This window comes from Mytilus galloprovincialis, chromosome 1 (assembly GCF_965363235.1).
Source record: "Mytilus galloprovincialis chromosome 1, xbMytGall1.hap1.1, whole genome shotgun sequence".
Classification (NCBI taxonomy): Eukaryota; Metazoa; Mollusca; class Bivalvia; order Mytilida; family Mytilidae; genus Mytilus; species Mytilus galloprovincialis.
In genome coordinates this window covers 101,328,878-101,388,122 of record NC_134838.1, presented here as the reverse complement: position 1 = coordinate 101,388,122, position 59,245 = coordinate 101,328,878, and the positions used below count along the sequence as shown (strand labels likewise).

At 31.9% G+C, this 59,245-nt stretch overlaps 1 protein-coding gene across 1 annotated transcript; it reads right to left on the bottom strand.

Moving 5' to 3' along the window:
- Positions 1 to 40,704: 40,704 nt before the first annotated feature.
- LOC143047522 (uncharacterized) lies at positions 40,705 to 57,607 on the bottom strand. The gene is made up of 12 exons (XM_076220580.1): positions 57,223 to 57,607; positions 53,976 to 54,073; positions 52,302 to 52,380; positions 50,200 to 50,390; positions 49,305 to 49,520; positions 48,602 to 48,674; positions 45,225 to 45,313; positions 43,366 to 43,464; positions 43,020 to 43,178; positions 42,655 to 42,749; positions 42,079 to 42,175; positions 40,705 to 41,211 (listed from the first exon to the last, which is right to left on the bottom strand). Exons 2-12 carry the CDS (start codon positions 54,045 to 54,047, stop codon positions 41,089 to 41,091), a joined length of 1,293 nt encoding a protein of 430 aa, XP_076076695.1. The 5' UTR covers positions 54,048 to 54,073; positions 57,223 to 57,607; the 3' UTR covers positions 40,705 to 41,088.
- Between the last annotated feature and the right edge of the window lie 1,638 nt (positions 57,608 to 59,245).

Here is a 59,245-nt window from a genome sequence, read left to right as displayed (position 1 = left end):
AAATGAATTTTTGTATCGTCTTAAGTGATATGAGTTTGATAGTATATTTGTTGTGACTTGAAGAGTTGTCTCGTTAGTGCTCTTAACACATACTCTTATAACTATATAGTACATTTACATGACAAAAAATTTGTCCATTTTTTGTGCGTATAATAAGTTCGAATAAAATTGTAATGATTGACTGTACGCTTCTAAAATGACATTGTTCCTGTTTCAAACAGGAACACTGTCATTTTAGAAGCGTACACTGTTTCAAACAGGGACACTGTCATTTTAGAAGCGTACACTGTTTCAAACAGGGACACTGTCATTTTAGAAGCGTACACTTTCTTTGTTGCTTATATAAAAGAATGATGTTTCTTTTGGACACAGATGCCCTTTCTTGTAAATATGAAAAGTTCATGTACTAATTCAAACCTATTGATGTTTTGTTTTCTCTCAATCTTAATGACATTTGTTTCTGTATGTGTTGTAGTTAGAAATTGCACGTGATATAATACACACAAAAAACAGCAATGGGGTTGAAAAAGTTAAGGTAGAGTGCCACTGAAAGATGGCAAACTCGGCAATATATGATAGCATAAGATCTTTGTGGTTGTCTTTTGGTGTAGGACCTTTATAACACTCTTTCTCCAACCATACTCCTATAGGTATAAAAATGAGGAGATGGGGTATGATTGACAATAAGACAAATATCAACCAAAAAGTGGATGTTAGCAATTATGTGTCACTGAACGCATTTGTCTTAACTCAAAAGGTTGGTATGACGCCTAACAAATAAAGTAATTACAATAAACACAAAACTCCTATATAAGAGTTCCTACAGTTACTTAGAGCTAGTTAAAAGACATTTACAACGAATGAATAAATCCTGTGCCCTCAAAATAAAATAGCAATCACTACATCCAATGGATTTAGTGTAAAGATGTCATAAACAGTTTGGAAAACGCATGCCTTTGTGTAATGCCAAATTATAAGTAAACAGTATCGACAGGATGTGCTTCCCCAAGGGTGACTGGGGAATAGAAATATGGTCACTTGGTCTTCTTCCGACAGGCAGTAAAACGCTTGCCGAAGTGGGGCTGTTTGGCTGTGCGGGATGTATCAAGTTCGCAGTCACGTCCGGTCAGATTGGGGACGTTAAATCCGATTACTCGTGTAAGGAGAGTGCCACGCTCTTTGCACGTTAAGAACCCTTGCAACAACTCTTTGAGGGGTCCGTAGATGGTCTGTTGCAAGGCAAAATGTCTGTCCCTATCCAATATACCCTCATTTTCCAGTGGCAGTCCAAATTTCCCCGACCATCACCCCAGATGTCCTCCATTATTTCAAGACCTACCTATGTATTTATTGTGAACTTGTTCTCGTCCTGAATAATGCATGAAATATTTGCCACTGGACGTTAAGCAACCAACAATCAATCAATCGACAGGATGTAGGATCATAAGTTATCCTAACTATATTAGCTACATATATACATATAATGTATTTATCTAATTATGTTTTAATTTGTAAAACAAAATAAATGTGTGTACCTACTAGAGTGTTTAATTACCCTTTTAAGAACAAGTTAATTCAAAGAATCACTGAGTTTATATGGATCGCATCTAAACGTACGGGCTCAATAAACATCATCTCCGTAAAATGCTTATGCCCTTTTTTTTTTAGTTAGAGGTACAAGTACAGTTAAACTTCTTAAAAAAATATTTGTATCTATGAAAGAATTTGGCAAAGGTTTTGATCATTTGTGGTAACGAAATCCCCGACTTAAAAAATACTAGTTTCGTAGATGTATTAAAGGAACATCACTGTCGAAAAGAGGAGTATTAACAGTCAACAACGGAACATCATATTTATTGGTTAATTCAATTTTTGGTTGCTTAACGTCATATATTTCATGCATATGCAGGACGAGAACAAATTAATAATAAATATAATAGTTAGGTTGTGTAATAGCCACGGGAAATGAGGGTATATTGAATAAGGATAGAAATTTTTTGAAATTTTGCCTTGTGACAGGTCACCTACGGACCCCGAAAGGAGTTGTTAGAAGGGTTATTAACGTGCAAAGAGCGCGGTACTCTCTTTAAACGAGACATCGGATTTAACGTCCACAATCTGACCGGACGTGACTGCTTTGTACATCTTGTACAGCCAAACAGAATCCCCACTTTGGGGAGGGTTTTACTGCCGGTCGGAGGAAAACCAATGGTGACCATACTTCTATTCCCCAGGGTGTAAATCATATCTAAATTCTTAAACTCATATGTTAAGGGTAATTTTTCAAAACTGTAAATATGAATTACACGTTCACAGTTCAGTCTAACCTCTGTGCAGAACGATCTTGACGAAATCTTAGAGGAATCCCTATATCAGACATATTAGTACATCTTTAATGTGCTGACCCGACCCTCTTTAGTTTAAAAGGTTACGTGTATATAATGTTTTACCCTCATTGTCCTTTATTCCAGAGCAATGAACTTTCTGGATGCAAATATGATCGGGATGGGAACGGAACCACTGTTCAATTTTAAGAACACAAAAGAAATTAATACAAACACCCGTCCTAACAAATATTCCCAATTCATTTACTGTGTTCATATTTGCATTTGCCATCATTCTTTCGGCTGTAATTATCCCTAGATGGCTTGTTGTGTTAGGTTGAAGGGTAAAATATAATAGAATATAGTTTTCTATAGGCCTAGTCTATCATATTCTGTCATTTATGTTGAATAGAAAGTTTTAAAATACAAGAAAACTCAATAGCTAGGTGTTAAATTCAAAGTCGCTAGTGCATAAAATCATCAATAATCCGAATACCGCCCTTTATAGTTGTGAATAGAAAACGAAATCCGTTGACTAAATATTCTGCCAAATGTATTTTTAAAAGAGATGACAAAAATTTCTAAGTTAATTTTAAATCCATCATTCAAACAGCCAAAGGACAGACTTCGGTATACCACGGAGGGTAGACTTAACATACTTAGAGGTTAGTAGATTTATTTTTTATCATTTATAAAAAAAGTCATATTATTGTAAGGTTATATGCATGGCGTGATAAGAAAGTATAATAAGCGGTGGAAATATGAATATCATTAATAAGCCTGTAAATAGCAATACACATTGACTTTTCTTCCATCTCAGTTTAGTCACGGCCTATTTTTGGTGTTCACTAAATGAAGACTTTCTTCCGAGGAATAAAAATGTTTTTTTGAATCATGACAATCATTAAGTTGCTTATTTTGCTGACCTGAACAAGACGCAAGGGTGACGTCGGGGATTGAATGTTTCATTGGAATCATTACACTATTAGTAATAGGTGGCAATTTTAAAAGAAAGATTTTTTTATTGGAAGTACAGTTAGAACTTTTATGAGATATTACCCACCTACCATTTATATCAAAACAGGGAAGTAAATACGTGCAAAATAAATTGATTTTGAAATTGATTATAAAAGCAAATTGCGAGTTTATATTCTATATTTTGTATATTTCCGAATATAATGTTACTTGTACATGTATTATCAGGTGTACAATTTTATGTTTTTCATCATGTTCTGATTTATTCAAATAGATATTGTTTCAAATAAAAAGAAATGGTCATTTGAAGGAACTCAAATTAATAGAAAAGAAATATTTTGACATTTCCGTTATAATATTTATTATTATAACGTTTGCCTTTAATTTATGGTTCGCGTGGTGAAACACCTCATTTGGTACCATGTCATCCGACCCTGTGTCATTTTTCATCGTGACATTTGAGTTTTCAGCGTGAGTAATTCAGACCGTATCAAACAATGGGTTTCGTGTTCTCTTTACTTCAATAAATCACCAAAAGTAATTGTATATGGTTATATAAAAAAAAACCGCGATTGTTAATTGGTGAAACTAGGACCGAGACTTCGACTGATGCTATGAAATTATTAAACTCAAACACATCTGCCTGGTTCTTATTTAATAAGTTCGTTTCGATGAGACAATCCCCGAACACCAAAAAAAAAAAAGGATATTCAAAGTTCATTGTTGGACCAGGTTTGATGTCAAATCACATCTAAACTCTTGTTTTTGACAATTCGAAAACAATGAATTAACAATTACGATATAAGTTGGTATTTTTAAAGAGATGGATTTTCAGAATTAAATCAGATAGCTGTGGTTTGGAAACACATTTTTCTTCTTGGAATTATATCATATATTTTTTTTCATATTTCAAACATTTTATTACTGAAAACAGGTTTAATTTGAAACAGGATATAATTAATCAAAAAAAAATATTACGCAATTTTATGTTACTTTTTCGAAATATTAAAAGATCTATGTTTAGATGATATTGATGTCGAGATTACCCAATCGCAGAGTGGTTGACATTCTTGTTTGGTATGTTGCGACGCACGATCACATTCAAACCTTCGCCATGTAAAATTGTGGAATTTTCAGTTTTGTTTGTAATTTCATGTATTCCTTGAAGCAGTCGAACCGCAACATCTCTTAATTGATGCATGTGAGTACAAGCAATAAGGTGGTTGTCCGCGTAAATAAAACCAAGTCGAGCGCATCCAACTGTACACGAATTAATTCATAATGTTCTTTTTCATTACACATCAGATAAAATTGCAGTTTGATTGAAATGCTTTGAATTTAATGATTTTAATATTCAAAATATTAAATGCAATTGTCAAATTAAAAATATTTTTCACGGTTTGACATCTTTACAATTTTGTAATAACAGGGAATTAGTATACCACAATGACAAATGCACCTAGAATTAATAGTACCGTGAAAATAAATATTTTTTCTCTACGTCTGCATATATTAATTAATAAGGTGAACTCTTTTCCATTTAGTTTCGAATTTTGATTTTTATATTATATCAATTGTAATATTCCAGGGTGTTGTATTTTTCTATTCGAAACAATAAACAAAAATTCAAAAATATCACTTAAATTGGCCCAATATCATGAACATTGAACACTTTCCTTTAGTTGACACAACAGATTTTTCTTTTTAATTGGCTAACGCATGTTAGATCGTGATAATATTTTACTATGTTTTCGGAACAGATTATAGTAATTTGCTTTGAGAATTGGACATTAAGCAATATGTGTGTGTATATATAGTATTAAAAAACCGCTATATAAATCACCTTTTTTCTACTATACACTTGGAAAATTTTAACTATTATTCCATCAATTTTAGGTTTGACAAAATAATTGGAAAACATTCAATGGTCATTAGGACCTTATAATTGAGTGATTTATTTATGGATTTATTTCAAGATTTTTGTCCCATCAAATAACGTTAAAAAATGTCACAGAAAAAAAACTAAAATAAACATTTAGAACAAGACACTAGTTGTGCTTTTCTTCCACATTAACATTATGATTAATTTTAATTAATGAAAGATATTGTATATGAACGTAAGCATGGCAACTTTACGAAAAGAAAAAAAACTTGAATTAGTGAATACGACAAGGATCCTGAAAGATCTTCAAAGGTCAATAACTGAGCGAGCTTTGTCATTGGGAGAAACTTGTCCTTATTATTCACAGATCTCGTGGGTGTCTCGGGAGATCACTGTCTCTATATATATCTTGAATACATTCTTTTCACGTCATTTGATCCAAAAACTAATTTTATCGTAAATCAAGGCTTATATGATAGATGACCTCAGATAATAATCAAACACATAAAGGCAATTTTCTTTTTCCGCCAATTTATGCAAGTAAAAATTAAATTGCTTATTGTGCCTACCCTATCCTGCATAGATAACCAGCTTTTTCTAAATTACGTAATTATTCCGGTTGCATGGAAAGTCAAATGAACAAAAAAATATTCAAACTCAATTGCAAGATTAGTTTTATTTTTATTCTGACTGTGTAATAAGTTTCATAGCCAAATCTAATGTAAGTAAATAAGTATATTTTTATTAATCTTTTGTTGTTTCTATATAAAAAAGGGATTAAAAATAGTTACAGTCTAGTGAAAAACGGAATTAACTATAGCGAATAAAATTACATTTGCTGAAGAAAAAATGGTTTACGAATAATTGCATTTGACACATAAGAAGCACCAGAATTATGAGCACTTTGTTTTGTGTGGATTTAAAAAAATATATGTTTCATTAAATACAAACTTCATATAAACACTGGAATAGATATTATAGATCTTGTCTGAAGATTTGTCGCAAACATGGACAACAATTCTTGATTTCATTAGATAATATCAAATTTTCAGTATTTTTTTTATGTCAAATAATCTCCTTATTAAAAGGGAAAAGTTTTGTGCCGATTGGACAATTTAATTTTCTTTAGAATTAAAGAAGATAATATCTCACTTTTTTATACTGAAGGTCGCCTGTAGTTTGGGAACAAAAACAGCAATTTTATTTCAAAATCATTTCAATCATTTAAATTTGAGTCTATGTAAACTTCTGTCACGAATTGAGGAAATCTTTTCAAATTAAAAATCGTTTTTATTCAAAAGAAAACCGTGTAGACATATTTGCATTGAAGGTTGGTAGAGGGTTGAGTGCTTTTGAGGTTTCTGACATGACTGGAAGAAATAATTATAAACTTTGTAAATTATCTAAGGTGTAGGAAGAAGTTGAAATATTTTCAAGATTTGTGAAACAAAGGTTAGTTCTCTGCCTCATGGTCTCGTTATGTACTATTACGAAATACTAAATTTCACTAAAAGGTGCTAGATTCTTGACAATAAGGACTAAACAAACTTGATCGAGAAATACTAAGTAAAATCGTTAGCTAAACAAAACATGACAAAGCTGGTCTAATGGACGCGGTGTAAGAACCCGTTTTTGTTAGAACAAACTTTTCTAAAAACGAATTCAAATATTGACATTTGTCATTCATCGTTTGGTTTACAAAGTAGAAAGGGCCTATTATCCGTCAAGGTTTGCTCAGCTTTAATCTGGACCCTCGAGCCATATTACAGAATTCAGGTAGATGGTTTTCCCAGACAGATATATGGAGTTCAGGTGTTAAAAGACATAGAAGTTACACGATGTAAGTATTGAAAATTAATTTATTTTATTCCAGAATTATTATTTATATTATTGTTAAATTTATTATTCAGTTAGACTATTGTACATACTTTTTTCGACCAAAAAACCCAAATTGGTACTTTTATGAGAATGCATATAAGAAATGATTAACAAACTGCTTTATGCCGTCATTTTTTTATTTGCCGCTTTGTAACGAAGATTTCTTTTTTTTAACAGTTGGTAACACTTTCACCATGTCTGTGATGTTAAAAAAATGTCCAGCTTAAAATATTGTTCGGTTAATTTGTTCTTAAGTTCATGTTTTTTATCTAACATGCTATAAACTAATAAGTTGTTGACATATTACCGATGTGCTTATCACATCCATTTCAGTTATAACAAAACTTCCACAAAAAGTAAAATCTAGACTCTCAATCTAATACAAAAAAGATATTGTCGGAGTTTTGTTTTGCCTTTCCGTTTTTGAAAATCAAAATGGTGAAATAAAGAATTCCTATGGTTCAAGTTTCATAAGGAAATATCAAATATAAAGTTCCAATATCTATAGTAATTTAGGTTTATGAGTACTTATTATTTTCGGTAAGACTATGGCTATAAAACCAGGTTTCATCCACCATCTACACAAGATAATGCCTGTACCAAATTAGGAATATGACAGTTTTTATCCATTCCCTTGATATGTTTGCGCTTTTGATTTGGAAATTTGATTAGGGACAGTCCTTTTTGAATTTTCTTCGGAGTTTAGTATTTGTGTGATTTTACTTGTATCATATTAAGAGAATCATATCAACGTTTCTCCTTTTTTTTTTCTCTCCTTAAAATTTATTGCCACAAAAAATTCTGGTCGATGGACCAAACCAATATATTGCCACATGTAAATTAATGTCTTTAGAACAGGGAACCGGGTCTATATAAACCAAATGACTGAAGTTGGTTGATTTTTTTTATCATGGTACCGGAACTATATAAACTGGTTGACGGAAAATGATTAAATCGTCCCAATTTTGATGTCATGATAAATAGAAATGCAAAATTACTTTATCATGTTTAAATTATAATAATTTAGTATATTATGCCTTTCAAATGTTCATTACTGCTTGCAAAAAAATAGTGTCGCCCTATGTTTGTGTATTTAAACATGAAATATTATGGTATTTACGTCATGAAATAAGAGCTGCATGTCATATAGGTCTAGCGGTAAGAAAATTAAACTAAGTGATTTACATATTTTCCTACTAATGTATATACCACATGCAGAAGCAAACTGAAAATTTAAAAATAATTAAAATCTATTTCAAGCGCTGAAAACAATTTTACAAATAACGTTAGAAAAACTTTGGACAGTAAGGTATCTAGAAATTGGACTGGTCCATTACTGAGACCTTGTATCTGACTGACATGTATGTCGGTTATTCGATCCTGGCAATTTTTTCTGATTATCAATATTCATTATTTCCCATGTAAAATTACATATGTTTAGTAAATCGATTTGTATGTTTGAACAACCTAGTAGAACGTTTAAACACAAAAGATGCATTCAGACTGAAGTTTGCTTTTCAAAATAGTAATTATTGACCAATTAACATTTTTAAAACCTCAAATTGCTGACATTTTGCCATGTAATTTTACACGCTGTTTCAAACTGACTACAAAGGTAAGAGCTAGTTTGTTTAAAATAGAAAACAAAACATGTGCTGTTAAATGGTATAATTCAGATCTATTTTCCATGTCTGTTATGTTTCCTTTGACAAAAAAAAATAGTTCGTTCAATATTTAACATTGATTGCATACTAAATATGACAAAACTATATTCTGTTTTATAGATGAGAAGGTCAGCAGTAATCAATGGATTAGATATCTGGACTCAGATTAGGCAAGATGTTGGCATAGCTGAGTCTCATTATAAATGTTCAGCTGTGTCCCATATTGCCACCTTTGGGTCTAAAAAATTCAACAAACAGACAACAAAAACTAAAATCGTAAGTGTTTTGCAAAATAATTGATGAAAAATGGATGTTATTATAGTAAGGGTTGCATGAATCTGCATTCATAGACAGGTTTGCGCAATAAGCGTGTCATTGTGTTAAAGTGCTTGTTCATATAAGTAACGAGACAACTACAAAACGTATCTAGTTTTTGATATATCACATTAGATACCAACTAAGCACTTATAATCATACCCTAAACAAAACCAAAAAGTGATAAACATGACGTTTTCTTAGAGGAATGAAATGACAGACATCAAATTCAACATCCCTTATTCTCAGGAATTATACCTGGTAGTTGCTGTAGGGAAAACAAAATGTCAGCTACACACTAGTTTCGGAATAATATTAGAATACTGACCATGTACGCATTATCACGGCCAAACCAGACTGGAAATAATATCTAGTATCTGAGATCTGCAAATGAAAAAAATTGGTATATCTAAAGACAGTTTTGATGAGGTTCCTTGCTTGGCGGACATATGAATAAGTGTCGGAGTTTAAATATCTGTTTTAGCAGTCGAAGTTCCCATGTTTAATATCATGCATTTTAATGCTGAACAAATTGTTTTTAATTATTGCATTTCCAGTATAGTAGTCACATTTGAACTATCGGAATAATTGTGTAAAGTATGACAGTTACAAAAATAAATTTGAGTGGCATCTTTTCTTTTCATTTTTTTCTTTTTGGGACTATACTGATTCTCCAGTTAAAAAGGACAGGAACAAAATAAGTAAATCTGCCATGCAAATAATATGTTTAAATCATAAGCCGGGCAAGGTACTGAATTTTGATATGAATAGATTAACGGCAGAAGTTTGAAGTGGTTTTAATCTCAAATTTCGCTTATCAATCAAAATAAATAGACAGGAAAACATATGGCTATTACGTCCAAAAACAGCTTGAAAAATATCAGTTTCAAAAAGACGACGGAAAATTGAAACCCAAAACTTCCAAACGCCCACATATTTCAAAGAGTACATTAAAAATTGAAGAAAAAAAAATATTTCATTAAACATTGCGAACTTCATTAAACACTAGAAAAAGAGGACGAAAAATTAGTACAGAAAATTACAAACGCATTTAATATTGAAAAATGTATATTTGTCATATATTTCCACTTGAAATTTGTGGTCCTCTTTAATCCATAGATGGACACGAATAAACATGAACCGATTTAAAACTCAGAATAGAAATGGTTAAATATTTATTTAAATTGAGCAAGCGAAATTCAATCTGTTAATTTTCCATTTAATATAATAATGATTATACAATTAAAAGTAAACTTTGTTTCGTTTCCAATGGATACTGTTTGTTCAATGTTTTGAGGCCGTGCTTTTGTAAAACTTAACAAATTATCAGCTATTTAATTAAGGTTGAAAATAGCCTTCTAAATTCAAGCCCATTCATGCGACTTCCCTATTCAGTTTGGGTAAAAATAGTCAAAGTAAATATATCAACAAAATGAAATGCTGACTTAACCAAAATGTCAAATCTTGTACACATCTACCACTGGGCATTCCAACACTTTTTCAGCATTCACAGTTGCCAATTGGTGTCGGATGTTTATCCTGTCATTTTGAACATAATGTTACAATGCAGTTGAAATGCTATGATTGAAACTTACCTTAAGGGAACCCTTTGAGAGAAAGAAAAACAACAACATATTAAAACTAGTATAGTACTTTGGAGAAAAAAATTCAGTGTCAGTTTGTTTCTGAATGATGAAACTAAACTCCGTGACAATATTTGATACCATGCTTAGACTAAACACAGTGACAATAAACATTACCGTCAAAATGAAAACGCAGTGACAATATCTATTACCGTGACAAGGAAAACCCAGTGACATTATCTATACTATGATAATAAAAACTCAATGACAGTATATATTACCATGCTTAGACTTAACTCAATGATTTACTCATAGGGTCTTTGCATCGAAATAAACACATTTATTCTAAATAGTTATCAAAGGTACCAGGATTATAATTTAGTACGCCAGACGCGCGTTTCGTCTACATAAGTCTCATCAGTGACGCTCATATAAAAAAGTTATAAAAGCAAAACAAGTACAAAGTTGAAGAGCATTGAGGATCAAAAATTCCAAAAAGTGGTGCCAAACACGGCTAAGGTAATATAAGCCTGGGATAAGAAAATCATTAATAAATATTTATAAAGCCAAACAAGTACAAAGTTGAAGAGCATTGAGGATCCAAAACCAGTTGTTGGCGTGATACGTGTTTTGTTCTTCTCATATATTTTATGATTGTACAATACAAAACCCCTAACGGGAAGGATTGTGCCTGATATTCATATGATGAAATCATAATCTTTCAATCAGTTTAATTGAGTTCTGTAGCTGGCTTGTCAGTTAACTGCTAGTTGTCCTTTGTATCATTGTCAGTTTGCTTAGTTTCTTTGTTACCTATTCTGACATCGGACTTGCATTTCTATTACTATGTGTTTCTTTATTCTTCATTGGCTAGAGGGAGTGTTGAGATCTCACAAAACATGTTTAACCACGCCGCAATTTTGCGCCTGTCACTAAGAGCCTCTGGCCTTTGTTAGTCTTGTATTTCTTTTTTTATTTTGTTCGTTTATATGTTTTAGAGTTTAGTGTGACGTCATTTTCACTGAACTAATACACATTTTTATTTAGGGCTAGCTGAGGACAAACTCCGGTTGCGGGATTTTCTCGCTGCGTTGAAGACCCGTTGGTGGCCTTTCGCAGTTATCTGCTCCTTGGTCGTTTTTTTGTCTGTTTGACATATTCTTCATTTTCATTCTCAATTTTATCTGAATCAATATTTGTTCTATTTGTGATATGATTTTCAATAACAACATATTAGATTATATATTTTTTTCATGATATAATCGGTTGGAGACCGTGGGCCAAAATTGTTATCGCTTAGTAGGAAGACGATTATGAGAAAGCAATCTTGTTATCAATTTTAAGATTTGCTTTGTGCTCGTTAAAACAATTTACCCCGCCAAATGATCTTATGACTAACCTATGTGAACGATTTTGTCAATTAGTGAATGTGAACTTGATGGCAGATGTGTTTTAAAAAAAGAAGTGTATTTATCACAAACATTCGGAATTTTCGGTTATTAAATCTTTTCATCTTATATAGTCATTTCTTATAAATTTACTGTTTGAAAAAGTATGAATTATTCTAAATACTAAGGATTTTCTAATCCCAAACAGATAACCTAAGCCGTATTTGGCACAACTTTTTGGAACTCTTGGTCCCCAATGCTCGTCAACTTTGTACTTGTTTTAGCCACAGGCGCTTGGGTATATGATACAGATAAAAAAAATTGTTGTTGATTAAAATATTCAATTTTCTATATTTATAATACATATCTACCACTCCTGTGCATGTCTCACCTTGTTTCGAGTGATTTAAACGACTCAGAGAAAATACCAAATTTTACTATATGAACTATTTTTTATATGAACGTAACTGGTGGGTCTTATGTAGACGACACGCGTGTCTGGTGTATTAAATTATAAGCTTCACCAGAAAATACATAGGTGCTACTGATTTATTTGATTCTATTGTTTGGAAGACATAGAAAACATATGACTTTATATATCTTCATAAAAATCTTTTAAGATGATATGGATGTGTTGCATTTGTTTCCATTGCTGAACAAGAAATGAGCTCATTGTGATGTTACAGACATAATATTAAAAAAAATGATGCTTGAAAAATATCCCAAAAGAAACATAAAATCATCAATAACGAATAAAAAGAGAAATGCACCAATGAAGCAAAAGCCAAACAATGAAAACAAAATAGACATTAGAAAGTCATACGCACCAATCTAGACGAGGTTGTGCCTGAATTTATTCCATATCAAGTTAAAAATAAATTACTTTTGTTGTGAAATCAATATTAGTCTATATTGTAACAAATTGCATGCTTGGTGACATTAATGGTTAACTGTTTGAAATCATAAAACTTTTTACAAGTAATAATGGGGTTCTTTTTTATGTTTCTTTTTTAAATGTTTCTTTTAATTGTAGAAAGAGAGATTATAACAAAAAAAAATGACTGAACTAATCAGCATTAAGATGTTTATATACAAAATATATAAATGAGCAAAATACCACAACAAAACGGCTGTATTATGTCTCAAGATTAGTGGTTTATCAATTATGTTCGAATAGAAATAATAGACAATTAAAAAAAATGGACAAATGTCATTGCATCTATTTGAGTAAAAGGGTATTAGCTTTCAAATTGATGACCACTAAATTGACATAAATTCCCATATTAGATTTATAAAAGAGAGAAGAAAGATACCAGAGGAACAATCAAACTCATAAATCGGAAATAAACTGACAACGCCATGGCTAAAAATGAAAAAAAGACAAACAGACAAACAATAGTACACATGACACAACATAGAAAACTAAAGAATAAGCAACACGAACCCCACCAAAAACTAGGGGTGATCTTTATAACATACTCAATGTATATCCAGATAACAATAAGTTAAAAAAAAACCTAAATGGACTTGTTATAATATAACAGCATTGCGTATGTATATTAGACTCGACACCATATAATGTACCATCGAGATGACCTGCACGGTAACTTATCTCCAGATACGGTTCAATTAAAGGGTGCATACCGTCAGTTTCAAATGAAATTGAATTATATTGACTTGCAAGCTAGTAATACAGCGCGATTTTTTTAAAATTTTATTTAAACAACATTGCGCTAAACCAAACAAACTGCTTTTAAAAAGAGAAATGTTATTCTAAAGAGGCATTAGTTGTCAGATTCATTGTCCACCGAAGTGAAATAATGAAATGATAATTCGTAATTAGGTTCTCTGTCTGAATAAAGAACAGTTTAAGGATTCAGGAGCATTTAATGTAGGTAATAGTAGCAAATGAACAACTGATAGTTGCTTTTATATTTATAGTACGAATTCTTTTCAATGGAAAATTGCCGGAATCTACATTTATAAATGGTGAATACATTTTCAATCTACTTTCAGGGAAAAGCGATTTTAAATTCAAGTTAACAGTTAAAAACTATCTTTGAAAATATCCGAACATAATTTCAAATTATATATGAATGGGAACGAATAAACGTTTCTATTGTTGAGTAAAACGATTGAATATTCAATATTTCTTTCATTTTTGTTAATATATCAATGCACTTTACTTGGGCTTTTATCCGATTTCATCAATATATTCTGTTGTTTGAACAAAAGATTGTGAAATTGATTTTAGGTGTTTTATTTTTCTGTAGTGTGTTGGTTTCCAATTTCAAAATACGAATGAAATGTTATCATTATTACTCAGACCAGAAACTCATTGTTTGAGTCTTTAGATCGAAGTTTGGGTATTTGATGGGCGTTTATTGTCCAGAGGACAGGTTTAAACAGTACATATATATTTCATGTGTAAAGTTCGTTGCTATCGGGTGTACTTGTTTCAGTAGATGTCGACCATATTCGATCGCTTGAAGTATGATCTAAAAATCGTTAGTCCAAGTAAATATACTATAAAATATTTTTTATTGACTGATTTATACAATAGAGACAATACTGAACATATGTAAAAAAGAACAAATATATCAAGCGGGAAAGACAATTTGTAAGTATTAAAAGGAGAGACCAAAAAAAAAGTGGCTAACAATATAAACAAAAACAATTCTCAAAACTCATTATCAATCAAAAGAGACCATAGCGTACAACAAGATAAAAATGAGGTGCTCTAGAAGGGTAGACAATTCCTGCTCCCCATTGCAGATAATGCAATGACTGGATGCAAAGTTCAGATGTGTGCATATATTCGATAACGGAGATATAGTCTAAAAAATGGAAAACAACACGTTTTATAATTTATTGCGTCCGACGCGCTTTTCTGGATTTACCTTCATCAGGAACGCTCAAAGCCAAACATTTGAAATCCGAAGATGTACATGTATAAGTACCGAAAATCGTTGAAGAGCTTTATGTCAAAAATACCTAAAATAAACAACCAAATTCATCTAAAGCAAACTTTGCCTGAGGGAGTTGAAATCTTAGTTTCATAATAATTTATAAATTTATAAACAGACAATTTTAGTAAAGTTTGTTAAATCATGTCAGTACCGAAGCACTGACTACTGAGCTGATGATACCCTCGGGGACTGATAGTCCACCAGCAGAGGTATCGACCCAGTGATGCAAAAAATGGAAAACAACACGTTTTATAATTTATTGCGTCCGAAGCGCTTTAAAGCTGGTTCTGGAAGGAAATGTATTGAGGATATGTGCATCAATTTCAAACGTTAGTTTGCTTTCCATTAAAAAATTAACCAGTGATATGCATTGCAATTTTAGAATTGCTGCACGATGCGAGGAAAAGCCGCTTGTTTAAAAATCGGACATGTCACTAGCATTCTCATCACATAACACTTATAGAAATGCTTATGTTGGCACTGTTTTCAGTTTTTCATTCACAATGTTAATTTGATGTAAAGAATTAATGAGATTTGAATATCAGTAAACTTGTGTTGCCTTTACAGACTACCACCCACTCGGAAGTTCTATTGGTGTAAACTTGTGTTGCCTTTACAGACTACCACCGACTCGGAAGTTCGATTGGTGGACAGTCCTGTTCTCAATGATTTTATCAGCCGAGTAGTTTACAGTCATATCAAAACCAAGTAGACAACAAAAGATAAACTGGAAGACCCGTCACGCCGGGTAAAGTAGCATCAAGCTAATGTCACCAAAATATTGACAAAAACAAAAAATAGATTAAAAGACACGTCGCGCAGGATAAACATGTGTCAAGCTAATGTGTCAAGTAAGGACACACTAATTCCGAATGGGGTAGATGTTCCGATGAGTATCTTAAAATCTACATAAGACAATGTCTGAACTGTAGAATTCCCTGGTCAATCAACTGGAAGAAGAACTCAAGGTTATTGATGGATACAGGATTATGCCAGAAAAGGGGTTAAGAGCGAGTAAGATGATTTTTAACTTGACACTATTTCTAGATGGATCATAGCTGTTCGTTGGGATTATTCATTCAGAGGCACAGAAGAAACTACGATGGAACAGTAACAAAAGGGCTCCTATCATTAAAGACTTAGAGTCAAACGAATCGTCAATGATTATTGCAATATCTACAACATTGGAATAACTTGGAAAAGCTGCGAAGACGCCATTCAAAGGACTACAAGGCACAAATAAGTATTACATATGACATAGTTTATTAATGAAGCTGTGGATTATGCCAAAAATTGTATTAAGCACGAGCACGATAAACCAAAAACCTGGACACTTTAAATGAATAAATCAATTCATTTCGTTAATAGTTATCAAAGGTACCAGGGTTATAATTTAGTACTCCAGACGCGCGTTTCGTCTACATAAGACTCATCAGTGACGCTCAAATCAAAAATATTTATAAACCCAAACAAGTACAAAGTTGAAGAGCATTGAGGATCCAATATTCCAAAAAGTTGTGCCAAATACGGCTAAGGTAATCTATGCCTGGGATAAGAAAATCCTTAGTTTTTCAAAAAGTTCAAAGTTTTGTATACAGGAAATTTATAAAACTGACCACATTATTGATATTCATGTCAGCACCGAAGTGTTGACTACTGGGCTGGTGATACCCTCGGGGACGAAACGTCCACCAGCAGTGGCATCGACCCAGTGGTGTAAATAGTTATCAAAGGTACCAGGGTTATAATTTAGTACTCCAGACGCGCGTTTCGTCTACATAAGACTCATCAGTGACGCTCAAATCAAAAATATTTATAAACCCAAACAAGTACAAAGTTGAAGAGCATTGAGGATCCAAAATTCCAAAAAAGTTGTGCCAAATACGGCTAAGGTAATCTATGCCTGGGATAAGAAAATCCTTAGTTTTTCAAAAAGTTCAAAGTTTTGTATACAGGAAATTTATAAAACTGACCACATTATTGATATTCATGTCAGCACCGAAGTGTTGACTACTGGGCTGGTGATACTCTCGGGGACGAAACGTCCACCAGCAGTGGCATCGACCCGGTGGTGTAAATAGTTAAACAATAAGAAGCGCATAAAAATATTCGACGTATACTCTGCTTTCTGACAATTTCTAAATGCTAAAGGTTGTTGATATTTGTTCCTATCTTTCAAAGCCTAAAAAACTATTGTGGGTTTTTATATGCAAAAATTATTATTTGAAATAGCAACTAAAAAAATTGGCATTAACAGCAAATCTGGGAATCCAAAATTTATCACTAGACCCTATATCATTCATGAAAGACGAAATTAAAAAAAAACAACACACAAATTAGTTCTTCTGGTTTTAACATAACACATAACGATTGAAATTTCAGTATTTATACTAAATATAAATGTTTTACAAAGAACTGTTTACAGACGTCTAAACATCTTTCTCAAGTTGTTACTACTATTCTATCTACATAAAAGATGGCCTTCAGAAATCAGAAATCATGTGATGATGTTTATTCAATCAGTGATGTCAATCACAACTTGACTCTTTCAAATCATAAAGTTTTATTCTGGAATCTCTAATCACAATCTCTCATTTTTTAAAGCGTAATGAATATCATATACAAGTTCTTTTTACGGAAGCCTTTTAATCATTAATAATTTGTTATATAAAATTGTAAAAAGTAAATTAGCATGGCCCTAAAAGGGTTCCGTATCTTTTAAGTCATTAAAAGAAGGACGAATGATACCACAGGGACAGTCAAACTCATAAATCGAAAATAAACTGACAACGCCATGGCAAAAAATGAAAAAGACCAACACACAAACAATATTACACATGACCCAACATACAAAATTATAGAATAAGCAACACGAACCCTACCAAAAACTAGGGGTTATCTCAGGTGCTCCGGAAGGGTAAGCAGATCCTGTTCCTTTGAGAAGAACCACACTGTTTCAAACAACACTCTCCATAGATAACCAGAAAAAATACTGGACTTTTTTTAATAACAAATATTTGTTGTATTTGATGATTTATATTTCATTAGATTGTTGGTATTCCAATGAGTACTAATTGTGCACCCCTACTGAACGACTTGATTTTGTAATCATATGAAGCAGAACATATATAGATCATTATCAAAGACAAACAGAATGATCATCTTGCAAACATTTTGAATTTCACTTTCAGATGTATTGATGATGTCCTGTCACTTAATAATCCCAATTTCAGTGAGTACTAGTACTTGCATCTCATATCTCCCAGTGAGTTTAAGATTAAGGATATTATCGAAACTAGGTCTTGTTCTCGATATTGACCCAGACAGACGACTTCAAACATACATCTAAGACAAACGTGTCGATTTCTCATGTCTATGCAGTAACATAACAAATGTTCCATTTCATGGCGTTAACCTATCCCAATTTATACGTTAAGCTCGTGCATTTTCAAGTTTTATATACTTTATTAATTACATCATACAACTGACACAAAAACGCCTCCGACAAAGATATGAGGATAAACGACTGAAATATATAAAACATAGGTATTGTGTTCGCGATGTTACATATGTAGATATCAGAACAGTTGTCTGATCTGTAAAATTTAATGTTAGTGTGTTATTCCAGATTGGGAGATATACACTAAGTATTGTGAATGCATACGTTGCTTAAGAGGCTTGTTGTAATGTACTATTATTTACTTTATTTATGTTTTACTGTGTATTCTTATGTTTGTTTGTACTGTATTTTTGACAAGTAGTGTTGTCAATTTAGCGGTATTTTTTAAATATTGCCATATAAGCGATATGTTTGACTAACCATAAAACCAGTACAAACCCACCTTTTCTTAAAAATGCCCTGTACCATGTCAGAAATATGGCAGTTTTAATCAAATAGTCCGTTTCTGGGTAAGTTGGCGTTTGTTTTTGTTGTAGTTCAGTGTTCCTGTTGTTCCATTGTTTTCCTCTTATAATTGATCGGGTTGAGGTTGCAACCTGGATCTGTTTACTCTTAATCGATTTTCGACTTTTAACAGCGGTATACTACTGTTGCCTGTATTTGCCCTGTTGACGCACCCGATATTGCTCGTATTTCAGTTCATGCGATTTATCACAGTGTTTATGTTTTACCTTCATTTTTATAGTCCTAATACATTGATGTGATTTTAATATCAGTAAACTACTGTTGCCTTTAATTTTAGCAACGAAAGGTTAAGCGACGAAAGTCAATTAAAGTGTTCAGCTCTAACAGAAAATGTGCAATGTAAAGATATATTTTATGGACAAATTATATATAGATAAGATTGTGGCTTGTGTGTTTTTAGATCAATCTGCTTTTTGCAAAGTTATGATATGCTGTTTTCATTTCAGTTCAACCTTTGCTTATTTTCATAATTCGAGTCCTCTTGGTTATAGTTACAGTTTACTCGTCAATCTCCAAAGTTAGTTCAACACTAGTCTACGAGTAATTGTTCTACAGTCATGACCGATTTACTAAACATAATCCAGATTAATGTTTTATGAATTTAGTTCTGTTCAATTTTGTTACTAGTATTATTACACTGACAGTCGCTCTTTTCCAATTTCATTGGATTCGCTCAGTTGTAATTCTAGGTTTAGATATTCAAATGGATTTACGAGATTAAGACACTAGTGAACTAATGAATACTCTTATTTGGAACAGACTCAAACAATAGAAGTTTGTTTGTTTCTGTCGGTGAAAGTCTTGGTATTTAGAAACATTTTTAAACAATCATTCAACCAATCCGATAGTGCTTGTTGTATAGTTGTTGCACTTATTCATTTAATGTTTAGTCTGTTGTATTACTTTACTCTTCAATGGGGCATCATATTGATTTGTAGAGGTTTATTAACATAGATGAAAGCGTCATCACTGCGATGACTGTATTATTACTCAGGTATATTTTTGCCGTTTCCATTTATTATTTAGCGTTTCACTCTATTGTCTTTTATCCCTATTTATATTTTGCTGCATGTTCGTTCAACACATGATTATAGCTTTGTAATTACAATAGTCTATTTGCTGTCATTAGATGTCCTTGCATTCAATGCAAGTCCATATTCATGCGAAACAATAAAAGGTTCATCCATTCGATACTGATTATATAATAACAATATATGTTACTAGCGAAACATGCCTAATATAGATAAATCAGGATATATCAAACTCATTTTCAGTTCATTCCAAAATTTTCAATTGAAATGTTTCAATCGCGAACTTTCCAAGTTTCCAGCAGCAGCTGCTTACGAAGTGTATATCTATCAATTGTCTACACATATGTTCAATTTATAACTGTCATAATCCCGTTGTCCTGATATTGTTCAAGAATTACAAAAAAGCTTACATTGTTGACGAGTCGACATTTTTTTTAAAAGTCGTATGGGTCTGTTTAAAATTCATAAGGGAGGGTATTTCCACTACCGAGAGTAATGATACTAATTTAAGCAAACGGATTGTCATTAAAGCAGAGAATTGGCATGAACAATTCTCTCAAAATGACTCAGACCAACTGATAATCACAAATATTTTTGATTGTCTCAATAAAAGGATGGGTTTGGTATGATTCAAAGAGATAGCATCTCAACGATACAATAAACCAAAACTATATATTTATCAATATGCAAATTTACTAACAATACAAAAAAACTACTGTGTGACATGGAACATCTAGATGTTCTTCAGAAAACTTTAATTTAATTTTAACTACCGTTTTCTTTCACAATCAAATGAAAAGTACACTTTTAGATTATCCTATTGTGTCCTGTTTGATATCGTTTTTTTTTTACTTTTCAAGTTAAGATTGATAATGCGGGCTATGCATACAGGAGGTTCCTACATTTTCCCAAAACACGGTCTTTATCCTTATGAGTACTTTCGATTTCTTTAGCTGTTTTCATTTAATTTGAATATTAAAAATAGATCTACGAGATCTGAACATAAATTGTAACCAATTGGTGCCTATTAAGTGAAATACGTTGGATCAAAAGATGGCACACAGAAGAACGCACAATAAAAATTAGAGTATAAAAAAAGTCATTTAATTATGTTAAACAGTTTCAACATTAAAAAAATCAAAGGTAAAAGAAAAACAACAACGTCGTAGCGTAGTGACTGCTAGCGAGTGGCTGCTAGCTTGAGCCTGGTCGTCGTATCAAAGAAAGAATCGTCAAATTTTCTGAAAACAAGTCCAACTTGAAGGATTTAACCCGTTGATCCTAATTCAAAGGACTGAAAAAAGAATATTTAAAAAACAGATTTAAATTGTCAAATTTTGTTTGCAATTATTACCCACAACCGTTCTTGATATTGGTCCCTTGGAAATAGTTAAAAAGGTCAGTCTAATTAAATGTAATGAATCTACACTTCTGTGCTGACATGAATTATCATTGATATAGTCGTGTTTATAATTAAACTGTTTACAAATTATTTTTTTTTTGAAATACTAAGGCTTTTCTATCCCATGAAGAAATTATTTTAGCTGTATTTGGCAAAACCTTTTGGATTTAGGTCCTCAATGCTCTTCAACTTCGTACTTTATTTAGCATTTTTAACTTTTTTGGATTCGAGCGTCAATGATGAGTCTTTTGTAGACAAAACGCGCGTCTGGCGTAAATACAAAATGTTATCCTGGTATCTATGATGAGTTTATTTGTCAGTCGAATGTGATTGCTTTGTATCTAGATGTATCTAAACCACATGTAGGGAGAACAAGCAAGATTTTTGTCCACTGTGGTATGATCATTCTTATACATCAGAGCTGTTGTATCCTAATTACTGATAATTTTTTAATCTAAATAGAAGTAACGCCAATTTTTGTATTAAAAAAAAAAGCCGAACAAATGTCTTCTGAGGTACTAAACTTCATTCGGGAGAGGACAGATATCCTCCACAATAAAAAAAAACAATATTCAAAACAATGTTATAATGTTGTTCATTGATCTTTTGAAGTTGTTCCTTACAAAGAAGCTATCAAATGAGTTGGTCCAGTAAGACCGTATTTCGGCCCCAAAATATAGCAGTTTTGCAAAATTGTGAAAATGTAATCTTTAAGATATTTATTGTAAAGTAGAATGTTTCTGTTACATTAATATGGGCTGTTTTGACAATACAATGCACATATATCGGGTACTAACATCATTAAATCATGCTAAATTACTGAAATCTTCACAATCTTAGCATTTTAGTTAAATTTTAGACGCTTTCCGTCTTAAATGAAAGTGGCCGCATTCGTGTTTATTCATAATATTGAAATGTAAGTTGCATTTGATGATAATACATAACATATATAAAGGTTGAGGATGAACACGGATGCCGCCACTTTCATTTTTGACAAAAACCATCGGAAAAGTGACTATTTTTTGCATATTTTATAGATTTTTCATATTTTAGCCTGAATCGGAGGGGTTTAAATGACTTATTCAGTTAAAATCTGTCACATAAACTAACTGAATATATTGAAATAGACACTTAAATGTTTAAAAAGTGTCCAAAATCTTTTGTTAGATGAACCTGAAATTTGGGGCAAAAATTGGCCCTTACCGGACCTACTCCTTTTGAGTTAAAAGTGGTGAAGTTGAAGTCATGCAAATCGAAAATTTTAAGGACGTCATCACGAGTTGATTGATCGTTGCGGAATATCTGTTTCACATATGACAGATAAGTTCTATTGTCGTAAACACAACCAGGTTCTTTTTGTCCCTAATATTTCCAAATTTGTACTTGTATGTGCAACACGACTAGTGCCGCTAACCATTTCAGAGCATCGGAGTTCACCCCCTCATTGTTTTTTTTTAGTTTTCTATGCTGCTTTTTAGAATGATGTTTTTATTTATGTCTATTTTTTCCCTTGAGCGTTGTCAGTTTCGACTTATTAGTTTGACGATTCTTTTGGGATCTTCCGCCTCTATTTTCGAAGCTCACTCGATGTGATATCTTAAAAAGGTGTCATACAATTTCATTCAAAAGAAAAACAAATCCATTTCTTATCTAGCAGAATCAAAATAAGGAAGTTGATAAAACCAAGTGAACATGAGAAAATAAACATTGTACTTTTTTTTTAATATCCATACCGGACATATTTTATCCATGCAGAACCAAAATTGCATGTAAAAGACTCTTTAAGGTACTTTTTCGTTTTTGTTTTGAATTTCCATGCGATCACTAATTTTGTGTTCTAAAACTTATAAAAAAGCTTTCAAATAGCATGTTAAGGACTCTGAAATCTAATCCTGGTGCGAAATAATTTCACGGAAAATTAACTTTTGATACAACGACCAAGTGTTTACAAACAGAATAAAACTTGGTATCTTAGTGATTAAGGTTATTACACAATGTTGACTGCTGTACCCCTTATTGTGACTTGTTTACCTATTAAGTCTGTTTGGTTTGTTCAAACATCGTTATCAATAAAATGAAATTTTGAGCGACTGTCATACAAGTGAGAGGTTAAACTGGCTATAAAATCAGGTTTAATACACCATTTCCTACATAAGAAAATGCCTGTACCTTTTTATGTGTATGACATTTGTTATACATTCGTTTCATGAGTTTGAGCTTGTGATTTTACCATTTAATTACGGACTTTCTGTTTTTGAATTTTCCAGGATTTCGGAGTTTGATTATTTTACTTTTTACTTTGACTGGACTGTAAATTTTACAACAAGCGTCTACATAAAAACTTCGTACATATTTGGATTTTTTACCACATAACAAAACTTGACAAATCTTACTTGGTATTACCGGAACGGAAGCTGCAGCAGGTGAATATCGTGTTTTCCTCGGAGTTTGATATTTTTGTTATTTTACTTTTTGCAAATAATGCACATTCAAAAGGAACTACACTTACCTAAAGACTGTTATCTCAATTTTGAATTGTTTGTAGTTAAATAATTTTGTAAAAACAGATGATGGTTGAGACTTATAATATTAATTACTTATTGATTTATTGATGTTTTTTATTTGTTTTATAAAGTTTCAGTCAAAATAAAATCTTGTTTAAATAATAAGTCAGTTCTCCTAAAATTGATTTTGAATGAAAATCTGCCGTAGTATATTTTTTGTTAAAGATTTTGAAATTGTTTCACGGGATGCAACCCTAACTTCCAATTCTCATTTGATAAGACACGAGTAATCTCCCATTCTTTTTGAATGGTTTTGAAATTCAATGAGTTAATTTTTCACTTTTCTTACATAAATAATGCTGTGTCTTATTATATATAATCTTTAAAAAGAACAACTTATTATTTTTTTGGCAAATCTGATGTATTAGAAAGTTAGAAATTAACTTCCTATCTTGATTTCATAAAAACTTTAATTGTGCTAACTATGTAGTCATTCATGAAAACCAGAGATAGGGACAAAATTTTGTTGTACTAATTCGTACACCACTAAATTGTTGATTTCACTGAGACTTAGAACTGAGATGGTACTACATTTTTGGTTTTTCTTTGGGCACAGAACATTGATAAACACGTTGCCTATAGTACACACTCTGTGTCATAGCATAAACACTATTCCAAAATGGTTTTGCCTTCCCACAACACACACAGAATCGTTTGAATGTCACCAAGTACCAAGCTTTTTATGTCAACTAGTATGAAATTAAATGTTGACATTTTTAACAGATATAAATGATATTAGTCGTTAAATTTTCTTGGAATGTTTTTTATACGTCGAGTCTTGTCTATGGATATTTGTTACTAGTTTAACTATTCTGATTTCCCATCTAATTTGTTTTCACTACCTTCAACAACAATAAGAGAAAAGAAACTATTTTCTAAATAAAAAGTTAATGCCTCGACGAATTTGGAGTGGTGACTGTGTTTAAGCCTGTATATTCATTTGATAATCTACTAAAATAGATTCTGTTCCAGTTACGATTTTGCCATGTATATTACTACAACTTCATTATTAGGGCAAAAGTAAAAGTAGTTTGTCGATGTTCAATTTCTTAAATCGATTTAGAAACACATTCAGGTAACAATCATAACTGATGGTATCTGCAAAAGCAGCGAGACTTACTAGATCTTACTATGCGAACCCACAATCAGAAAAATGGTACAATTAGGAATGGGACACAATAGGTAAAAATAGACCAGACGACTATTCTGGTATCTAATAATATGGTGGGAACCCATCGCTACAGATTTGAGACACTAAAATATCGTAAGGACAACCAAATGATTGGTGGTGACCGTTAACTAATATTATACTTACTTCAGTCGTTTTTGCTCAAAACTCTGTCGAAACAGTATTTGTGTGAGGAGAATGATGTAAAAGAGATCAATATTGTGTAACCATCCGCAATCGCAATGTATAATAGAAACAACGAAGGATACCAAAGGGACATTCAATCTCATAAATAAAGACAACAGTAGTATACCGCTGTTCAATGGTCATAAATCGATTGAAAGTAAACCCATCCGGGTTACCAACCAAAACCGAGGGAAACACACCAACCACAAGAAGAAAACAACGGAATAACAAAAACAAACGCCAATGCAACATACATAGAGACGAACTATTTGATTACAACTGCCATGTTCCTGACTTGGCACAGGAAATTTTTAGAAAAAATGGTGGATTCAAACTGGTCATTAGATGAAAATAGACTAACGCAATCATACCACATCTTCTTATTTGTATATTGACAACGCCATGGCAAAAAAGAGAGAGAAAAACAAACAACAGCATATACAACACAGCATAGAAAACTAGACTGAGCAACACGACTCCCCCCTCCCCCCCAAAAAAAAATCTGGTGGTGATCTTAGTTGCTCTGGAATGTTCATAATGCTCATGTTATTACACAACCTTTGATTAGTTTACGAAATAGCACGTTCGGGGTAAATGGAACGGAATAGTAGTTACGACAATAAGAACATATTCGTTTTCATCTGTGAAACGGATATTCGATAACTGTCAACCAACTAATGATTGCGTCAGTAAAATTTACGAATGCACGATTTTAACTTCATCTCTGGAATTCTTGGTTCTATAGCTTCCTTTTAAGCAGCAATCCTTTATCCAGTAACGCATGGACACCTGGAACATCGTATTAACTGACAGATATATACTCCGTATAAATGCGTTTCTAGACTGTTGCTTCATAGAAATGGAATGTTCACAATTGGGAAGCTGAAATCATTTCTTTATTCATAAAGTATTGTTTTCAATTGATACTCATTGTCAATTTCTAGATCGAAGTGAAACTATTAGCCAGACTGATATGTATCTGTTGTAACCTTTATCCCAAGTTCGATGGAATAAATGCGTACAACAAATTTTACCAAATTTTAAATTATTTAGTGAGAAAAATTCATGTTTATAGCTGAAAGTGAAATTAAATGGTACTGCTCGCGTCTTTTTCTTTTCCTGAGTTGGTTCTGTATAAAGTGTGCGTCCTATGAAAAATGAAACAAATAGAGAAGAATAGTGCTTAACTGTATGAAAAACTATCAAATCAATGGAAAACCAGTTGATCTGAATATGCTTAATAAATGCATTTATGACATGATTTCTGTAAACTTTCCGGAACAGGAAAATCATTCAAATTCAACCAAGACAAATGAAAAATCATGTGAAAACATTGAACATTCGCAAGCTAAATCTATTATGTCTATTACATGTACATCTAATACATGTTCAAACACGGAAAATAAGAATATCAATGAAGAAAATTCTGAGATATCAACCAAAGATAACAGTAACATAAAAAAGAAAGACAGGGCCGTAACTAGCCTCTTATAATATTGAGGCAAAATATATTCGCCGAGCGTAGCGAGGTGAAAAAAATTTTGCATGGGGTCTCGGGGCCGCTTAAGGCCCCCAGAAGCTCTGAGAAAAATAACGCAAGATCGTGCATTCTGAGCGTTTCCCGGACTCTGTCTTACATTGAAACGCAATTAATTTTAAGCTATTTCTTTTGATAATATTCTTGTCTCAAAGCAAAAACTCATTGTAATTTAAGACTTTTAGGTTTTACGGGGATAACATTAAAAGTAGACCGATATGTAGAATAAAGCAAAAACCGAAATTCTCATAATCATTATGTCTGTCTGTTCTTGTCTTGTATTGTGCTTAATTCAGACTTTGGTGATTTTTTTTATGGCTAGATTGAAATAGAGTGACAGTGCAGTAGTATATTTTAAGTACTAGTACTGCTTAAGTCGACACTGAGGACCATCTTGACCTTGTTTTATGGTATTAATGATTCTTTTATTGTTGAAGATCCTCCATCAACTATCAAGATGAAGAATAGGGGAAAAAAACTTTGGCCATTGATCATTTGTATTTTTTCTATGCATTGACTTCGTGTGAGATAAGGTCCTGTGCACGTTTACTCCATATTCTTTTTTTCTGTTTAAGAGTCTAAACACGACTTCGTGCAAGTTTAATCCTTCAATGTAAAAGGTCATATGGCAATACATTGACTTTTTTAAAGATGAATTGATACCGGGAAATTGGTGGTCTTACTTTAATTTAAACCATGTCAGCTATCTAGTTTCATCTACAAAAAAGAGCCAGTTTTTTATTCTTTGATATCAAGTTCAATTCTCCATGCAGAAACGACATTTTTTTTATGTCCAGTAGCATCGTATATTCTTAAAATAGTTTCTCGTACAATGTCTGGACATCGGTGGACATGCAACATGTCAAAACCACAGTTTACGAATGAAAATCAACACTCTGCAGACTATAGTTATAAAGCAGGACAATAAATGAACAAAAGACAAACCCGGGACACAGAAGTACAAACAATAGACCATCAACTCTTAAAACTAAAAGTAAAATAGAAACAGGGATATCGAAAAACATGCACGGGAGACATCAGAGAGACTTGCAAGACACTTTCCGTGAAAACAATTCAGGTTGATATGAAGACAATCCTGTTTCAGTTTTTTTTGTTTTTTTTTGTTTTGGAAATTTCCAACATGAGGCATTTGCCTCATTTGCCTCAATGTAGTTACGGCCCTGAAAGAAGATATAAAAGAAATTCATTCCGATACAGTACGCCAACCAATAAAGAATGTTAATGAATTGTTACATGCACGTGAAAATATCACACAAGATGAAAATTCTGTCAAATCACTTTTACATCAACTATTAGATAAAACCGACAGTTTATTTGAACTCGTTAAATCAATAGACAAACAATGTATAGAAGACAAACAAGATTTCCAAAATAAGATCGATCAAGTCAACGATAGGATTACCGCTTTTTCAAAAAAAATGTGTACTATTGACGAACACCAGACACAACATTTATATGACATTGAAAACAGTGTCAAGTTGGTTAAAGTTGACCAGGACAAAAATTTTAGTCACGTTCATAACAAAATACAAAGCCTCGCTGATAGAGTAAAAGATTTACCAAGCCGTACACAGTACAACGCCAAAAACTTTGAAGTGGAAAAATCAAATGAAAATATAGATTATCGTAGTGTTAACAGCAACACAGCCAATACATCAAAGACATATATAGATCAATCACATACAACAATAAGAAACTCTCAAATATTTCCAGACGAACGGAAAGAAAAAACATTGATAATAGGAAGTTCCATAATTAAAGGCATCGATGCAAACAAAGTTGGAAAAGATGTTCACATACGAACAAATAGAGGCGCAACAGTACCAACATTAACAGAAAAGATTAAAAAATGTAATATACAACATTACAAAAGTATTATTTTAGTTGTTGGTGGGAATGATGCCTCGTCAAGGATACATCCAGAAGCTTTCAAAGAAAAATATGATGATATGATAAAAACTGTCAAATCGATAAACCCAGGCATAAACATTACTGTATCTGAGATTTGTCCAAGACGGAATGTTGATACAGAAATTTATAATGCAATATTACACAGGGTTTCTACTGAACATAAGTTAAAAATCATCAAACAAACAGATGCATTTGTCTCCAGAGGCGGCGATCTCGTTTCTTCTTACTACCACCGTGATGGAATACACCTCACTAATCAGGGTACAATTCTTTTACTTAGAAACATAAACAAAGTTGTAAACATTTTCAACCAAACAACTATTTCTCAGTCCAATAATGAAAGTAAGGAACAGCATGGTAAAAGACAAACCATTGCAAAGACATTCAATGGTATCTGCTTTAATTGTGGCTTTTATGGTCATCATTGTAAAGACTGTCACACACTTTAGGATAAATCTGATGTATTTCAATTTGTAGACAAAGTATCAAATCATAGTAAATCATTACTACTTCATAACAATTTCGATATACTTCTTAATTTATGTCCAAATTGTAATACATCAAAATGTATATGTACTCAAAAATGTATGTCTGTAGCTGAGAATTTTAAAAACCAAAGTTCTACAGAAAATTGTCAAAAATCACAAAATGGTAAATATGCTAATAGCCTCAGCTCAAAACCTAATTGTAATAGAAACAAACATTATCAAAAAAACTGTCTTAATCTAAAATGTAAAGGTTTCAATGCTGTATGCCTTAATGTTAGACATATTTTATCTAAATTTGACGAGTTAAAAAATATAATTACTATAAACAACAAATATTTAGATTTATTTGGATTAGTTGAAACATTCTTAAAACCTGACATTAACAATGAACAATGTAAAGTGCCGGGATACAAAATTTTCAGAAAAGATCGCCAGTGTAAGGATGGTGGTGGCCTATTGGTTTATGTCAAAGATTCTATTGCAGTTAAAAATCGATCTGATTTATCCATTAATACATTAGAAACTTTATGGTTAGAGGTAGAATTTCCAAAATCTAAACCTTTCTTCATTTGTACTATTTATAGACCACCAAATTCCCCTCAGTCCTGGATAGATCTTTTTGAGGAAGAATTTAATGCAGCTCTTTCAGAAAACAAAGAGATAATTTTAATGGGGGACTTTAATATTGACTTGATTAAAATTGAGAATAAAAAATGGATCAATTTCATAAACAATTTTAATCTTCAACAACAAATTTCCACTGCAACACGTATTTGTGACAAATCTGAAACTCTAATTGATCATATTTACACTACTAATCCTGAAAATATTGTCCATTGTCATGTACCTTCATATGCTTTAAGTGACCACTATCCTGTATGCTTAAATAGAAAAATCAATATAAAGATAAAAAAAGAAAATCATATCGAAATAAAGTATAGGTGTTTCAAAAAATTTAATGAAGATGCCTTTTGTACAGACTTACATCAAACCCTTTTCATATTGTTGAAATGGAAGATGATATTGATATTGCTGTCGACAAATGGTATGAACTTTTTAATCAAGTTATAAACAAGCATGCACCAATGAAAACTAAAAGAGTAAAAACATTTAAACAAGCCGAATGGTTTAATGAAGAAATTAAAAACTCCATTCAATATAGGAATATGTATCATTCAAAAAAAGATTGGATAAACTTTAAAAAGTGGCGTAATAAAACAACGTCGTTAATATTTAATGCAAAAAAGGAATATTACCAAAACGCCATAACTAGTTCCAAAAATAGTAAAGAACTTTGGAATCATATTAAAGAGTTAAATCCAAAAGAGGATAATATTTTCCCACCTAAAATGCAGTATGAAAATCAAACGGTTTATAACAACCAAGATATTGTAAATACTCTTAATGTTCATTTTTCATCCGTAGCTGAAAAACTTATTGGAAATAATACTTCAGATATGGATTTTTCTATGCTACAAAATTTTACTAGTGAAAAATTAAAGAAAACTGAAAATTTTCATTTAAAACTCATTTCCATTGGAGAGGTGTGTTCTCAACTAAAACATCTTAATATTAATAAATCCGCAGGTTTAGATGGAATAGGTCCCAAATTTTTAAAGTTAAGTGCAGAAATAATATCCCCATCATTAACTTTTTTAATAAACAAAAGTATAACTTCAAATCGTTTTCCGCAAAAATTAAAACTTGCAAGAGTAACTGCTATACATAAAGGAGGACCAAGAGATATTCCCTCAAATTATCGTCCAATTTCTATTTTGAATACCATATCTAAAATTTTCGAAAGACATGTATGTACACAGTTATATGAATTCCTTAACAATAAAAAATTGTTACATATCGCCCAGTCAGGTTTCAGACAAGGTCATTCCTGCCAAACAGCGCTAACTAAACTAATTGACGAATGGTTAAAATATTTAGATAATGGAAAAATAGTTGGTACAGTGTTTTTAGATTTCAGTAAGGCTTTTGACCTTATTAACCATGCCATACTTCTAGAAAAGTTAAAATTTTATCATATCGGAAAACATATAATAGATTGGATAAAATCATATTTGTCTGACAGACAACAAGAAGTCCAATACGCTAACATTAAATCTGATAAATCGTTTGTAAAGTATGGAGTGCCTCAAGGTTCTATTTTAGGTCCGCTGTTATTTTTAATATATATAAATGATTTACCACTTCATGTTAAACAATCCAATATGGATTTATATGCTGATGATTCAACATTGCATTTTCATGATAAAAACATTGAAAAAATAAACAGCATATTGCAAAATGATTTAAATGCTATACAATCTTGGTGTAACAATAACAGTATGAAAATCAATGCACAAAAAACTAAGTGTATGAAATTGGGTTCAAAACAAAAACTTAAACAACTATCAGAATTATGTATTACCGTCAACGAAACATGTATTGAGAATGTCCATTCTTTCAAATTACTTGGAATAGACATTGATGAAAATTTAAGCTGGGAAGATCATGTTGATCGTATATGTAAAATTATCTCATCTAAAGTATCACTTTTATATAAAATTAAAGTATATTTGCCAATACACACAAGGCAACTATTTTATAATGCATATATTCTACCATATATAGACTATTGTAGTTCAGTTTGGGGAAATTTATTACAAAAAGATTCAGATAGAATCATAAAACTTCAAAAAAGAGTAGCAAGAATTATACTGGAATGCGATATTTCTATTCCATCTAATTTCATGTTTTCTTCTTTAAAATGGCTATCTTTTACCAAAAGAATAAAATACCAACAATCAATTCTAATGTATAAAATTGTAAATGGGCTAACACCTGATTACTTAGCAATACTAAATATTGATGATGTGCAACGCCATAACTTACGATCTGTCTCTAATAATGATCTTTTTGTTCCAAGACCAAATACAAATTTTTATAAAAAATCTTTTCATTATTCTGCAACCAAAGTATGGAATAATTTACCACTCGAAATAAAGAAATGTCCTAATGTGGAATTATTCAAGAAACATAGTTCTAATCATTTTCTTGAAAATGATATGCAAGTCAACTAATTTGTTTTCCTCTAACAAAACTATATCAAATATTGTCATTTATTACCCTTTGTATATTTCAATGATTGAATTGTGTATATACTAGTAATATATATTGTAAATTAATGTATGATTTGAATGTATGAATGTTAACTGTATGCATGTATTTTGTTTGAGGGCCTCAATGAAAATTAGACTATTTCTAATTGAGTTACCCTCTTTAAATAAAGAATTTATTATTATTATTATTATTATTATTATTATTATTATTATTATTATTATTATTATTATTATAATGCCGATTGTTTGTTCAAAAACGAAAAACACGTCCGCCAAACGTAAAAAAATATTTTGCCGTTTTTACAAAGTACCATTGTATCACTTCTTAAGACAAGATACTTGTTTCTACTTTTGTAATTCCTTTTTTTCTGAAACAAAGCAGGACCAACTCTTTCAATTGTTTTTTTTATAGTGGAATGCGGTACTCTTGTGTAAAGGGTAGGAAAATAAACATGTTTTATTGCTTTTGCAAGATAAGAGAGTTTTAGATTGTATGTACTCTAAAAGATCTTTGGAAGTTTTTAGTATCCACATCCGATTCAAGCCACCTTTAGAATATGAGTTTCGCAATAACTTTGAAGCCCGAATTGAATTGCTGATAAAACTAATTTAGATTGAGGTTTCGTCGAGCACTTTGAAAACCCTTCAATATAACGTTTTTTGTAAGGACTCTAATGTAGTTTAGTTATCCAATACAGTGATGGAAGATTCAGTTCTTCAATTACGAAGTTTTAAAGGGACACACACAGGCAGAGGGTATGAAAGCTAAATTAACTGTTTAACAGAACATTGAATTGTTAGAAATACCAAGGATATTCAGTCCCAATGATAAAATACCTTAGCTGTATTTGGAAAAACATTTCGGAATTGTTCGTCCTAAATGATCTTCACCTACGTAATTTATCTAACATGTTAACTTTTCGAGCGTCACAGGTGTGTCTTTTACGAAACGCGCGGCTGGCGATTTTATGCATAACTCTGGTATCTATGATTGCTAGATTGTTTTAATAATAACTGGTGGTGGATGTTACTTCTCCAAAGGTATCACAGGCCAAGTTGTCAGTACCTCTGTGTTGACATGAGTTACCATCGAAATGATGATTTCAAAAAATTGACTTTATATAAAACTTTTAAATATTCAAAATACTTAGGAATTTTTACCTGAGGAAGAAATTACCGTAGCGGTATTTGGCAAAACTTTCGGAATGTTTGGTCCGCAATGCTCTTCAGCTTCATTCCTTTATTTGGCATGTTAACTTTTTTTATTCGAGTGTGACTTATTAGTCTTTTGTAAACGAAAGGCGCGTCACGCGTTCAAATTTTAAAGGCTAGTATTAGAGTAGTTTTTTAATTGGTATTTGTGCAAAATACACTTGCTCTGATAAATCTATTACAAATGCACAATAATATACTTATGAAAAAAAAAAGTGTTATCATTTAAAAAGGGTAGTAATGCATAAAGTGTCCGCAGCATATGAAAATGATATAGGGGTACATACTAGAACAGTTCACCTGTCTGAAAACTGTATAAGTGTAGACCAAATGTGCTTTTATAGTGGCATCAATTCTAAAATTATTTATCGCTTTTGTGAACTTCTTTCAAGGCTGCAACTTCCTCGGCAAAAGTTGATAATACTAAATGTTCTGTTCTGTTGTGGCATCCAGTGCTTTGTCAGTGCAGATTTGTGAACAGAGCTGTTAAGTGATGTCGTAGTTGAGTAAGAGACGGAATTGTGGGTACGACAACAGGAACATGTCTGTTTTTATATATCGTATTAATACCGAGTCTGTTGAATCTTCAACATTATTAACATTTACTTGATCAGAAATCGGGCTCCATTCGCTGAAACTACCTCCTGTTCGGTGATGCGAATCTGATGTTGATATATAAATTAAAACAAAAAACATAAGAATACTAACGATCTAAGTCTCTCTCCTCTTGCGACAGCATAAAACTTCTACTTTTCTTTTTCCTTACACCAGTATTGCTAAACTCGATTTAAAGACAAATCGAAAGAATGTCCTACTTTGGTTCATGACATCATGGGCTACGCAGACACAAATGTCTTGTGAAAGGAACCATTAAATTGATGTCCTTTCTCTATTCAAATGAACTAGAAGTGCAAAGGGTTTGAAGTCATCCTTGGAAATTGCAAGGTTTACAGTCTACATCCTGATGATTTTACTGGCTGTTATGTGACACCTGTATCAGATGACCATACATTAGTACAACAGGTCGTTAACCTTTTTACTTTTTCATTGATTGCGACAAAACCTATCACTGGGCTAAGTTTTATAAAAAGAGACTGTCAGAGTGAATTCAAACCGTTTTTTAACATTTGTGTCCTGGCATTTTCAATATCACAAGGACCATAACTCCTAGACAGGAAAAGTTACAGTCATTTATATTGAACTTGGTCTCCATGTTGTCACCAGTAACAAAACATCAAAATTTGAAAAGCTTTGGTCGATGCCACTGCTAGTTAGTGAACGTTTCGTCCCCGAGGGTATCACCAGCCCAGTAGTCGGCACTTCAGTGTTGACATGAATATCAATTATGTGGTCATTTTTATAAATTTCCTGTTTACAAATCTTTGAATTTTCCAAAAACAAATGATTTTCTTATCCCAGGCTAAGATTACCTTAGCCGTGTTTAGCACAACTTTTTGGAATTTTTTTTATCCTCAAATAACTTTTATATGAGCGTCACTGATGAGTCTTATGTAGACGAAACACGCATCTGGCGTACTAAAATATAATCCTGGTACCTTTGATAACTATTTGGTTAAACAGTTCACGAGTTACAAGGACACGACTGGAAGACTCTTTTTCTATCTTTCAAGAACCATAACTGATGAATGGTGAAGTGAAAATCGTCAATATTGAACTTGACCTCCATTTGTTATCAGGAACAAAATATTAAAAAAAAGTTTTGGTTAAACGGTTCACTAGTTACAGCACGGACACATTCTGGTCATTTCTTTTACACTCATGGGTTCGGCTCATTGCTTGTTATCTTGGTCTTACGATCTTAACTTCACGAAAATGTTGTTATTTATCATCTTTTTCTCTGTAGTGTAGTGCAGCTCTGACTGCATTGACAGCCAAATGTAAAATAGAGAGTCCAGTCATTCACATTGACTGGCAACATTGTCAAGATAAGATGTACATAGTATTTAAACACAAGATAGTTGAAATAAAAGAAGAGTTCGAATCTTTTCCACCCATTTCAACATGATATATTTGTTTTTGTTCTTCTGATAGAACGGACGCATAATATCTTATGTATACCCTGAAATTGCACATTACTACTCATTTACCCTTCCTCGTCATTTTCATATAAATATGGTGAGGGGAGCATCATGAAACACACTCAGTTTAAAAAAAAACCTCAAAAGTAATAAGTCAGCATTTTTTTCCCAACTGAGTGCAGCAAATTCAAAACAATACATCGGGAGGGAGTCTGCACCATAGTATATATTCATCTGTTTATTTGAGAATAGGACATGTGACTGGAATGGTCACTTAAATTCTTCTAGTCAACTGAAATGCTGAATTCAACAGCAACTTAAGATATTTACTATTCGATCAAATTTCATAAGGATAAGAAAACAAATTCTCTAAACAATGATCAGAAATTAAATCTGGAGCTTGTGTGGATTTTCAATGTCTAAGTATCACAAGTAGATGACCTTAAGGAGTCGGTAAGTAGGAGGAAGAAGGCACTTCAATATGTGTGTGGTAATGGTGAGCAGCTGATACTATCAATATCCCCAACTTATCATATATTGGAAATATTTAAACATACATATCCTGTAACAAATTTTTAGCAGAATAGACATATAGATATATATCTGATGCATTTAGAACATCTTTAATAAATACGCACATTTGATTTAGTTGTTTCCGATACATACAATATAATCAGTAACCTCATCAAATACATATTCAATCTAAATCATCACCCATCATATCATGGAGCTTAAATAGGGACCTTTTCCAGCAAATCATCCCTACCATTGACTTCATAGCAAAGGTCCACCTCCAGAGTTTTCATGACAATCAAAGAAATCAACCTACCAGAAAGCTTCAATTTACTCATTTTGAACCCTAGCTTCATTATAGGCATGAGCCTTCTATCAGAAATCATGATAGGAAATTTATTAATTTCTACATGTGAATTGACATATAAAGCAGACCTAACTGTATCTTTATGAATTGTTAAATAAATAAGGTAGTAAGGATACGTAAAATCATACCACATCTTCTTATTAATATATTGAATTATGTCAGATGTTGCTTAAACTGGACAGATGGAACCCTCAAGAACTTGGTCCAACATCAAAAGTTGAAGTTTTTTAAAACATGTGATCAAAGTTTCCAACTTTCTTGAATATACTCAACCAAGTTCTCAAAATAAAAATTGTAGGCAGTCAAATACAAAAACATGCATGCTTTAAGAGAAATGTAGCCTTTAGAAAAAGAACAGTAAAAACTCATAATATGGCAAAAATAAATAAGATAAGAATGGTTAAATATATGCATAACTCAAAATGCATCTTTTTTTTATTTCTTGTGAACAGCTGCAGCTTCGTCATATTGGTGAAGCAAAGACAATTATGATAAACATGAGTAAATATTTACCCTTGTCAAAACAATTCAATTGTGTTGCCTGGTAACAAAGAGAATCAACTAGCAACCATATACAATTCTCATGCAAATTGTGTAAAAACATCTATGAATTTAAATTGTCCTGATTAATGATACACTTCATACAAATTTAAACTTATAAATGACAAACAATATAACAATAACCTCGTTTGTAAAACAAGGAAAAGACTAAGGAAATTTCTAATAGGAGACAGTAACTCTGTATATTAAAAACTACTCCTATCTGCACCAGAATGATTAATAAGTACTTTGTGAAACATGTGCTTCTTATCTAAACCAAAAAAAAATCTCGTCAATTAAGGCACAAAGGCAAGATAATAAACTGACCTAATACTGACAGATTTTGATTGCACAAAAGAAGTGAAGTGTTGAGAGGTATTTGGAATGGTAGCAAAACAGTGTTATTACAATCTATGTGTGCTATACAAATTCTGTCACATAAACTAAATGTATAAAAAAGACTTTGAGCACTTCAATCAAATCTTTTTCCTGACAAATAAAAAAAAATGAAAAAAAATCCAATTTGGACCAGTGATTTTATGGGACAAAATAATAGATGTAATAATGTGTACAAAGATTTCAAATGATATTAACCTTCATACTCTGGAATGATATGTCTTATTACCTAAGAGACTGCATTTTAGTCTTTTTTATTAAGACTGTTAATTCTTTTTAGCTTGTATTTGACTTCTATATTCTCCCATTTTGTAATTATATTTGTCTTTTAAAATAATGTAATGTTTAATAAGATGTAACTAGTTTATTTTAAAGAAATTAAGTCGTTAATTTATGAAATATTGGAGCAGCAAAATATAAAGAACTGAACATAAAAAGGAAGACATGTTTGGTTTATAGCCTTCAGGGATTTATACATTACTTTATTAAAACAAATGGCCTCAAATTGTCATTCACTTCCATGAATTGTTGACCTTTAAATTATTATATAATGCCCCACCATACATGTAATTTCTACTTTTTCTATAATGCCATATTGATAATGTTATTTTCTTTTTATGGCCAAAATAATTTTACTTAACCATTTATTAGAACAATAACCAGGTTATCTTATTGTTAATATTATCTCTCTTTGACAATAAGGAGGGGGGAATCTGTACTTTAGGGAAATCTCATCAAAGAGAGAGACTAAAAAAACCAAAACAAACAGAACAAAGCAGACAGAAAATCCTCATTATGAGGTACAATGTCAGAAGTATATTTTACAATAGTATTTATCAATAAACCTGAAAAGATTACTTTGTTATAAAATTTCATAATGTTATTCTAAATCCTTTTTCCTATTTATAAACCAAAATGACTAACAAATCTATTTATCTGATGTGTTCAATTCAAACATGAATTATACAAACTCTCATGGCCGTCAAATATAAAATGTTAATTTGTAATTATAAAAATAAAAGCCATTTGATTGTATTAAAATTTTCTACATATAAACAATCTAAATTATACAAGTATTCACAAGCTGTGAACAAGAAGATACAAAATATTGTACATCACTCCTACCATTATCTATATAGATATATGACTACATTGACAGCTTTTTTAATTTCACCCTAAGGATGTGTAATGTCTTGTAGAGAAAGTGTTCCTACTTGTCAACATGGGTTACAACATCCACAGTTTATCCTTTATCTTTTGGATCTAAGAGGGGGGTTGGAGGGGTCCTGATCCCAAAATCCCAGGCTTAAAAAACATGGAATTCTGAGGTCCTGAAATTTAAAGAAATTTAAATCCCTACATACTGCAATTTTGAATAAATAATTCCTGGATCACGAAAGGGTCCATCCTGAAATACCGAGATTAAAAACAACCAATCCTGATAAAGGTCCTACCCACCTTACTAAGTTTTTCTATTTCTGTAAATAAAGACACTTACGCAGGTTGTTTTTTATCTCAAGAATTTTTCCACAACACATCTTATGTATCTCTGATGGCTAATTCACTTCAATTGGTAATCATATATTCATTTAATTGTTCACAATAGATAATATGGCCTAAGATTTTGCATTGTAATTTTGTAATATGAATTGAAAAAGTGTTAAAATTGTAAAACACAAAATTCAATATGTTTAGAAATAATTGAATAGTACAAATTAAGAGTAGAAAAGTTGAAGCAGTGGATGTTTTAAAATGTAAAGGACATTTAAGTTTGCAAAATTGTATTTATTTTTGTCATCAATAATATATGGCAACAGCAATTTTAACAATCTATATGGCATTAAACTACAAGACAGTTGAAATAAAATTGATACAACTCAATGCATACCTTACAAAAGGGAGGTAAGTAAGAGGAAAATTCACAAGATGTACGTATGACCTGTACATTGTGGTAACAAAGATGAAAAGCTTTGTTTGGCAAAAAAAAAAGGGACCCCGAAATTACATTTTAATTTTCTTAATACTGTCTCTTTAATATCACACTATTCCAACCTTAATAAAGAAATATACTCAAATGTGCATGTTGAATTTTTTACAGACTATACAACACATCTGACTTTCCCTCTCCAAGTTTAATGAAAGAATTGAACGCTTTCTTTACCTGCAATAACTATCAATGAGCTACCCTGATTGTACGGTTGTTTTTTTTTTTTTTTCAAGATAATAACTTGTATCATAATAATTGTATGTCATACCCCTAGAAAAAAAGGAAAGCCAATAATTCTATTTTTCAAATATATTGTAGGTTATCCCCAATTGGTTTTGTTTTAACATTAACAAAAACCTATTTAAAGATGTATTCTGAATATCTGTACAGGAAATCAAAATAAAAACTTTTCCCCATCATTAAAATATGTATACCTATACACATCACAAAAGATACGAGACTTTGATTCAAAGAAAAGAATCACATTTTTATTCTTAAAGCACTTTTTAAATAAACACATGTCACATTTATTCATAAAAAAATATTCATTATACATTTAGTTGATGAGTTATTGGTCAGTTTGTTAAAGCAAGCTATCAAGGCAAATAAATACATAAGTCCAAATAAATATTCATTAAATTAATACTGCTTTGTGTCCAATGAAATGCTTAAATATTTATCAGTGAAGGGGAGGGAAAGATGCTACTATATTTCTATATAGTTTAAGTACCTTATTGTTCAATAATGGGAGTAAACATGGTTGAATAAGCGATAATTTCTTATTTTGTTTATAAATAGTTCTTATATTTCACTTAGGCCACACAAAAAAGTGAAGCAGGGCAGGTAGACAGATTTTGTACTTCAATTTTTCTATTTTCTTTATTTGGAGTATATGCAGATACATGCAATTTTGTCAAGATTGACATTAAACGTCAGGTGTAGGCACACTGAAATAAGGTAAGAAAACCCTAAACAACTGTTTTTTTCAACTATGGCCTTACTGAGAATAGAAATGATAGTATACAAAACACCGAATTACAGATAATCTACAAATTAAGTCAACCAGAACATAAACCAAAAGTGCCTGTTAAGCTTAAATTACAAAATCATACCGGCACATAAATATACATTTCAAGCAAAGACAAATTTAAATGCCAACTATAATTCAACATGAAATAACTCAACTGATCACTAAATGCTGCTTATATCAAATCAACAAAATATTTCATTCTACAAACAAAACATATAACTCTTGTAGTCTGATTTGTTTTAAACTTCTTGTCCACCTTATTAAACGAAATTATTCAGAAAAGGAAAATTAAAATATCAATCTATATATGTCATTTACTAACTCAAATCATTTATTCATGCTCATTGTCATATCTACAAAACATTTCACAAAAATCTATAAAAATAGGTTTGATTTCCTAAAGAAATATTTAACACCATCTCTGTGTTTCCTTTCTGTAGTTAAATGATTAGATGATAAAAAAGAGTTGGACTAGTAAATAAAGTCCTATGATTGCATTTGTGCATCCCGTGCACCGGCAGTTGAAACAGCGGAGTCCATTTCTCACACAAATTAATCAAAGTTTCTCCTCACAGGAAAACTTATTAATGGGAAGTAACTCTGCCAATAATAGGAGAATTCTCCAAGGAAAAAATCACAAAATTGTCAAGCACTGTTTAATTTGCTGCAAAAAACTGCCACTACTGTCCATCAGAATCAGAATCAGATGATGACAGTGTGTCATTTAACTCCTGAGCATTTGGCTGGTATACTGGAATATGCTTGGGGCTGAATGTTTTATTCACACGTGTATTTCGGTTTTGCTGAAAAAAAAGGGTAAAGAGTATTAGATTGAACATTTGCTTCACAAAAGAAAACAATATAGAGATTTTTTTTATCTTTTAAAAGCAGATTATGTATACTTTGTACTCTGTCTAGCAATCCTTCACAAAGTTTCCATGTAAATAAATTAAATTACAGTCATTAGCAGACTTTATGCACATTCAATTAGGTTTTGTCAAATAACAAGAGTTGCATATTACAAATATAAACTTTCTTTTGATTTGTTTTGAACTACACTGAAAGTCCAAGAAACATATGTGAACAATTATAAAATAGGATGAACAAAAATCCATACAATTATCTGACAAAAATCCATACAATTATCTGACAAAATTGATTAGTTTGTCTAATGATCAAAGAGGAATGACAGATAAACTAAGATGTGCCTGACATAAGAAGGCAAAATACAGCCATTTTTATTGTCTATGCTTGTCCATAATTGAAGATCCTCTACACATATTATTTTTTTGGAAATTCCAGTTAATAGGTTGTCATCTCTTTCATGGATTATGATATCTATATTTTTAAAAAGAAGCTTCTTTTGCAGTTTAGTATCCAGCTGAATATTGACTCCAGGTGTGGGATTTTCTCACTGTGTTAAAGACACATTGGTGGTCTTCAGCTGATTTTTGCTCTTTGGTCAGGTTGTTATTTCATGGACATATTTCTTGTTGCCATTCTCAATTTTATCTTTAATAATTCCCAAAATCTCTAAATACAATAGTCTTACTTGAATCTTAATCATAACAGAGGACACAGACAAGCATATATGGATAAACTACTTGAATAGTCATTCTTGTATTTCAAAACTATATTCTTTGTACTGTAGTAAAATTTATGTAAAATACCTGTTTGGAATAGAGATCCTGAAACATTTTCTTGTCAGCTTCTGTTATTTCATAATCTTCTTGATCTGTTTCATTCCATCCCATTTCTTTAAGAAGCCTAATTAAAGAAAAGTAGCAGGTTTAAGAATAACTTGAAATACACTTTTTCTTTAAAATCATTCCACTTAACTATTTTTACAATTACAACATGTCCACAGATATATCTCTATGGTTTTTGTCAACAAATATAACAGTTGACAAAGCAGATGCAGGACAATTACAACATGTCCACAGATATATCTTTGTTTTTGTCAACAAATATAACAGTAGACAAAGCAGGACAAAAATAACATGCTTTCACCAAGATTGGTTCTTGTATTTACACATCCTTTGGTTAAAATTGGTTTTACTTTAATTTGTTATCTGTCAATGAACAAATCAAAGATATTTAACTTTATCCATTCTGTCAATTAAAAAAACTTTATTGCTATCTTTCTAACAGATAATAAAGTTATCTTTAAATACATATCCTTAATTTCTAATTAAATTTTTAATTCTACATGTACGTTTACTTTTGTCCCTCCTTATATAATGTACCTCTGTTCAGCCTCTAAAGAACTGGATAGCATGTTAGAAGAATCATCCATGGCAAGGCTTTCTACTCCATTGGTTAATTGGTCTGTATGATCATTCTAAAATATAACAAGGAGAAAGACATCAGACAAAATGCTTAGTTATAATATCATAGGTGACAAAAAAGTATATATTTCATTTACACCAATAAACATATTTTCAATGCAAAAATAGATTTAAAGAGTGCTTTAAGATTTCCTATGTATGTCAGTTTTCATTTTAAGAAATGTTTGCACTCAATTTAAGATAAGAATTCAATCATTACTTGTCAATTCATTTTTCAGGTTTAGTGTAATATTCCATTATTTTCTATTAATAATTTTCCTTACCTTGATTGGCCATCCATCTTTACTCTGACTTGATTCTTGTCTGTCAGATCCACTATTTTCTTTTCTCAATGCTCTCAAAAATTCGCTCTTTTTGTTACCAAGGTTTCGAGGTTGGGTAACAAATCTAGTGTTAAGAATTTCTATTGGTGAAGTAGGAGCCTGCAAAAAAAAACGATGGTTCAATATCATTAACTGAAACACCATTTATATGTGGGTCATATTTAATTGCTCATGGATAAAGCTTTTCTGACTAAGAGCTTATGTTGTAAAATACCCCCTCAACAGATAGAAAGATAAAGTAACAACAAAAACTGAACACCAGGCTGCAACTAACTTGGCTTATTACCTCTTTAGAATTGGTTTTGACTGAGCTAAATGGTTCCTTCTGTAAGCCACCATTCAACCTAAGACCTTCCTTTCCTGGTTTTCTGTTTACAGCACTCTGCTGTGAGACAAAATTAAAACAGTATAATATAACTTAATGTAAATACTTTACAGCCAAACATACATAAATACATACAATGTTAACAAAACATAACGTAAACCTTATCCATAACCATGTGTGTGTAATAGAAAGCCAAGTGTGGATCAATCATGATGATCAACTGACAAAAGGTCTACTTGTAATTGCTTAGTTCTGAATCTTAACTAGGAAAGCCAAACAAATGAATGAAGGGATGAAACATTAAATCCCATCTATAACTTGCTGGATAAGAGGATAATATCGAAATTTGAAAATCAGAAACACACATCTTTTAATATCATTTACATTGTACATTTCAGTTTTTCAATCATAGTCATTTTCAAATATTTGAAACTAAGCTTGACAATATATACTGATCGACTTTAGAAACGCAACACTAGATTATTCTTTTTAATTCCCATTTTCAAATTTGCAACTTTTTGTAAACAAACTTACTTTAATGTTTAAAAAAAAATGCAAGTTCGAAAGTTGAATTGATTACGTCATTTTCAATGTTCAAATATTATGGTATACACTGAAAACCTGGTTTTCCCCTTACAAATGAATGTGTCAACATAAAAGCAATGATTGCCAGTAACAAACACCAAAATGATTGTCAGAAAGGTCAATCAATTCTGTTCGGCATGTTTTGGGTTCTGTTTTGCACCTTCTGATTTTGCCGTTGTTCCACCCATTACAATGGGTTTTGGCGTTTATGCGGTTGAAACTTTAAGGCTTTAAATGTTTTTAGTCGATTCTTTGGAAAATCAATCAATGGGAAACATTTTTGCCATAAATCTGTGCAAAATGGCATTCAGCTATTTGATTAGCAGTTGATGTTGCAGCTGTAGACCAGTCTCACAAATGACGTTGCATTGTCACTACATGTTTATGTGGTCATTGATGGTCTTCAACAAATCCCGTCTACTGATATCATTGTCGGAAGGTCAGTAAGATGAGTTTCTGACGTCAAATTGTCTAGTTGCAGCACGTTTTCTTGTTTGCAGTATTCTAATGGTTTGATTCAGATTTTTATTCCTCAGTCTTAGCAATATGGAGATGTAACATTTTTTAACTGATTTAAGTGTGGCCAAGGATTGAAAGAACTGTTTCACAAAGAAAAAAAAATGAAAAAATCTTTATATTGGTTCAAAATTTCGTTTTCTGAAATTTGTGTGATCTAAAAAATCTGGTAGGTTCCATTACCACCGATAAGTCAGATGTTGATTTTTTCGTCGGAGAAAGAAGTATAATAAGCATAAGGATCAAACATGATTTGGTAAAAAAAAATCCACAAAATGAGTGTTGCGTTTTTAAAGTCAGCCTTAAAGTGTTTTACAACACAAATAAAAATTTCAAGAAATGTACCTATAATGTTATTTCATTGCAATTTTTCATTGAATTTACATTTCAAAGAGATATAATTTCTGTATAAAACAATTAATGTAGAAAAAGTCTTTAAACATCATATGCTAAAATTACTGGACTGCCCTGACTGGAAAATTTATTGGTAAAAAGTTTTTGAAGCAGAATCAATTTGAATTGTTTTACATGTCTTTTTATGGTCTTTTACAGCATGCTATGATATATGGGTTTTGCTCATGGTTAAAGGCCTTACTCTGACCTGTAGTTGGTAACTTGTATGTTATTTTGTCTTTGGTGGAGAGTTGTCTCATTGACAATCATACCACTTCCTATGTTTTATATCAATATACATATTATCCGCTACTGATCATACATACTTTATTTGGCACAAGTGTTTTATAAATGTTGGCAGTCTGTCGGTTGTCTGATAGTTTACTTGAACTTCCTTTTCCATGAGGAGGGTGTTCTACAAAATCAAAATTGATGTTTTAACATTTGTATCCTTAACATAAAATACTGGAAAATAAAATTCAATAACATGTTACATATTCTGATTACGCACATGATCATAATTCAGGTGAACAACTTGTTTGAAAATATAAGAGCAAATTCTGTGCATAAAAACATCAATCTACATTTTCCCCTCCCTTTTGCCCATACCATTCTTAATACACAAGAAAAGTATAGGCATCACAAAATGTTTCTTCAAATCATAAAACATGAAAATATGAAGAATTTTTTTTTTACAGACTCTTTTGCCTTCTTTATTCAGTTTATAGATTTGCTACAATATTCCCTGCTCTTTCCCAATCTTGGAACTACAACAAACACTATTCTATTTCATTTATCATTAATTTTGATGATCAACATCATAATATTCAGGAATTTCATAATAATGATCAGACAAAATGTGGTTAAAAGGAGTAGGTCTGGTAAAACCCCTTTTTGGCCCCAAATATAGCAGTTTTACAAAATTGTTAAAATGTAAACTTTTAGTTATCTATTGGAGTATAATGCTTCTGTTATAATAGATATAAGCTGTTTTATGACAAAACAATGCACATATATCAGGTACTAGCATCATTAAATCTTGCTAAATTACTGAAATCTTCAAAATTTTAGCATTTTAGTTAAATTTTAGACGGTTTCCGTCTTAAATGAAAGTGGCTGCATTTGTGTTCATTCTTAATATTGAAATGCAAGCTGAATTTTATGATAATACATAACATATATAAAGGTTGAGGATGAACACGGATGCGGCCACTTTCATTTTTGACAAAAACCATCTGAAAAGTGACATTTTTTTTGCATATTTGATAGATTTTTCATATTTAAGCTTGAATCGGAGTGTTTTTAAGGAGTAACTCAGTTAAAATCTTACACATAAACTAATTGAATCAACTGAAATAGACACTTTAGTGTTAAATCAAAGAGCTGAAGAGCTCTGAGGGAAAAGACGGCCATTGTTTCTATTTTTGGGGGTATCTTTTAGTCAACATTAAAAGAATGAGCAAAAGAACAGCTAGAACATGTAGAAAGGTTGACAATAATGAAATCAATTGTTGTGTATTGTTCTCTCTTTTCCTTAGTTAAGAATTCATCATGGAGTTAATTTGGACCAATGAGATCTGCACCTTCTAAATCAAAACATTTGATTAAAAATGTTAAAGTTGAAAGTTAATTATCAACCAGATGCTCCGCAGGGTACAGCTTTATACGACCGCAGAGTTCGAACCCTGAACAGTTGGGGCAAGTATGGACACAACATTCAAGCTTGATACAGCTCTGAATTTGGATTGTGATTAAATAGTTGACACACCTTAGGTTTCTGACACAGAATGAATGTGGTCTAAGAACTTAAACTTAAAAACTTAAAATTTTTGAATTGGACATTTACCTATTATGGAATAATATCCAAAATCTAAATACATGGTTAGATTCAGCATATCAAAGAACCCCAAATAATTCAATTTCTGATGAAATCAAATAAAGTTCAATTTTGGACCCTTTAGACCTCAATGTGGACCAATTTGAAAACCGGGCCCAAATATCAAAAATCTAAATACATGTACATGGTTAGATTCAGCATATATCAAAGAACCCCATATATTCAATTTTTGTTGAAATCAAACAAAGTTTAATTTTGGACCGCAATTTGGACCAACTTGAAAAGTGGGCCTATAATCAAAAATCTAAATACAGGACGACAACGAAGACGACAACGTCATTCCAGTATAAGACGGTCGTATAAAAAGTTCGATTGAATTTAACAACTACTACAATATATTTTAGAATTTTTATTGTGTACCACTAAACTCTTTTTTTTTTTCTCAAGAAAGTGAGGACTGAAAAATCTATTCAGTTTTAATTCTCCATTGATAAAGTTCTCAGTTATAACTCAAAATTCAAATGGTTTGAATATTAATATTTACAACTTACAGCAAAGAGCGTTTTGACAAAACTAGAAATATTCACAGAATCAGACATTCAATTTAAAGAGAATGTACCTCCTTCTGAATAATTTATTGAAATTAACAAATAAATCCCTTTAGGCAAAAGAAATCTGACTTTTGTCAGATACAATTTTGTAAAATGAGCCTAAACCACACGCATGTCATGGCCGCCATGTTGATTGTTTACAAAATATGAAATAGCCTCGAGAACCATGCCCTAAATACAAATAATTTTTAGAAAACTTTTAAACTTAATGCAATAATATTTTAGTAATCAAAATTATTTTCATTAATTCAAATTAATTATTCGAAGAACTAAAATACATAACAAATACGATTTTTGTTTAGAGATTGTATACATGTACACAAAAATTATTTGATCTATTTATAGCTCAATTAGTTTACCTGTGATGGACTGTGATAAATGTAAATAATGGACAAATCAAATAAAGACAATTAATGTATGGCAGATATTTATTCACATATAAATTTCAGGGCATTAAGATTTATTTTATTAAATATAAAACATATAGTGTGAATGATTTTTTAATGAGTGGAGGCAGAGACATATACATATTTCTCTGGTAATATCCATGCTTCTGCAAAGTGTGGCATTCCAACAATGACGTCACTAGGTTGGATATATTTAGAATGTTTCGTAATACTGATTTTTCCGGATTGTAAAAGAAACGTTAATAGTGTAATAAGGAAGAGCTCTGTATACGATAATTTCACGAGAAACAGAAGGGACATGTGTAAAAAGGTGTTTTAAGTTAAATCTGTTCAATGGTGTGCCTTCTCATCGATTTCAGTATGACATTTTGAGGGGTTTCCCCCAACTATAAAAACAAAATGATTGACGTGAGGGCTTGAACTTCTGGCCAGCCTCATAGGGGATATACGGCTTGAAGCCGTCTCCCCAAAAATTGTCCAAAATCTTTCATCAGATGAACCTGAAATTTGAGGTCAAAATCAGCCCTTACCAGACCTACTCCTTTGTCTACATGTTTTCCATGGTGTTGATCAAAATATGAAGACATTACTCAATACACCTTATCGCTAATCCCGGCTGACCCGGCCGCTTGAACTTTTGACGCATACAACAATCACTTTTCCATTGTGGCGTCAGATATTTTGTTTTATGACGTCAAATTTTTACGGGAACCTGTGTGATATCCAGTTATAGCGGACAAATAGCGATAATGTGTATGATAATAGGAATACAGTAAGTACATGTATGTGTGTAGATTCAAGTTTACCTAGCTAGTTGATACAGAAAGAGTTTGTCAGAAATAACATACCCCACACACTACTGCCATTTGTAAGCTTGCCATTCGTCGACGTCTCAGATTTTTCTTCTCCATTAAGTGATGGCTACAAGTATAAATTCATTCATGTACAATGTTACAATGTCTACAAATCAAACTATTTCAACTAATAATTTATATATTTGATAAGGTTAAAATATAAAGTAATCTGTTCATTCCTATTTATGAAACCAACAAACTTTTTCTTTGATTAAAAAAGGTAAAACTGAAAGCTGAAAATAATGTCAAAGACAAAACACCTGAGAAATAAACAAACAAACACAATTTTAAAATTAGCATAAAACGAATTTCATGGTTTAAAAAAAAGACTTCAATTTTTATTGTGATCTTATTCAAAAGCAAAATTCATTTAACAGTCATACTTTAGTTTAAATGTTAATGAATGACGACACATCCTTTCAAATACTATATATGGTATATATTTTATGTCAGAACGATCCTGAAAACAAATTACTTATTAGTATTTAATCTACTGGTGATTCAAATTATTTGTGGGGTCTTTATTTTCGTGGATTCTGATAGTATATGTAAACCCTGAATTTAAATTAAATATTCAACAAAATTCAAATTTGCTGTAGGCTTATATATTAAATTTTTTAAAACAACTATTATAGGCATCCACAATAATTGAACTTGACAAAAAAAAATATGAATCCACAGTATATTAATAACGTACAAATTCATCTTGAAATGGAGGTTTGTCTTTGTCATCATCTTTTCCTTTTGATTTGTCTTCTTTATCCTTGGAGTTTGTCCTTCCATCTCTTTCATAATTTCCACGTTTGGTATTAACTCTGCTGTTCGGGTAATTGGCGTAGTAAGAATGGTCACCATGATAGTAATCAAAAGAGTAGAGGTCATAATATCCAGGAGGGTAAGGGGCACCATTTATCTACAATAACATGAAATATGTTGAATTATAATCTAATTACAAATGCATTTAAAAATGGTAATATAAATTGTTCATGGGTCTAAATGTCAGAGCAAATTACTGTTTACCTATCAACAACAGATTCTGACAAAGATGTTTTGATCATACACAATCTCTCAAGATGCATGTTGCTTATAAAAAGGTTCAGTTTTGGTTAAATAATATGCATAACATAAAGGACTTTTTGATGTTACAATAAAAAAAAATATAGTGTTTTTGTTAAATTGTTGACAATTTTTTAAATTTTTTTTAAAATAAATAAATAATCCACTGCTCTATTTTAAGCTAAATGATGCTGAATATTTACAGTTTATCAGAAACCTTACTTCTTTTCAAATCTTTTGAGCTGTAGGCAATAAATACAAAACATACTGATAACATAGTACACAGATGCCCATCCACACTATCATTATCTATGTTTGTGAAAATGGGTTAAAACTCTAATTTGGCATTCAGATAAGAAAGATCATATCAAAGGGAACATGTGTACTAAGTTTCAAGTTTATTTGACTTCAACTACATCAAAAACTACCTCAACCAAAAATTTAATATGAAATTGTGATCATTCGAACAATTCAAATTACTATGATATAAGAGTCGCATGAAAAAGACTAGTTTAGTTTCAATATAAACCAAATACCTGATTAAATCTCATGTTTGGAGGGTACTTCCCCTCACGACTAGGTGATCTATAAATAGAAGGTTGAGAGTTGTAGGGCATGCCATAGCCATTGTAGTAACCATATGGACCATAAGGAGGATATCCACTGTAGTAATCGTCTTCCACTGAATGATGTCTGTATTTACCACCAGCTAAAGGGTGTCGTTTATCTAAAATAAAACAAACACATTTCATTATCTATTAAACACCAATAAGTATTGTTAATGAATATTTATATTTATTTAATACATGTATTCACAGTGTCGATGAAGGCAGCAAGGGCTATTCCATTTTAATGAATGGAGGAGGTCAAAAAGGATAGTTAGTGTCTAACTTTCCTTCTTGTCCTATTAAAGAACCTTAGTGAGCACGCTCACATACCCCACGTCCCAAAATTGTCATTGGAGAAATTAAATAAGTATAAGAATAAAAAATTGTATAAGAAAAAATACTGAATAATAATTTCCTGTCAATATACACATCTACATAGTATGTCGTTATTATCTACAAAGTTTCATGAAATTCTGTTGTGTGGTTTTAGAGGAGTTGAGATGACAAACTGTTGAAGTAGTACCTTAAAGCAAATAAGTTCAAAGAGGTGTAACTCCTAGAAAAAAAATTGAATCGTGATTTCCTGTCGATATGCACATCTACATTGTACATAGTATGTCCTTATTATCTGAAAAGGTTTTATGAAATTCTGTTATGTAGTTTCAGAGGAGTTGCGATGACAAACTGTTGCAGTAGTACATTGAAGCAAATAAGTTCAAAGGGGCGTAACTCCTAGAAATAAAATTGAATCGTAATTTCCCTCCGATATGCACAACTACATAATATGTCCTTTTCATATAAAAAGATTTCGTGAAATTCTGTTGTGTGGTTTGAGAGGAGTTGCGATGACAAACTGTTTCAGTAGTACATTAAAGTAAATAAGTTCAAAGGGGCGTAACTCCTAGAAAAAAAATTGATTCGCAATTTCCCGTTGATATGCACAACTACATAGTATGTCCTTATTATCTGAAAAGGTTTCGTGAAATTCTGTTGTGTGGTTTGAGAGGAGTTGCGATGACAAACTGTTGCAGTAGTACATTAAAGTAAATAAGTTCAAAGGGGCGTAACTCCTAGAAAAAAAATTGAATCGCAATTTCCTGTCGATATGCACAACTACATAGTATGTCCCTATTATCTGAAAAGGTTTCGTGAAATTCTGTTGTGTGGTTTGAGAGGAGTTGCGATGACAAACTGTTGCAGTAGTACATTAAAGTAAATAAGTTCAAAGGGGCGTAACTCCTAGAAAAAAAATTGAATCGCAATTTCCTGTCGATATGCACAACTACATAGTATGTCCTTATTATCTGAAAAGGTTTCGTGAAATTCTGTTGTGTGGTTTGAGAGGAGTTGCGATGACAAGAAACAGGACTGACGGATGGACTGACGGACGGACTGACGGGTCAAAAACATTATACCCTGCGCAACTTCGTTGCATGGGGTATAAATATATCATAATTACTAACAAAATATGTCAGTTGTTGCAGGATTTTTGAAGTGACTTCCTACTCCCTCAAAATCATTTTAATAGAATGACTAAGTAAATGTTGTTTTTTTTTTTAAGTAAACAGTTCCCATGAAAATAAGATGTGCCAATGCTTATTCAACAGAATACTAAATAACATGGTCTTAACATAAGTGGTTCCCCTTAAACACACATATTCACTAACTATAACTGTCTAACATGTTATATTTGCCAAAGTTTCAAAGAAAACAGCTGATGACCAAGGGAAATAAGATGTGTTACTGTATACCAAATATTGTTGACTTATCATAAGTGGTTTCCCTTTAATTGACCTAATCACAATTGGTAATAAACCATCTACTGAGATCACACACAACAACATGCTGATTATCTTTTTCAAAAACAATGGGTCCAGATAGGGTTAAACTTAAATCCCCAAATAATTAGAGGTACAGACAGACGAAAGTACAGACGGAAGGACGCACAGACCAGAAAACATAACGCCCCTCTACTATCGTAGGTGGGGCATAAAAAACATAATTATTATACAAACAACTAAATATCTTACTAAAGAAAGAATCATCTTTATGAGATCTTGGTCTGCTGTTGCTTTTGTCACTATCAAAAGGCTTGGATCCTGATTGCTTCTAAAAATAAAATTTACATAACAATAACCAAACAACAATGATTATGAATGTTTAAGTTGTAATTTCTACTGCAAATACTATATTCATTCAGAAACTGTTGATTCATGATAAATCAAAAACCAAAAAATTAATTTTCATTACGCTTTAATCATAATATATCTATAGTTAAGTTACAAACATACACATCTACTATCCCCCCGAAAAAATATACTCATTTACTGCCTTATTTGAGTTAATTTCCTTAAATTAAGACTTTGGTTGGCTTGCTTGCTTTGTTTGTATAAACGTTTGCCCAAACATTGTTATTACAATTAACACCTGCAAACAATATAGATTCCAACGAGTTAAAACTTACGAACATTTGAAGATGTTAATCTTCATTCTGATACGTACATTGTTCTAACAAAGAAGCAGAACAACCAAAGTCTTAACTTACAAGCATAAAGAATCAATTTTTGTTTCATTCCATATAAATTTTACAAAAGACTTACAAAATGACTAATAATAGTACTCTACGGTTAAAATAATCTGGAAAATTAATAAAACTCAGGATGGTTTGAAGGGATTTTGTGTTGTTGGTGTGCTGTTTCATTACCACATATATAATTTATTCATGAACAAATTTGACATTATAGGAAGCAAATCTATCTCAATTTTTTAATGAATATACATGACCTTGAGTAATTTTTCAAGACTACTTCCAACAGCTGTTCTAATTTATGAGGACTAAGCATACATTTATCCTTGTATGCTAGGAAGGAGAAAAAATACACAGGCCTAATCTTATCTTAATTTGGATACAAAAAATACACAGGCCTAATCTTATCTTAATTTGGATACAAAAAATACACAGGCCTAATCTTATCTTAATTTGGATACAAAAAATACACAGGCCTAATCTTATCTTAATTTGGATACAAAAAATAAACAAATAGTACAGAGAATCCATTCAGTGGTTTGGATGAATAATTGGAATGCTGATACATGTACATGTAAATCACTATAAAGGAGATTCATAATTCAATATTATCTTCAAATACTACATACAAGACACAGAGTTCTGATGAAAAATTAAAAAATCCACACGAGTTTAGCTTAACTTGCCCTACCAATGCGGATGGCTAAGACGTCCACGGATACCAGCAGACTTGTCCACTTACAACAGGGGATCAAGGGTTAATGAAGCCAAATACTGCACTGAAGACCTCTCCTGGCAGATGATTTCAAATTTCCAAACACATTAATTTTTTAAACAAAAACTTTCTCATTTACATTAAAAGATCCACAATGTAGAAAAGAGAGAACTACATTGTTGTATGTGATGGGTTTCACTTGCTGGCTAGTTTTAATTAAATCAATTTGCCTCGAGCAAGTTGAGCAAGCGAGATAGCTCTTATTTCGAACCCCGAAGTTGTCTTCACTATTATTAACTTTAGAATCTAAAGCCCAAGAGCTTATTTTTTTTTTAAATTCTAATCAGATTCTGTTGGCTTGTGGAGATGATTCTTAAGGCCCTAAAGCAATTTTACAAGCCTGAGCTGCTGGGCCTGAGGCTAAGGGTGAAGACTGAGTAAATAACTATTATAAATACTTACAGGAGCTTCATGTGATGGAATCTTTAGCCAAGCCGGTGCAAAATCGTGCTTTGGAGCGTTGTTTGTGGCCATCACAAGATCATCATCACTAACATTACCTTCAAAGATAATCATATGGCAAGCTTATCAATGACTGACTGAAAATTTTGTACAAAAGCAAAAGTGTTTAAGTGTTTTAAAATTATTTCACCAACTACACTCACTGCTTTATTCCATATTTAATCAAGTATAAAAATTTACCAAATTAAAAATTATGATGGTCAAAGATACAAAGCTAATTAAAAATGTCACTCTTCGTTATACGTTATATCACTTGTTTAAATTATTTTAGATTTTAACCTTAATATCTGAAAATTTTACAACTGTATTAAAAATTATAATGATTTAAGGTGTTACCACACACCTTGACTAAAATTAATTGGCTTGTTTAATTTTCACAAAATTTTGACAGAATATTTATTTTGACCCTTTGACAAAATATCAAAATTTCAAAAAATTTGAACCAAACACATTAATGGAGAAAAAATGGTTGAATACATGTATGTAGCAGTTTGACAAACACTGATTTTGATCATTAAAAAGCTTCATATTTTCTTAAAGTCGTATAAAATGAGTGACTGGTGAAAAGTCGTATGAAATGAGTGACTGGTGGAAAATAATGTTTATCCAATTATTGAACCAATGCATGTATATACAATGTATCATAAACTTGGTCTTCATCATTTTTTACACATCCATATCATATAATTGTATTTTTTTTTCTCTCAGTCTGTTATGAACTTATGATGTGAACATATGGCAGCTAATTAACTGTTGTGTTTTCAAGCTGTACTCAGTTTACTGATGGTCACCTTAGAAACAATCAACAAAGAAGCATGGATATTTAGCATGTGTTTAACATGTACAATACAATCATAATAAGTTTATTTCAATGACTGATCCATCACCATGTGTATTGCGATCACAGGATTTTTACAAGAAAGGTCACACTGAGTTCACTGCATACCGAAAACGTACAATGTACATGTATCTGAGAATTGTTTACTGGACACAAGAAAAATGTACATGTACATAAAAAAAATTTCAATTTGAAGTTTCATTTGCAGGGGTGTGGAAATGCTATGCCTGACTCGCCCGACTCGTACATTTTAACACCAGGACAAGTAATTATTTTTATCTTGGTTGCCCGTGGACAAGTAAAATAATATACAAGACAAAGTTCAAATTCAGCAATAATATAGGATTAATTTCAAAACGTATAAAGATGTTTAATTTATGTAAAAGAAACCAATAATCAGCGAGTAAAAACATATATTTAAAAGTATAAACATCAAAGTTCATGACGATAAATATTACATAACTCCAGAAATAGATCGATTACCAAAATGAGTAAAAATAAGTATGCAAACCCGAATCGCGTAATATTGAGTTCGTGGTCTAGTGGTTAAGACCGATGGCTACAGTGCTGAAGGTCCCGAGTTCGATTCTCACTCGGGGTGCTAAAAATATCAGTACATCAGAAGGGTAATTTTCACCCTCTCACACACATCTCTGGTACCCAGACCGGAGTTTAAACTAGAATGGGTACTTTGGGGGCCTCGGTTGTTCAAAGTTGTCCCCTACTTTGACCTGGAGATCAATCTTCTGATATCTCTCTGGTTTGTCTGTTTCCACCGAGTGTCCTGGTGGTTCTCTCCGAGTACTTCAGCTTCCTCCACCATAATAACAGACTTCCCGGTGTCCTACACGCTCCCTTGGGCAGTGTTGGGTGGGGATTGTTCTGGTGGTGGGATAATATTGTAAAGGACACATCTCCATTAATCCTTAGGGAGTGTACATGGATCCGCTGTACCCTTGCAGTCAATCAAGGGGTGCGTCTAAATTGGCGGAATCTCGAGTACATACTTACATACATTGGCTTTGTCCATTGACCCGGGATCGTCGATTATGTTTTATCAACTATTCACTGGAAGTGTCATTTCTTAAGAGTTTGAATCGAGATTCAGATTGATGAATACTTTTAAAATAAAACATCGGGCAAGCAAGACAATAAGAATGACGAGTCTAGTCGAAAGCATGAAATGCAAACGGAGATGGTCAAGGTGTATATGAAAAAAATACGGAAGCGAGAATATCAGACATCGTGAATATCAGATTACCCCTTGGAAAGAAATTCAGATAATAAGTTTTGTTTTTGGTCTTATTTATAGATCAAAGGCAACCTTATGTGTTGTCTAAGTGGTAAATAGAAGTGTTCAACTACCAAGAAAAAACCAAGTGTGTCAGTTGATAGAAATAATTAGTTAATCTATTATTTAGTTTCCATTTCACTCACTATCCTCTTAATTTAGTATATGTAGTGTACCTACTGGCTACAATTTTTATTAAAAAACAATGCTGCAAACTTGTCCTTTACATGTCATTTCATTTAGTTGATTTGCTTTTGAGTTTCTGTACCATTGATGTAATAAAACCATTTCCAACATTCCTAAATTTTTACACATATCAGTGGCGGATCCAGAAATTTTCATAAGTGGGGACCCACTGACTGACCTAAGAGGGGGCCCGCTCCGGTCACGCTTCAGTGATTCCCTATATAAGCAACCAATTTTTTTTCCATAAAGGGGGGGCCCGGGCCCTCTGGGCCCCCCCCTAAATCCGCCTCTGCATATAAACCAATAGATTTCACTGATTTGTTTGGGATGCAAAACCATGCTTAGAATCATATATTAGCTAACAATAAAATACTACAATATTTATTTGGACCATCAGGGCAAGTTAACTTTTTTTCCGGACAAGTAAAATTTACAGTTTTACTTGCCCAGGGACAAGTGCTCACAACAAATATTTCCACACCCCTGATTTGACTTTTACAATAAACATTTTTGTAACGTAATTAAAATGTAAATTCACAAATAATAACTACCACTTTGTAATGTTGTTTCTAATAACATTTACTGGCAACTTTACTGAAATGTCTTGAAATACGGATTAAAAGACTGTATTTAGAAATTTTACAAAAATAAACAAAATAAAATAAATAAAGCATGTTTTGTTTGAAGTATGTGTATTAATTAAATATTAATTAAACATTAAATCTAAAAATAAAGTTCCCAAAAACAATTAAACACCATGTCCACAATGGTATCTTTTCTCATAATTAAAAAAAAAAATCAAAGCTACATGAATACAATTATATATGATCCCATAAATAACCTTAAAACAAGAATCAGAAAATATATCTTACCAGGGTTTTTAAGAATGTTCCTTCTTTTTTTAAACCCAGTAACAGCTTGACGATTCTTTACCAACTCCTGTTCTTTGTACTGCACTCCGCAGATTAAGGCACTTTACAATATAAAACAACAACACCAATATGTCAAGGAAAAATTTCACATTGAGTCTATCATGGAAATGAAAAGTAATGAAACAGCAACTGCAAAGTTGCCACAGTTGTGAAATCAGCTTGTCATTGTAGCCAATTTATCAACCTTACATAAAAAAAGTTTCTGGTTAAATTAAACAGCTGCAGACAACTGGAAAACTAAGACTAGAGCATCTTCAATCTGCTTATATTACAATTTCGTATATGTTGTCATCGGCTGATCAAGAATCATCAACTTTCAAAAATGACATGCCAAAAACGTTTTACAGAGTTGTCGAACGTTGACCTTGACCGGATTCTATTTTCTCAATTTCTAATATTCTCAAAATCCAAATTATCTTGTACACAGATATTTCTCTTCCTAATGCTAATTCTACATGGAGTTGGTAGTCTTACATATAGGACTCTGTTTATCGCTATCTAATTCAAATGATTTGGCATATCAACACATGGAGCCGAAAGAGACATAAACCGCGAATTGTTTACTTCTAAATATTGTTTAAAAAGTCTATTATCTGTTTTAGTATTGACCAAACTGACTTATTATGGCTTCTCTAATTATTCCTGCATTTGTTTCAGGTACTGTCAATGTTCATTTTACGTTCAAAAGTTTTCCTTTTTCTTTTTAAATAGTTCGATCACTTATGAATTTCTTTGCAAGTAACAAATATGGCGCAAAGTTTTCCCATCATGCATTGTAATGTTTCTATAATAATCTCAAAACAAAACAAAAACAAAAGAATAAATGATAATGTTTTAAAAAAACTCTTCCAGACAAGGTTTTCGAATGACAAATATATTTTGAAATGAGACAAAAACATAGAAAACTGACAAAACTCAAGATTTCAAAAGTAAATAATACAAACGATGTCGGAATGGACATACAAAAATTCCGTCTTTTGAATAGACTGGGATCCCGCTATATATAATCACCTTGTTCTTGATATATGAAATATGTAATATGCACATTGATCTAGACAGACGAACCAGTCTACTAAACCAACGGCCAGAGTGGGCAAAATTTGTAATCTACTCCTTTCAAAGATATTCAAACTAATGAGCACTGATGAAAAATAAAGTCGTCCATTCATTTTAGCGTTTAATGTGTGAATGAGTATCATGTATATTGTAACTTTCAAAATTATTAATAAAAAGCCCCTCTGTGTATATAAGAGATAGGACCTTTATCGGGACTCCGGGATCAGGTGTTTTTAAGCTCGGGATTTAGGGATTGACCCTTTCGGGATTCGGGAATTCTTTTTTGGGGGATTTAGGGACGTCGGGATTTACTTTATTTAAATTCGGGACCTCGGGATTTCGTGTTTTTAAGCCCGGGATTTCGGGATCAGGACCCCTCCTATCCCCCTCATATAAGACTTTTAAGTTAGCGGATCACTATATATTTAGATATCACCTACGTAAAAACAACTATTTACGATAAGATAAGATTTAAGTTGCTGCTGTTACATTGCGGAACAGCTTTCCAGATCATTTTTTTAGGAAAGAGTACAGTTTTTACCAGTTCAAGAGTGTAATAAATGTATACCTCATGTACAGTCCCGATCAGTCCTGGAATACATCTGAATGTCGCTATTCTAGCTGCATTTAGATAACATTTTCTTTTTATTTCATTGTGCTTTATTTACATTACTGTTCTCCTTTATTGCGAATTCTAGCATGTATACATTTATTTGCCACGATTGTGTTGTGCCGCTCAAGTTATTTGTTTGCTTTCTCTATTTTTGAGGAGGAAAAAGGGGGGGAGTCGGAGGGGCCCTGATCCCGAAATCCCGGGCTTAAAACATGAAATTCCGAGGTCCCGAATTTAAATCCCGACATCCCGAAATTCGAATAAAGAATTCCCGTAACCCGAAAAGACCAATTC

What these genes read in the sequence shown, in the direction of transcription:
- LOC143047522 (XM_076220580.1), bottom strand. Translation starts at nt 54,047, where the DNA reads ATGGCCACAAACAACGCTCCAAAGCACGATTTTGCACCGGCTTGGCTA. An exon ending in CTCCATTTCAAGATGAATTT is followed by an intron (nt 48,675 to 49,304) that starts GTACGTTATTAA and finishes TTATACTTGTAG; the next exon opens with CCATCACTTAATGGAGAAGA. An exon ending in AAACACTTGTGCCAAATAAA is followed by an intron (nt 43,465 to 45,224) that starts GTATGTATGATC and finishes TTTGTCTCACAG; the next exon opens with CAGAGTGCTGTAAACAGAAA.